Source organism: Candoia aspera, chromosome 3, assembly GCF_035149785.1.
Source record: "Candoia aspera isolate rCanAsp1 chromosome 3, rCanAsp1.hap2, whole genome shotgun sequence".
Taxonomy (NCBI): domain Eukaryota; kingdom Metazoa; phylum Chordata; class Lepidosauria; order Squamata; family Boidae; genus Candoia; species Candoia aspera.
The window spans coordinates 2,517,834-2,577,971 of record NC_086155.1 but is presented as its reverse complement, the minus strand read 5'-3'; the positions used below and the strand labels follow the sequence as shown (position 1 = coordinate 2,577,971).

The 60,138-nt window shown below is 50.5% G+C and overlaps 2 protein-coding genes across 3 annotated transcripts in view; both read left to right on the top strand.

The window, feature by feature from the left end:
• The first annotated feature begins 11,109 nt into the window (after positions 1-11,109).
• On the top strand, positions 11,110-33,010 carry TPX2 (TPX2 microtubule nucleation factor). 2 transcript variants are annotated; one of them, XM_063296809.1, is made up of 16 exons: positions 11,110-11,247; positions 11,489-11,611; positions 12,188-12,317; positions 14,313-14,441; positions 16,141-16,233; positions 17,886-18,019; positions 18,871-19,025; positions 20,319-20,490; positions 22,345-22,483; positions 23,714-23,933; positions 24,932-25,036; positions 25,345-25,521; positions 28,997-29,143; positions 29,928-30,039; positions 30,606-30,772; positions 32,758-33,010. In XM_063296809.1, exons 1-16 carry the CDS (start codon positions 11,151-11,153, stop codon positions 32,866-32,868), a joined length of 2,211 nt encoding a protein of 736 aa, XP_063152879.1. In that variant the 5' UTR covers positions 11,110-11,150; the 3' UTR covers positions 32,869-33,010. The 2 variants fall into 2 exon arrangements, with proteins under 2 accessions (XP_063152879.1, XP_063152880.1); XM_063296810.1 differs by lacking the exons at positions 11,110-11,247; positions 11,489-11,611; positions 12,188-12,317; positions 14,313-14,441 and adding an exon at positions 15,585-15,944.
• Positions 33,011-46,799: 13,789 nt separating this feature from the next.
• Positions 46,800-60,138, top strand: part of MYLK2 (myosin light chain kinase 2) — a 24,952-nt gene continuing 11,613 nt past the window's right edge. The window contains exons 1-5 of the mRNA XM_063300023.1: positions 46,800-46,952; positions 49,651-49,982; positions 54,721-55,058; positions 58,015-58,120; positions 59,216-59,309. Of these exons, the coding sequence (XP_063156093.1) occupies positions 49,747-49,982; positions 54,721-55,058; positions 58,015-58,120; positions 59,216-59,309 (774 nt within the window). The 5' untranslated portion in view covers positions 46,800-46,952; positions 49,651-49,746. The remainder of the gene's footprint in view (positions 46,953-49,650; positions 49,983-54,720; positions 55,059-58,014; positions 58,121-59,215; positions 59,310-60,138) is intronic.

Sequence of the window (60,138 nt, the reverse complement as noted above, 5' to 3'; positions counted from 1 at the left end):
GGGGTGCTGGAAATGGGATTCTTCTCTCCTTTAACTGTCGACCGTGTTTTATTTTTGTCTGCTGCGCACAGTTCCACTGCGAAGGGGGACAGCCCTATAAACTGGATTGAGCGATTAAAAAATAAGTAAATATCTCTCTCCTCCCTCCTGGGCCCCCGCTTGCCCCCTGAGCCAGGGCGGGCTCTCAGGTCTAAAGTCGGCTGTGGAAGTTCATCGGGCCAGTCCCCGTGACCCTCTGCACCGGCTCACAAGGTAGCTATTGGCCCAACTGCTAACCTGGATCAGCGGCACCTTCCTCACTCCCTAGGGGCTTAGCGAGGGGTGCTGAGGCTTCTTGGGTCAGCTTTTGGCCCCAGGGGCATCCCAGATGGGAACTGGGGCATGGGCGTGTGTGTCGAATGGTTTTGTGCTTTTAGGGAGCCTCGGGAGACTTTCAGTTGGTTTTTGGCTTTAATGGTTTTCTCTATTTTGCCACCCAGAGTTTCTTCGGCCATATAAATCGGATTCGTAAATAACACGTGGATAAAATAAACCCACAAACTAGTTAGTTCAGTAAGCAGCTCCAAGGGTTGTGCGAACTCAGCCAAACAGTGACAAAGCGCTCCTTAAGAGTGCTCAGACCAGGCGAAAGGTTCAGCGCTAGGGTTTGTAGATGGCGGTATTATTGTGGTTGGTCGCACAGTGAGCCAGATGTTTAGGCTGGATTTGGCATTTTTGCCCACCTCTCTGAGTCCTTCCCAGGGGCCTGCGATAGGCAGATGTTGTTCTTTGCTGGTGTTAAAAGTGTCGTTGCAGGATGTAAGCTGTGCAGTTGACTGATGGTGGTTTTGTCAATGCTGATGGTGTTCAAGTGTTGTTGTTGTCCTAACAGCCAGGAACCACGCTGAGACGAGGAGTAGGTCTCTAGTGTTTATTACTGCTACATAAGACAGAAAATCCTAACAAACTGAAGAAGCGTGGGAAAAACCCAGACAGATAAACCCCAAAGGCTAAGGCGGGCCCAATCTGTGTCTCTTTGAATGGCTGCCCAATTCCTCAGTGCTACGCATGCGTTTTCCCCCCTGGATGGGGGCCCCCTCCTGCTCACCATCAGTACTCATGACAGTTATTTTTATTTTTATTATTATATATTAGGCTTATGTGCCTGTCTGATCATGTCCGACTCCAAGCAGCTTAGAAATTTGAGGCAAACTTGATTTATTAAGGACTTTTTTCCCTTGCTTTCGCACCCAATGTGCATTCAAGATTGCTTGCAGCCAGGTGCAAAGAGATGGTATTACAGGTAGTCCTCGCTGAACAACCACAATTGGGACTGGAATTTCTGTTGCTAAGCAAAGTGGTCATTAAGTGAATCTAACCTGACTTTATGAACTTTTTTGCGGTGGTCGTTAGGTGAATTGCTGCAGGCATTAAGCAAACCATGTGGTTGTTAAGCAAGTCATGCGGTTCCCCATTGATTTTGCTTGCCAGAAGCTGGCTGGGAAGGTCGAAAATGGTAACCACGGGATGCTGCGAACCGATTGCCAAGGGCCCAGATTTTGATCATGTGACCATGGAGACCCTGCAGCAGTTGTAAGCTTGAGAACTGGTTGTAAGTCGGTTTTTTCAACACTGTCGTAAGTCTGAACCAGCACTAAACAAATGGTTGTTAAGCAAGGACTATCTGTACTGCAAGCTGATCTGGAGTCTGGCAACACAGTTTCTGACTTGTTGTTGTTGTTGTTGTTATCTTTTTTATTTCCCCTTTTTAACTATATTTTGGTCAAGTCAAGGTGGCGAGCATACCTAATACCTCTGCCTCCTGTTTTCCCTTCAACAACAACCCTGTGAGGTGGCTGGGATTGGGAGAACGTGAGAATCCCCTACCTTGTTCTAGTTGCCTTTCCCCTTTCTGGGGTGATTTTCCTCCTCAGATGACCGGCACAGATGTGGCTTCTGAGCTTGGCTTTGCGGGGCCGTTGCCTGGCACTGCCAAGCATTTCTCTGTGACGGGCGCTGTGCCAGAGGCGGGCAGGAAGGCTCTTGATAAGGGTCCTCCTTCTGGGCCTCCTGAAGCATCTGCAAGGCCTTTGCTGGAATCGAGATGCTGCCTTGGAGCTCCCCTTGGCCTGCCAGCTTCAGATAAAGGGAGGGCGGGGGGTCCTTTGCATCCTCCGCCTGTCTTCCGAGCATGAGAAGAAGTGCCGGCTTGGTGCCCGCTTTGGAAAAGATCTAGATTTAGGAAGTTCCGTGGTGGATGCACATAGGTTTATGTATTACCTTTACTGTCTTGGAGCCAAAGACGAGTGACGGACGTCTGAATGAACTCGACTATGTCCTGTTGCTTTAAGGCAGTGTTTCTCAACCTTGGCCCTTGAAGAGGTGTGGACTTCAACTCCCAGAATTCCCCAGCCAGCTTGGCTACATACCGTCCCATAATTTGCTTAGCATGACCAGTGTTTCTCATAAAATCGACTTTAGTGGTGTGCTTTTTAGGATGCTGATGAGCCAAGGTTGTTCTCCAGTCAACCTTCCTGGTTAGGAATGTTGATTTATTGCCCAGGGTTACTAGGGGTCATGGCTCCTAACTGGTAAGGTCTATACTTTCCTTAACCTAGGTCTACATCCTGGTACCATAAACGTCTAGGGGTTGATAATTTACTCACCTGTCGTCTTCTTTCCTCTTCCCACCTACACGCGAAGCCTCCAGAGTCAGACGGTTCACCCTCTTGTGTTATTCCATCCTTTCTAAGTTCACGTCCACCAGCTAGCATAGGCTAAAATGAGTTTAGCACGTTTGGGAACCAGATAATCACATTCCGCCTTAAAATGGCTTAGTTATTTGCACATCTTATTGAAACACAGCACTTGGGTTTTAACTAGGACTTACCGCGTTGTGCACATTTAACTCTTCTTCTGGAGTCTGTTTAGAGAAAGTTGGATGCTACATTCATACTAATTGCATGGGGTACATGTGATGTGTAAAGTAATTGTCTTGGCTTACCTGCTCTGATTTCCTGCAGCAGCAGCAGTAATCAAAACAATACATTTTTCAGGGTTCCAAGGCTTATTTTAATTTTGAGGGTTAGTTTGGTGTAAAAGCTGAGGGGATGATACGTTTAGAAATTTGCTGCAGATTTGTTACAGTTTATTACACCACTGTATTCTGCCTTCCACAAAGCAGCCAAAGGCAGGCCAGGGCTAAATGATTTAACTGCGACAAGGAGGGAGTGGCACCCTCCACGCCACCGGTGTTTGATTGCAGCTCTCCACGTTTGTATGGGGTGTGGCTAGGAATGATGGGCAGTGTAGTCCAAGATAGGGTAGATTTAAAGGAGCCCTGAGGTTTGCAGAAATGCCATAAACACAGAGGGAAAACTCTGCAGCTGAGAGAGAATTTCTTCAAAACGTCTCACTGAGGCTTGAATGTGTTCAGGGCCTGGAGGAAAGATGGGAAACTACAGGACTGATCAGGGCAACATTTTCTAGCTTGTTGTTTCCACTTCTGATGCAGTTATTTTGCAGCACGAGCTTGCACAAGTATGCATGAAAAGGGTGCTGCGATTGTGTACTTGTAAATGTGAGTTGGCAATGGGATATGCCACCCATTTCAGATTGCATCCGCAGAGGTATAGCTTCTAAATCATGGGAAGTAACAGCCCTGGTCAGACCCTGTCACAAATAATGCGTGCAGCTCTCGGCACAATTTTTAAAGGAAGATTAAGAGGAACCAGAACAGGTTTAAAGAAATAAATCCTGCAGGGGCAGATGCCACATTTAGTCTTGAGAAAATAGGCCTGAAGAGGGATGGGGGTTGCCCCTTCAGCTGCTCAGGAGGTGCTGCTATCTAGATCGGTGTTTTCAACCTCAGACACTTTAAGAGGTGTGGACTTCAGCCCCAGAATCCCCTAACCCAGAGTTCCTCAACCTTGGCAACTCTAAGCTGTGCGGACTTCAACTCCCAGAATTCTCCAGCTTTGCTGGCTGGGGAATTCTGGGAGCTGGACTCCACACCTCTTAAAGTTGCCAGGTTTGAGAAACACTGCTGTTGGGGATTCCAGCAGAGGCCGGGCATTGATATGTGCTTGATTTGCACATGATTGAAGCCAAATTGGCGAAGAGAGGGGTGTTCTGCTCCCACTCCCACCCTCATTTACAAAAGAATCCCTGATGGGCTGCCAAAATCTGCCCGGTTTGGTGGCTAATAGGGGGCAGAGAACTGTATTCCACTGCAGATGGCAGGCTGCCCTGTTGCTGTAGGACAGTGTTTCTCGGCCTCAGCAGCTTCACCACGGGGGGACCGCAACTCCCAGAATTCCCCAGCCAGCATGCAGGCAGAAGATGATGTATATCGTACCTTAGGGCGGTGTTTTTCAGTGGATTCAAGTTCCAGGAAAGCAGATTCCGATTAAATGGGTTTTTTCCCCAAAACACTCCAACAGCGAGAATGGTTTGGAACCTCTGCAGATGAATGGGGGCTGGACAGCCATCTGGGGGGAACACATTTGTTTCGGTTCCTGGACAGAGCAGGGGTTGGGCTTGACGGTCTCTAGGGACCTTTCAGATTGAATTCTTCTTCTTTCTGTCTCCCTCCCCAAGCATTTGCAATATGCCATGTGCAAACAGTGAACTTCATGGGGCAAACATAAGTGCGTTCTTGAATTTAGTGCTGGCAGATAAAAGAGATTCCCAATTCTGATTTGTTTCGGGTGAGACCCACTACAGTGTTGTGCTGCCTGCTGCAAAGCTTTGGAATTTGATTCAGCAACGGTTGGATTGATCTGAGGCTGCATCTCGGGGGGGAGGCATTTCGATTCAGCGAAGAGGCTGCAAAGGGCTGCAAAGCCTTTCACGGATGCGCGGCTTTGCTGCTGCTTCTGGGAGTGTTCCAGGCAACGGGGAACACGGGAGGACTGAGCACTGCGATGCGTTCTCTGGGATGGACGGAAGCCGGTCGAGGGCCGCCTCCTTGCTGACTTCCGTGCCTTTGGGAAGCTTGTCTAGGTGGCCGACCTTGCATGGCTGCACATCTTGAATGTGCCCCCCATCCCCATCCCCACCCCACCAGCCTCTCTCTTGCGTTAATGGGATGTCCGTGCTGGTCCTGCCAACACATTTGGGAGCTGTGCCCAGTTCTCGGCCCTCGTATCGTGTGGCCAGGGCTGGCTGGCTGGCTGGCTGGCGCTCTTGAGTCGAACCTTCTTTTAAAATTCTGCATTATTGGTGCATTACTGGTACAGGGTTAAGTGTCAGGCCTAATTTGTTTTGGAGGGGTAGCGAGACGGCAAATGGCCTTTTCTCTGTGCTTATGTACCTCTGGCGGCGTCTTTCCCTGGGCCGGCCTGCTTCTCTGCTGGCTCTGCTTACTGGCATAGCGTTGCCAGCACGCCACAAATCTGATGTATCTGAGTCCTGCCAGCGACTGGGGGTGGGTGGGTGTCCTCCTCAAGAGCAGCCAGCTTGCAGCCCTCCTGGCAGCCCCCAGAACTTGGGGACCGGGGCCGGCCAAGCCGCCCATAAGCCAGCCCTCGTTCCAAGAAAGCAAGACCTTATGTTTGAGCACCATTTTTGCAAGTGCTTATTTTCCTGATTGTTAAGTGTTTCCTTATTGTTAGTGCTAATTCTTATTTTTAACCTGGAGTAAGGCATTCTGCGCATTAGTTCTGTACGAGGCTGACCTTGGGTGGGGCACGCAATGCAGTCCTTTCCTTTCTGTACCTAAGAGCAGGTGCAGGGGAATCTTTCAAAAAATGATTGTGGTGGAAATCTTGGCAGTATCCAGCCAAAATTTGGTAGAATCAAGGGGCCTTTTATTTTCATCCATTCTGCCCCCACAGGAAGGCATTCTAGGCACACTGATGCCTTCATATGAATGACCTGGGGAACCAATCCTTTTCTGGGTCCATCCTGATGCAGATCAAACTATCATCTCCGATTCAGGGGTGGGCGTATGAAGCTCCCCCTGAGTTTTTACGTTATCACACTTTTAAAAAGGCGGGGCTTTGATCCCACGGCCGTGACCACCATCTTGGTTTTTGTGACTCTGTAGACGCGCCTGCCTTGGTTTAAAACGGGGCAGATTTACGCTTAGCCGCTGTGTTGAGAGGTGCTGGATGGAGACGATAAGAATCTAAAGCAGTGTTTTTCAACTGTGGCGACTTTAAGACGCGTGGGCTGCAACTCCCAGAATTCCCCAGCCTGGCTGGGGAATTCTGGGAGTTGAAGCCCACGCGTCTTAAAGTCGCCAAGGTTGAGAAAGACTGATCCAGAGATGACAAGTGGCAAAAGGATGGACTCTCCATTCTCATCAAGTCACACAATGGGGACGGCTGAAGGCAGGGTGGTCTTTTCAATTCCTGCTAAAGGAAAGTGGAGAAGATTAATCTATTCTGTCCAGCCATCAGGAAGGGAAGTGACCTTGATTTTGGAAAGCAGTAGATTGCTAATTCAAATGTCTCTGCTTAACGAGGCCCGTCGTCACTCAACCCCGGGGCAAGTGGAGCAAGATGCGGATGGAAAGAATTCCGTGGCTCGGAATAACCCGCCAAATCTTTGGCCGCCTGGTGTTTTGCAAGAGCCGCTGCGTTATGGAAATTAAGCAGCGATTTCTTTCCCTGCTTCTGCCCGCTCGCTCGATAAAAGGTAGCCTGTTGTTCCCAGCCCGGCCTCGGGTCATCCTCGGGCCTTGCTGGCTCGGCTTTGCAGGAGGACGGATATGTCAGGCCCAAAGTTTCTGCTTTCCCTTTAACGCCTATTTTTAACTCGCCGCATCTTGATGCCTCCTGAACCTTGTGGGGGTCTGAATTACAGGCCATGCCATGTCAGGGGCATTTATTTTTGGGATGCTGGGGAGGGAGAGACGGGTCTATAGCGAGAACTGGCTGGGGCGGGGAGCGAAGGAGCCTGGGAAATACTGGCGCAGCCCTGATCTTTCCCATTGGACTCTCTCCCTGTGCCGCAAAGGGTTCTCTTGCAACTTTGGGTGCCCTGGAGAAGCAGAATTAACCAGGGGTTTTATCACTGATCCCATAAGGCTCCCGGGCCAGCCGGTTATGCCTTGCAGCTTGGGTCTGGGGCAAAGGGCCCTCTCGGTGTGTTTTCGACAGGCCCTCGTGTTCTCTATCAGCAGGACAGTTCGTGTTCAGACCACCAGGAGGTGACCTGCCATGCTGTTTGGGCCAGGCGGTTGGACCAGCCCTGCCAGAGGGTGCCAGCTATGAACACAATTCTCAGACTGGGGAAGGGCGGTGGAGAAAGGCTGGGGAAACGCGCAAGAAGGGCATTTTTATACAGACAGTCTTCGCTTAATGATTACAATTGAGACTGGAATTTTGCTTGCTAAGCAAAGCGGTCATTAAGTGAATCTAACCCGATTTCATGGCCTTTTGTGAAATCGGGTTGGATTAAGTGAACCATGTGGTTGTTAAGCAAATCACATGGTTTCCCTTTGATTTTGCTTGCCAGAAGCCATCCAAAAAGGTCGAAAATGGCAAACACATGACCACGGGATGCTACGATGGTCATAAATGTGAACCAGTTGCCAAGCACCCAAATTGTGACCGCAGGGATGCTGCAACGGTCGTAAGTGTGAAGGCTGGTTGTAAGTTGTTCTTTTCAGCACCATTGTAAGTCTGAACCATCATTAAATGAATAGTCATTAAGTGAGGACTGCCTGTAGATGAAAAAGCCTGGACGGGATGGGAAACTTCTCGTTTAGACACAGATTGGTAATCTCTGAGGAAGCGGCTTTCCTTAGCCTGCGGCCTTCAAGATGGGCACATTTCACATTTTCAAAGCATGCTGATAGTTGGATTGCAGTCCCTATCAGGAGGGTGGAAGATTGCTGTTGTCAAGGCCAGAATTAATGGCACAATTAGGTTTTCCATTTTGAGCCATCTACTTCTCAACATGTGCAAATGTTCCCCATTTCAGGAGCAGGATATTGTGTTGATGTTCTCTTCTAATTACAAAGCTCATGGCTTCTGCTTTCCAAATGTTTGGGCTAGCAGATAGTTAAAGGGAGATGGTCGATGACAAAATTTGATTAAATAAATAAATAAAAGAGCAAGACAGCAGTTGAAATAACTTGAAATAAAAATTAGGGAACGTATGTGTAGTTAAAATAACACATTATGAAGTGTACGTGCCAAAGTTTTCAGTGTGTCGGAGTTTAAATGAGCAAGTGCACTGATTTTAATTTTGCTCCAAGTTTATTTCCCCCCCTTCCCCCCCACAGCCTATTGCTTTGACTTTTGACTTCCCCATTAATCAGTTTCTAGAACTGATAATGTAAACAAAGAGCTTCTAGCCCATCAGTTCAGGTGGAGCTGAAACTCTCTCACTGGTAGCTACCTGCAAATTAACTTTATTGCCTGAGGGCTGTTCAGCTGAGAAAAGAGGATCTAGGGTCCATCAGAAAAAATGTGACTGAAATTGTCCAGACAGTTGTTGTTTCAGGAGGAATGGGGAATCTCTGATCTACCTTGAAAAACTGGAGTTCTGTCGAGATCTCCTTACTTTGAAAATAGTCTTGGTCTGTTTGCCGTTGAATTGTGGAGAAATTTGAATATTCGGCAACAAAAGGCTGTCAGTGGTCTTGGGGGATTTAGACCAGTGTTTCTCAACCGTGGCCACTTTAAGACATGTGGACTTCAACTCCCAGAATTCCCCAGCCACAAACCTACAGTAATTGTGCCATTATTTCTGGCCTTGTTGACAGCAATCTTCCACCCTCCTGATAGGGACTGCGATCCAAGCTGTCAGCATGCTTTGAAAATGTGAAATGTGCCCATCTTGAAGGCCGCAGGCTAAGGAAAGCCGCTTCCTCAGAGATTACCAATCTGCGTCTAAATGAGAAGTTTCCCATCCTGTCCAGGCTTTTTCATCTACAGGCAGTCCTCACTTAATGACCATTTGTTTAATGATGGTTCAGACTTACAATGGTGCTGAAGAAAACAACCTACAACCAGTCCTCACACTTACGACCATTGCAGCGTCCCTGCGGTCACTATTTGGGTGCTTGGCAGCCGGTTTGCAGCCCAAGCTGGGCAGAAATGTGTGGACCTACCTCTTCTACTCTGGAAACGGCCTGGCAGTGAAATGCTCTTTCCAAGGGGATTCCTTCCATGGGTCCCCGGCGGTCCACCTCCAGTTGCGTCTCCAGCCCTGGATAATGAAGCGGCCATTGTCACTCCATCGCCAAGCAAGGGCTGGGGCTGTGGAGAGATCGCGTTTGGCCCAAACGTTCCTGAAATGCGACGCCTGCTCATCATACTTGACGGCTACACTTGTTGAGCTGAGTGGGCGAGAAGAACGCCAATGACGCATTTATTATTATAATTTTTGTTTAGGGCCGGAGTGTTGACAGAAATGCGATCCCAGTCCGGGGGGTTAGGGACGGATCTAGTTGCAGCCCGGCTGTCAACCTCAGTTCATCTACTTTGGGCCTGCCCCTTTGACTTCCTTCTGGGCACTTCGATCTCCACAGTCTTGGGGGAATGTTGGCTTCTTGTCGCCAGCCCTTCTGCCTCCTTTCGCTCGGGCAACACTCCAGGATTTTTCTCCCCACCCAAGAAGGGCAGTGGGCCACATTTGAGGAAGGGGAGGCCAAAGTTTAAGAATGAGAGTGGCACCTGCTAATGGCATGGTAATATACACCTGGGCAATCTGCCCACATGTCAGTGAAGCTAGTTTAGTAAAAGCATATAAATCCACGGTAATGCCATCCTTGGCCCCAGCTGTCTGGGGAGGCCGTGCACTCAGAAACCTTTCTCCAGAGATGGCGATGCGTAGACATTGGTGACTTTGGGGAGCTCTTGCTGCCGCGGAATAGCAGCCTCCTGGTGAGGTCTGACACGTCTCCGGCTGCTAGCTTAGAAAGGGCCTGTTCCTCTTTTGTGTTCCCCAGTACGGCTCCGTCTCCATAGGTGCCCCTGTCTCCTTGGGACTGAGTCTCTTCCAGCAGAGTTTTGATGGCCTCAAAGCCCTTGCTGAGATGGACCGAAAGCTTGGGAAGTGGCTGGCCTTCTCTGCAGACTTTGGAGACCATGTCCCAAACTGCGGCCAGCCTCCCCCAGTCTAGCGTGACGCTGGCTGGAGGGGGCGGGAGCTCCGTTCAGCCTGTGGTTGGGGAGAGGAAGGAGAGGAAGGGTTGCAAGGGCAGATAGACCATGAAAGAAAGAGCTTCTGAAGCGTGATCCGCAGAAAGCCTGGTGTGACCTTTCTGGGGCGATAAGTCCCCCGTTCCTATTCTCCTCGGCCACTTCTGTCACCGTGTTTGGGTCATCCCAGTTGTGATATTCTTAGACTTGGAGTAGGATGATGAAATGCTGGCGGCCTTTGGCCATGGTTTCATTTCTCCCGCGGGGCTGCAGGAGGTGAATAATGCACCTGGAGGTGATACGGCGTGCTATAAATGGGATTAGCAGCCCTTCGAATGGAGGGGGCACACTGGGGGTGGGCAGGGTGAGTGGTTGGAGCCCTTGTAAGTGGCTGGCTGGTAGGGAAGGATCCACTGATATGAAGGCCAGCTGCAACCACACACACACACACACACACACACACACACACACACACCCCGCTCTGCCATTCCAGTGAGAGCTTTATGGCCCAAATGCTGCACTTAGGATTCTGGAGGACATTGCGTTATTTGCAGCATGCAAGTTTCCTCTATATCAGCCCTTGTTAACTTTTTGACCCAGGAGGAACCCTGGAAATATCTTTCAGGCCTCCAGGAACCCCTGCACATTCAGGCTCAAAGATCGGCTGGAAGTTACCAAATTAATGATATTTGTTTCATGGGTAGGCTGTGTATGTGCATTAAGAGTGTTGTTAAACTAAAAATAAAGAATGAAACTTGCCTCTTTCAAGTGAAGCTGCCCAAATTGGAAATGATTTTTTAAATAAATCGTGATCTCCTAGGGACCTCTCGCGGGACCCCAGGGTGCCGTGGAACCCTGCTTAAGGAACCCTGCTCTATATGCTATAAAAAGACTTGACCAAACAGGGGTGGGCAGAAAGCCCAACGACCACCAAGGAATATTTGGACCCACCGGTGCCCACGGGCATCATGTGGCCTTCCCCCTGCTATCAGCATGGCATCCATTTTCCTTTCCAGGTCTTTGCTCCAAAATCGCTGGGCCAGGGCTGCTCCAGCAGCGGAGGAGGTCGAAATGTCTCAGGAAACCTATTCTTATGATGTCCCCGATATACCCATCAACTTCAAGGATATGAATGAGGACGGGATGATTGGCGTTGATGCCTGGTTTGGTGAGTACCCAGCCCGCTGCCAGATGGAGGCCTTGCTTTCCGCAAAGGGTCCAAGAGGCTACGCTAACCGCTTTCCTCTTCCATGAGCCTCGTGGGCGGAAAGGGCCGGGAGCTTTCTGAGCAATGCTGCAGGGCGGTGGTTCTTCCAGACTGGGGAGAGGGGCACCTGGTGGTAGGTGGGTGGTGGCCGGCCTACCTTGCAGCACGGAGGACCCTGCTGGGATGGTTACTCTTTTCGCAGATGACCAACCCGCCCTCCTGATGACCCCGAGAGAAGGGATGGGTACGCCGGGCATCCTGTCAAAATCATTGTCATCGAGGGCTAACCTTCCCCGTGCTGTTGTCTCACCAATGATGAAATCCGGTGAGCTGCTGCTACCTTCAGAAGTGTTTTATCGAATTGCAGGCCTGAAACAAGGTCCACGTGCAGGTCCCACCCAGCCGTGACGCTCGGGTCCTTTGTTCTCTTGACCCCAGCAATATCCTTGTGGGGAAAAACACTCCTTGAGAGCTGAGGCAGCCCCCCACCCCACCCGGCTTTGGGTGACATCCTGGAGTTCACACAAGCCATCTGACTTGGGCACAGCAGATCAGGGGAACCCAGCCTCTGGGTGCGTCTCGCTTGGACCTTAAAGTGCAGGATCTCCCACATGGAGAACTCCGATGAGCTTCGATCTTGCCCTCTCCTGCTGAGGCCACCGGAGGATCTCTTAGTGCTAATAGCTCCTCTTCGGTGTGAGGAGAGCAGACTACAAAAGGGCTACGAGTCTCCCCCAATTTCATGGCGGTCCCTTCCAAAGTGACCTCGTTCTCCTCCTGGAGGGCTACACTTCTGGTGAGGGGCCTGCGTGGTTCCATCGCTTTGCCAGGTCTCTCGCCCGGAGTGAGCCAGTATGGTGGCAACACCGGAGAAATGCCCTCCATGTCTCTTTACCTTCAGGTGAGAAAGACAGTGAAAGCAAAGAGATGGAACTGGCAAGCGAGGTGCCCTCAAATGTGGTTGGTTCCGTGGCAGAGTGGCACTGCGCATCGCAGGAGACCGCAGCACTTCCATCAAAGGCCCCAGGAAGGTAAGACTCTGGGTCTCAGATGGAGTCCCCCTTCTTCTGGACCGTGATCTTCATTTCAAGTTGTTTTGCTCCGTAACTGCCTGGCAGTTCCTTCTCTTGGCTGTCTTCTCTGTTTTTTCCAAGCAGTGACCTGCTGAGCTCAGAGCCCCCTCTGGACTCCCCTTGCTGGACAGTTCATGGGCTGGGTTCGCCTTCATTTCAGGGGGGTAGCAAACTAAGGGAGGGAGACAACTAGCGACCTGGGTCTACATCACAGCCATTTACTGGATGGAGTGGCTAACAAACCTCAGCTGGATTATCAGTGGCTTTTTCAGATAGACGTAGTATATATAGCCTCCTACATCTTCTATGTGCTAGCCTGCGGTAGCTAAAGATCAGAAGCAGTCTGGAAGCACCTTCTGCGACTGATCGATTTTATGAAAAGGCAGACGCTTTCGTGAGCCAAAAGCGCCTGCCTTTTCATAAAATCGATCAGTCGCAGAAGGTGCTTCCAGACCGCTTCTGATCTGAGGCTTTCTTATTGCAGCATTTCAACCAGAAACACTGATTTGCTTCTTTTAAACCATGGACTGCTTCTGGTTCAGCCACACACAATGTCTTAACGTTGCATAGGCCTTCTCTTCTACCAGTAAAAGTAGTCCTTGCTTAGCAACCATTCATTTAGTGATGGTTCAGACTTACGACCAGGTCCTCACACTTATGATCGTTGTGGCATCCCTGCAGTCACATGATCACGCTTTGGGCACTTGGCAACTGGTTCACTTTTATGACTGTTGCAGTGTCTCATGGTCATGTGGTCGCCATTTTTGACCTTCCCGGCCGGCTTCTGGCAAGCAAAATCAATGGGGTGCCACATGATTCACTTAACAACCACGTGGTTTGCTTAACGCCTGCAGTGATTCACTTAACAACCGCTGCAAAAAAGGCCGTAAAATCAGGTCAGATTTGCTTACTGACTGCTTCACATAGCAATTGAAATTCCTGTCCCAGTTGTGGTCATTAAGCAAGGACTACCTGTAAGGGCTTCTTTTAGGTGAGCCAATAAAAGATTAGACATGTATGGTAGGGGATAGGAAGCTGAGAAGACAATGTTTCCCTGTTTTGGCTCAATCCCTGTGGAACATCCTGTCCTTGGGGATCTGGATGGGACCTTCCCCGTTGTTTCCGAAAGCAAGCAATGAAAACAGCTCATTTGTGAAGCTTTTGGCTCTTGATGTCAAATTCAGAACTGCGAGGGTGTAATACCTACATTTTGTCTTGTTTTAGGCATGCTATTGGTTATGCTGTAAACCACAGTGGTCTGTCAAAGCAGGAAAAAAATAAATCGAAGGATAGGCTTCTAGTCCTCACGGGCACTAGGAAGCTCCATTGGGGCAGCAGTGTGCTCATAATTCTGAAAGCAGATTTCTCATTCAGTTGAAGAAATCGGCCCCTTCTCTCAGTCAAAGGTTTCTTAAAACCTCTTTCCTGGCTCCAATTTTGCGTTCAAGGGCTAAAGAGGATCCTTTCCACCATCTCATCCAAACACATAATGGGAGGCTACTGGGAGAGCAGTGGCAAGACTCTGCTCCATGCCGGTGCTTCTCGCTGGGAGACACTTTACTTCCTCAGCAGGCGCTCCCCCAAAATTGGCATCAGGGTGGCATTGTGGAAGCAGCTCACCTTTATGCAGTTGAGCCCCTTTGGAAGCCAGAGTGAGAAACCGAATCAAGGGCTGCCGATAGGAAAAGAATGACAGACCATGGCCTGGCTTCCCCCATCATGGTTTGCAAAGCTTTTCAGTCTCCAGCTGGCACCTCTCAGCAGCTTGCCCGCTGGGCACTTGAGATTGCCCAGCTTCTGCACCTCGAAGGGCTAGGCCATCTCCATTCTCTTGCAAGAAACACCCCCTGGGAACCGATGGGGCTCCACATCCTGGTGTAGCAGAAACGAAATGTCCGGCCTCCCTCCCTCCCTTCCTCTTTTGGTCAAGGAATCTTCTCTTCACCTCTTCAGGGTGGATAGAAAGCTCTCTGCCCGGCGAAAGAGTGCCCAGCGCCGGCTCATGGCCAAAAGCCAAGCAGAGAAATGTGCCACCGCCTTGGCTAGCAAGCAGGAGCCGCCGCCTCTGAAGAAGCAGAAAATGTAGGTCTGAGATGCTGCTGAGCAGGATGGGAGGGGACCGGCTTTGCTAGCGGTGGGGCCACAGCCTCCTCCTTCGTAGAAAGTGGGGGGGCCTTTGGTGTCAGATCTGGGTTGAGTCCACCTAGCAGCCACCACCTTAAAACAAGGAGTGCTGTGCAAAGTGGCGGGGGGGGGGGGGCACAAGCAAAGAATGAGATGATGGGCCTAAAATGCAAGGGGCCTTGAAATAGCTTCAGCAGCAACCTAACCAGTCTGAACAGTTGATCTGTGAATCTGTTAAGTTGCAGCTACTTAGATTTCATCTGTATATAAGGAAAAAAATTCCTGATGGTAAGGTCTGTGCAACGGTGGAACGGTCTACCTCAAAGGTTGCGAGCTTTCCATCTCTGGATGGAGAATCTCTGGAGGTTTTTAGGGATAGCAGGGGTTTCCGTAGAGAATGGCCAGAAAAGTCAAAATGGTGGCCATGATAGTGCAACTGAAGCTCTGCCTGTTTTCCTGCACGCAGATCAAAAAGCAGGCAGAGCTTTGATTGCACTGTCGCAGCCACCATCAGAACCTTTTTCACCATGGCCTGTGGATCCCTCTGAAGAATGGCTGGCTTTCCTGCATGTTGTAGAGGGGTGGGCCAGATTATCTTTGGGGTCCCTTCCAGCTCTACAATTTTATGGTTCATTCCCGATGAGCAGCTGGACCCTCAGTTACTGCTCCGCTAGCTGCATCTCTCCACTGCCTTTAATTTTTTTCCATTCACCCAACTTTAGGTAATGCTGGGATAAGGGTAAGCATGTTAATATTACTGGGGAGGTGCCGGCCATGGCATCCAACGTAACTATTAAGAATGTAGCTGGCAGAGGCAAGCCAGGAATCTGCTGCTTTGACTGCTGGTAGCCAGTACAGGTAGTCCTTGACTTACGACCACAGTTGGGACCAGAATTTCCATCGGAAGTGGTTGCGGTCATAAGTCGAGTCACCATGTGACCAGACCTCATTTTACAACCATTTTTACGGCATCCGTTAAGTGAATCCAGTAAATGCGAGCTGGTTGCAGAGCGCCCAAAATGCGATCACGTGACCACGGGCTGGTGTGATGTTTTGCAACGCTTGGAAGTGCTTTGCAGCTGTAAAGCACCCATTCTGAGGCCGTCATAACTTCGGGCCATCATTAAACGAACGATCGTAAGTTGAGGACTCCCTGTACTGCCTTGGTGGAAACGGAATGCAGCGATCCCTATTTTGCTGCGCTGAGTCGATGCTGAAGCACGGGATGCTGCTCCTTATGCAGGATGGCTCCTCCGGACACAGCTAGGCTAAAACCGATTGTGCCGCTGTTCTGTTGTAGCAGACAGCCCTTGAAATTAGGGGACGTGCCCTTGGAGGGAGAATGTCTGTGCAACCGGGGCATGCTGAAGTCAGACCCATCAGCAGGTCCCGTGTTGTTCCCTCTAGCTCAGCCAGACTCCCCAGGAAGGGAAGGCCCCACGAAGTGGCCCCAACGTTGAGGTAAGGCTAGCATTAAGGATTGCCTTCAGCACTGGTGTTTGGGGTCCACGCAGTGGTGTCCCAGGAGACTTCTTATGGTTGAGAGGAACACGGTGGTGAGTTGAAGGCCTGATCTTGACCCCTTCTTCTTCTTCTTCTTCTTTTTCTTCTTCGTTTTCCTCCTCCTCGTGTGCCCCCCACCCCCACCCCAAACCAGGTCTAATAATCGGGAGAAACTGGGTGAAATTGATTTGAACAGAAATGCCTCACCACTGCAAGTGCAAGTCCCTGTCACGCCTGCTGCACTCAAGTAGGTGGCTTGTCTTAGATGTTTTTTTCCCCAGGATCTCTGTGGGTGTGCAAGCATTTGGGCACATAACACAGGAAGTTGGTTGTTATTAAAAGCCCAGGTCTTGGTATCTTTTGGCCAGGTAAGTGCTGGGAAGGGAGGAAGGAGAAGAGGAGGGATCAGTGGGCTTTTAGAATAAGTTCAAAAGGCAGTGATGACTTCCCTGCAGCAAACAGGACGACCAGCATCCTGAAGCAGACTTTCCCGACCTGGTGTCTTCCAAGGGTGTTGCACTACAGCTTTCAGAATTGCTAGCCTGCATGACCAGCAGTTAAGAATTCTGGTCATTGAGGTCCAAAGTCTTCTGGAAAGCCCATGGTTGAAGTAAAGTCTGACACCGCAGTCCAGTGGTGCTGCAGTGCTTGGATTTATGGAAAGATGTTCTGTTGAGGGCTGTTACTCTTCAGGATAGACATGTCATATCGTGGGGAGCTCTGAACGTCAGGTGCTATAGAAAATCTGGTGTATAGTTTGTAAGGTGGAAAGCAGCGGAAAGCTGTCCAGGTTTTGTGTAACAAGATGGATATCAAGGACATCCGAAAGGATCTTTTGCTGCCCTGATGACCTATCAGTGTTTCTCTACCTCAGCAACTTCAAGATGTGCGGACTTCGCCTCCCATAGCTGGCTGGGGAATTCTGGGAGTTGCAGTCCGCACATCTTAAGTTGCTGAGGTTGAGAAACACTGACCTGTCACATGGTTGCAGTTCATCTAGTGGGTTGGAAGGGAGGCCCCGTTGGGCTGGTTCCCCCTCTTCCTTGGAAGAGTCCTTCCACTCCTGGAGAAGAGCACCATTTGCCGGTGACTGTGGTGGGGAGAGCTGGCCCTCAGCCCACTTCCATTGGCTCTTGGTTCCAGATAGGCTTTGGAACAATTGGCTGTTCCAAAAAACACCCGGCACACTTAACCAGATGGTGAAAAGCCCCAGCAGCCACATTCACACAACAGACTGAGCTTAGCTAGTTGTAACCTTATGTGGGGGGGGGGGGCGGTGTAGTGTGTGTGTGACCCCAGCCTGCCTCTGATTCCGGGAATTGTGCGCACCAAGAATATGGACTAATTCAGGGATCTGCAGAGGCCCTTGGGGGACTACCATGCTTCCAGAAGCCCATCTCTCTAGTCCAGCGTTTCTCAACGTTGGCGACTTGAAGTCCCCACGTCTTCAAGTCGCCAAGGTTGAGAAATGCTGCTCTAGTCAATGGGAAAGGCGCCCAGGTGTGGTATATGTTCCACAACGATGTGTGCTGGGCCCTTCCTCTCCCAGCATTTCGGAAGTTGATCAAAGCTCCTCTCTTCCCCTGGGCTTTTAACTGTTGATTTCCTTTCTCTTAAAACTTCGTTTCATCGGGAGTTTAATTGTATTGCTGGTTTTAATTTTTGGATTTGCTCTGGTAGAAGCTGCCTAATCCCACAGCTAGAAAGGCAGGGCGTACATCCCATAATAATTGAAATAAATAAAAATGAAGGGATGGCTTGAAGCGTGTGGTGTGAACAGCCACCGGGCAGAGGAGGAGGACATCCCTCATGCTGGTCTTCCGTTGCGGGAGGCGCTCTCGAAGCACATGCTGGGCCTGTGCGGCTTGTGCGTTCTTTTCAAGGCACTCTCTTCGTCAGGACGAGGGGTCCCTCTGCCAAAGGGAAATCCACGGAAGAGCTGGAACTGGAGAAGATGCAGCAGTTGCAGCAAGAGGTGGCTGAGCTGCGCAGGAAGAACGAGGAGTCCCTCAAAGCGGCCATCGCTGGACCAGGTAAGAACTTGGTGGGGTTGCGAGACTGTCTTCTCCGAGGGCGAAGAATCTCTGGTCCCTGTTTAAACAAGGCATTCCACCTCCCGGCTCACCTCTGCCTGATGCACCGGGATTTCCTTCAGGCGAGGTCTTTCGAACCGCGTGTTCCCAGGTCAGTCTGCAAAAACACTGTAATATTAGGAACCAATGGAGTAGCTGAGAGGGTGAAAGGCGGCCCGTCATCTAAAAGCATCGGGAGTGAAAAGGGAGAAGAAGCCCTCTATAACGCAGGTTGCAGAGTCTGGAGAAATAATGGGGCTTTGGGTATTCAGAAAGTGTTCTTAAACTGAAAATAAAGAATGAAACCTGCCTCTTTCATGTGAAGTTGCCCGAATTTGAAATAATTTTTAAAATAAATTGTGATCTCCCAGGGAACCCCTAGTGGCCTTGCACGGAACCCGAGGGCTCCATGGAACCCTGGTTGAGAAACCCTGGACTAGACAATGCCAGACACTACGGGCATTCCTTTCCAGCGTTTGCCCTTCAGCCTACCCATCTAGGTATAAACAGCTGCCCCAGAGAAAGGCCTTTGTGTGTGCCAAGGTGGGGGAGAGATCTGTGTATCGCCAACTGCTGCATCCTTTCCACCTTTCTAGCAGCCCCATGGTTCTCCAACTCCTAACTTCTCCTCCGGCGTTTCTCCTTCCTGGGGCTTGGCTGGGTGTCCCGGGACATGCCAGTACCCCAGGGAGCAAACGTATGTGGATGGAGGGACAACTGAGGGCTTTCGCCAAATCCCCGCTGCCTTTCAGCTAAGCAGCTCGTCTGCGCTTGAATGGCTTAATTCTCCGGTCCCCCTCTCCCCCTGCCAGGGCAACCCACGAAGACCGTGAGCCACGTGACCAAGCCGATAGACTTCCACTTCTGCACGGAGGGGCGGATTAAGCAGCACGGTGAAAGTCAGCCAGGCCCAGAGTATAAAGAGGTGGATTTCAGAGCCGCCCTGAGGAGACACCCGCCTTCTCCGGTAAGAAGCTTCAGCTGGCGCTGGGGGTGGAAGTGCCAGGTGGGAGCAGCTGCAAATAGCAAAGGGATGAAAGAGTTGGCACGGGAAAAAGGGTCAGCGCAGGTCTGTGTCTCCTACATGTTCCTTCCGCCTGTTGAAAAGGAGGAGGAAGACGAAGGGAAAAACCTCCAGTAAACAGACCCAGTGTGTAGCTTGGGGGTCCTCCTGGACTCATGACCCATGCTCGAAGAGCAGGTGGCAGTCGTGGCCAGGAGGGCCTTTGCACAACTTCGTGTTGTGCACCAGTTACGCCCCTTCCTAGAACGAGAAGCCCTCTGAACTCACGCCCTGGTCATCTCCCATATATATAGACTACTGCAATGAGCTCTACATGGGGCTACCCTTGAAGAGTATCCAGAAGCTACAGCTGGTCCAAAATGCAGCCGTGCAGGCAGTTTTTGGTGCCTCAAGATCAGCACACATTACTCCCTTGCTCCGCGAGCTGCGTTGGGTACCGGTCTGCTTCCAGGTCCAATTCAAGGTGTTGGTTATCACCTTTAAAGCCCTGCATGGCATGGGGCCAGGCCACCTAAGGGACCGTCTCATCCCCGTTACATCAGCCCCTCCCACCCGATCATGCGGAGAGGGCATGCTGCGGACCCCGTCTGCAAGAGAACTCCACCTGGCAGGGTCCAGGAGGCGGGCCTTCTCTGCAGCAGCTCCCGCCCTTTGGAACATCCTTCCCCCGGAAGTGAGGTTGGCCTCCTTGCTTCTGGACTTCAGGAAACGGCTGAAAACCTGGTTTTGTCACCATGCCTGGAGCGGGGAGAGAAAAAGCCACTCTTGGGGCTGGTTGGTTCCCTAGTCCTTCCAGGACCGGCTCCGGTCCCCTTTGGGTGGAATTAGATCTGCCATCACTTGGACTTTATTATATTTTATATGTATATTTATTGATACTATTCTGATTTTACTGTATTTTATACTGTTTTATTGTGAACCGCCCAGGGTCCCCCGAGTGGGGGAGATGGGCGGTAATAAAAATAGGACAAATAAATAAACGTGCACCAAATTGCACGCATTCTCAAGTAGGAGGCTGATTTTCATAGATTCATCTCTTCATCCCCCACCTCCAGTCCCCCCATAACTTTTTGGCCCTCACCAGAGTTACAGCTGGGTTAAATTTCCCTTGCAGCGAAGCGGAGGAATGGGGGTGGGGAGCGGAGTCTAATCCAAGCTTGACTGGGGGGAGCCTGTTTTGATTACAGTGGGGATAAACTTGACCAATAAATTAGAGGCAGACCTGTCTCTCCGCAGTCTCGGGTGGGAAAGGGGCCTACGATCCCGAAGCCGTTCAACCTCTCCTGCGGCAACAAACGGAAGCTGGACGAGGCCCCCGCGGAGTACGTGTCGCTGGCCCAGCAGGTGGAAAACTTCCAAAGACGCACTCCCCTGCGGTACCACCTGCGGAGCAGGAAGGAGGAGGAAGGTGAGGTGGGATGGACCCTGTTTCTGGCAGGGAGCTGCCTCACGGGCCCCAGGCACGCATGTTACACCAGCCCGGCAAACTGTGGCTCGCTCCGTAAATCGGGGCCAAGGGAACGGGGGCTCCGAGTGGTTGGGAAGCGTTTGCTCTGGGCATTGAGCCCCTGCCCAGCCCAGCCGCCTTTCCTTTGGGGTGGGGGGCAAAATGGCTGGGATGGGCTCAGTCTGTTGGCAGAATTCTTAAAATGTCTGATGGGGAACGGGAGGATTTGCTTGACGGAAGGCACTAAAGGTCCAGCCGCTATCCTCACGCCAGCGGGAGCTAGGCGTTTTGCTCCCAAAGGCCGGCTGTGAGTTGTGGGGAAGGGGCTGAGAGTACGTAAGGTGTGCTTGAAACAAATCCGCAGGGGGGCAGGGTGAAGGGGTACAGACATCCCTGATGGAAAGGAGGGAAAGCCTTTGCTGAGATTTCATAGATCTCTCCCCAACAAATAAGATCTGCGCTGCTTGGATTTTATATTTTATATCTATTTTATCTTTTTATTCATCTATTTATATTGTAATTTATATGTTTTAATTTTGATCTTCTTGTAAACCTCCCAGAGTCCCCTTTTCAGGAGAGATGGGCAGTGATAGAAATTCGAAAAATAAATAAATAAATAAATTTAGCCCCCGGCCTTTCTTTCCGTTCCACCTCTGTCCGGCTGCCTCTTTGCCTGCCTTCGTGCAGACTTCATGCCTCCCTTCCCAGCCTACGTTTTGTCTTCCTTTTTCCTGTTCCTGCTGGAAGGAAGGAGCGGAATGTAGAGGTGTGGTGGTGTGCATAAGAAAGAAAATGCTTGCTATATTGCAGATTGGGATTGGTGTCCTGATTACCAGGAAACACACTGAGGCGAGGACTTGGTCTCTAATATTTATTAGTAGTACTTAACAAGAATCCTAACAAACTGAGAAAGCGTGGGAAAACCCAGCCATATAAACCCCAAAGGTTAAGGCGGTCCCGATCTGTGTCTCTTTGAATGGCTGAACAGTTCCTCAGTGCTACGCATGCGCTTGACAGTCTGGGTGAGAGCCCCCTGCTCGCCATCCTTACTCATGACAATTGGTTACATTACAAGTGGCCCTTGATTTACCTCCACAATTGGGACCGGAATTTCCGTTGTAAGTTATTGTGGTCGTAAGTTGAGTCACCATATCACCGGACCCAAATTTTACGACCATTTTTATGGTGGTTGTTAAGCAAATCACCACGGTCACCAGCTTCCCCCAATGGATGTTTTTTGCCATTTTTTGCTGGAAACTGGCAAAAAAAGGCCGCAAATCGCGATCATGTGACCGCAAGATGCTGCAACCAATCGTAATGTGAGCCGGTTGCCAAGCACTCGAATTGCAATCACGTGACTGCGGGGGTGGTATGACGGTCGTAAGTGCAAGTACAGGTTGTAAAGTACTTTTTCCCCAGGCTGTCGTAACTTTGAACTGTCATTAAATGAACGGTTGTAAGTCGAGGACTACCTGTACAGAGAAACACACGTACACGATGTGTGTGTCACACAACAGACTGATGTGGTTAATTGGCAAAATTTCCAGACATCATTTCAGCTGGAACTGGCAAGTGGATGGGATCTGCCTCTTCTTACTCATTTCTGTCTACTTCTGTCCTGGGGAAAAAATCTTAGATTCAGGCTCATATTTTAGGTGCAAGTCTTTCTTTGAATAAATTGTGTTTCCCCACCCACCCACACACACACACACACACACACCCCGTGTATGTGCAAAACGTACAATGCTGAGCTACACCGCCCCCCTTTTTTTAAAATTACGATTCTCAGGCTTTGCTTTTCTCTGCTCCCTGTAGGGGCAGGTCCAAGCAGGCCCTTAAAGCCCAGAGTGACCAACCCCAGAACTCCCCACCTCGAAACCAAGAGCCGCTCGAGACCTGTGACCTGCAAGAGTGCTGCTGAGCTGGAAGATGAGGAAATTGCCAGGCTTCAACAGTGAGTATTTTTAATTTATTTATTGGAATTTATTGGCTGCCCAACTCCAGTGGACCCCGGGTGGTGAACAAAACTAAAAAAACATAAAAACAGTGAGCAACGTTAAATCAACAGGCAGCCCAGTCTAAGATACTCTACAGGTAGTCCTCGACTTATGACCATGCGTTTAATGATGGTTCAAAGTTATGACGGCCTTGGGGAAAGTGCTTCACAACCTGTACTCACACTTACAACCATTGTACCACTCCAATGGTCATGTGATTGCAATTAGGGTGCTTGGCAACCGACCCGCCTTTACAACCGGTTACAGCATCCTGCGGTCTTGAGACTGCAATTTGCGACCTTTTTGCTGGTTTCCGGCAAAAAACATCCATTGGGGAAGCTGGAGTTGCTTAACAACCGTAGTAAAAATGGTCGTAAAATCGGGTCTGGTCACGTGGTGAGTCAACATACAACCGCAACGACTTACGACGGAAATTTCAGTCCCACCTGTGGTTGTAAGTGGAGGACTACTGTAGTAAGGAAACCCACAAAACAAAACGGGCCATTGAACAAATCACAAACATCCACCCCAGGCCTAGGACCAGAGCCAGGGTTCCAAGGCTTTCCGGAACCCCAGGCGAGAGGGCGCAGTCCTTATCTCTGAGGGGGCGCTGTTCCGGGGGGTGGGGGCCGCAACAGAGAAGCCACACTTCCTGGGTCCCACAAGGTGGCAAAGTTTAATGGAGGGGACCTGGAGTGTACCCACCCTGCTGGGACTCAGTGGGCAGGCAGAAACAATTGGGACAGAAGTCCTCTTGCGGGGGTCCCGTGTAGGGCAACAGAGGCAAAGAGCTGGAAGCTGGGTACCAGAAGGGTGGTTCCGTCCCTGAACAATTAAGCAGTGGTCTGATGCTGTACAGATGGCAGCTTTGACCACTCCTGTCAAATGGCCCTAAGGCCTAGCCCAGCCTTCGTAGCCAGAGGAAGTAGAACTTGTCCTGTCTGTGCTTCTCTGTTAGTAGGGAGAAAGATTCTTCCGGAGTTATCCTAGCTTCTATTGCCAACCTGAGCTGTCCACCAGGCTGTAGTAGGCTTGGCTCAAGCAGTACCTGGGGGCTCTCTGCTAACCTTTGAAGTGGAAGGGTTTGCTACCAGCTAATGGGCGAGGTCCCCGAGGTCCGTGCCCTGGGCCACAGAGCACCCTACTCTGTTCTGGAGAACCTCACCGTCCGCCCCGCTGCCCAACAGGTACAAGTTCAAAGCTCAAGAACTCAACCCCCGCATCCTGGAGGGCGGGCCCATCCTGCCCAAGAAGCCCCAGGTGAAAGAGCTCACCAAGCCGATCAGCTTCAACCTGGAAATTGAGAAGCGGGTTCGGGAATGGGAGAACAAGAAGCCACAGGAGGAAGAGGAGCACTTCGAATTCCATTCAAGGCCGTGTCCAACCAGGATTCTGGAAGATGTGGTGGTAATTGTGGTGGGGTTCCCGTCTGGGAAGGTTTTGCCTGAGCTGTCTGCCGATTTAATGCTTGCAGATAGTGAGATGATAGCTTTTCTTAGATGCTTCTTCACTGATGTATTTTATTGTTGCATTTGATGACATAAATAACTTTGTAATCCACCCAATAACACTTCTCTGGGTATCTGAAGAATAAATAGGTAGGCACCCTAATCTTGTAAGAATTCCATTGTCGACCTCTTGGGGTTGCTTAACTCATGTTGCACCAAGCCATTGTCTGCTTCAGCCTTGAGTCACTCAACAAACCACAACGGCGCAGTCGGTTCCTGTACCCTGCTGTGCTGTAACGTGGTGTCTTGTTTTGGCCTTGGCTTCAAGCATGAGTCTAGCCTGTGGTCTGTTCATCAAAGGCTTCCTCTTGATTGCTCATCATTAACTTGATGACGGGAGCTTTGTTTTAGCAAGATTAGAACCAGCAATGTCTAGGCCAGGGTTTTTCAAACTTGGCCACTTTAAGATGGGTGGACTTCAACTCCCAGAATTCCCTAGCCAGCACAGCTGGGGTGGGGGTGGCTTTAGGGAGCGCTGACACTCAGCAGATGCAGCCAGTGCCCTGCAAGCCCATCCTCACAGGTTTCTGGGCACCAGGCCCAGGCTAGACAGAAAGGGGAGAGATCCTTTGGCTGCAGAGCGATCTTGCTCCAATAAGCACAGAATATTCTTAAATTCTAAACCGCCCAGAGACCCCCTTTCTTGGGGGAGATGGGCGGTAATAGAAGTTTGAAGAATAAGTAAATAAATAAATTCTCCCGGTGAAAGTTTAAGCGGTGTGGGTGGTCCGTGCTGGCCTGCCGAGTGCGATGCCTGTTGGGTCTCCTTTTGCGCTGGGCGTGGCTCGCCTGCAGCAAGGGATGTTGAAGGGGGTTTGCCTGGGGTTGCTGGTGCTCTCCACCTTCCTGCGTCACCAGGCAGCCTCCCTGTGGCTTTCTGTGCCCCCTCTCCCCCAGGGCGTTCCAGAGAAGAAGCCGCTTCCCATCACAGTTCCCAAGTCACCGGCCTTTGCCCTGAAGAACCGAGTTGGCACCCTGCTTCGAGAGGAACAGAAGGAAAAGGTCTCTGTCTTGCACTGCGGCTTGGCCTGCCATGGGGGAGGCGGGCGCTGGGGCACCTCCACCCCTTGGTTGGGCAGCCGGTTCCCTCCTCCGGGCTGTTCTGGAGCACTGGCTGATTCCCCTCAGCTGGGCCTGGTGCAGTCTCCCTGGACCCGTCTGGGGACTGGTGCTGATGCCAACGTGAGCCCTCCCAGGGCAACGGTGGTCCTCTGTCCCTGGGCCTCCTCAACGGGAAACAGTCCATGTGGCGGGCTGCGATCCTCTCCCCTGTGCTCCTTGCCAGGTGCTGACACCAGTCTCTCTCACAGGTCGAGGAAGCGGCTCCTGTGGTTAAAGCCAAGCCGATGCCACACCTGGGGGTGCCCTTCAGGCCCAAACCTGGGGAGCCGAGGCAGGTGGAAATGTGCCCTTTCTCCTTCGACGCCCGGGACAAGGAGCGGCTGCTTCAGAAGGAGAAGAAGATCGAAGAGTTGCAGAAGGACGAGGTAGTCGCAGATTAAAGTTCTTCCTTTGGGGGGCGGGGTGTGTGTGTGCGTTCGTCCATCCGATTCATATGGCCACCGGTCCGTCCAAGAGACTGAGCGGTGAACGAAAAAAACGAGAGAACTATATGAAAGCCAACACCAGCTCCAGCTGTATCGAGGCTCAGTAAACGCCAGCCCTTTGAGACAAGCCGGACTAGGGAGCCACAGTTATGATTGCTGACACTTTTATTACACGGTTTCAGTAACAGGATCTGGCAAGTCTGAATGCGCTTCCCCCTCCCTCCCTTTACCTTTGTGAGAACGAGGGAGGGTCATGCCTGAGGCGCTTTCTCAAATTACATTCCTGCTTCGGACTCAGATTTCTCCTATCCAACCGTTGTCCTGGTTGCGGCTCTTCCTCCTGGTCCTCAAGGTTACAGATAATCCTCGCTTAATGACTGCAATTGGGACTGGAATTTTGGTTGCAAAGTGATGCAGTCATTAAGCGAGGCATCACATGACTGGACCCGATTTTATGACCATTTTTACCCCGGCTGTTAAGTGAATCACATGGTCGTTAAGCAAGTTGCAGTGGTCGTTAAGCAAATCAATGGTTCCCAATTGATTTGGCTTGTCAGAAGCCAGCTGGGAAGGTTGTAAATCATGATCACATGACCACAGGATGCTGCAACCGGTTATAAATGCAAGCTGGTTGCCAAGACCCCAAATCAAGATCATGTGACTGCAGGGTGGTGCGATGGTTGTAACTTTGAGGACGGATTGTAAGTTTTTTAGCCCGGTCGTATTTTCCAACCGTTGTTAAACAAATGGTCCTTAAGCAAGGACTGCCTGTATTCCTACGGTCCATTACGATAAGGCACAGACCCCTGGAAACATACACCCATGCCAGAGCTCCCAAACTAATGTCCTGCCCCCAGTGCCTGGTCTTCGTGTCCTTGCGAAAGGCCGATAGAGTAGGGCTGTCTGAATTTTATGGGGGAGGCTGTGTCACAGGATAAGTGCCATGACAGAGAAGGCCCTCTTCCTAGTTCCCACCCGGTGACGTTGCCTCTCTGAAGGGACCCGAGGTGTGCCTACTCTGCCCAATCTCTTGGGCTGGGCTGAAGCCACTGGGGAGAGGCAGCCCTGCGCGTGGGGCTTTAGAGGCGACAATCAGCACCCTGAACTGCACCCAAAAACCCACTGGCAGCCAGCGGAGGTCACGTAGCAGTGGTATCACATGGGCGTGCTGTGAAAATAATATTTTCTCCTTTGGGGTAATTTGTCAACATTTACAGGTAGTCCTCGCTTAATGACCACAATTGAGACCAGAATTTTGGTTGCTAAGCAAAGCAGTCATTAAGCAAATCCAACCTGATTTTACAACCTTTTTTGTGGTGGTTGTTAAGCAAATCACGCGATTCCCCATTGATTTTGCTTGCCAGAAGCCAGCTGGGAAGGTCGAAAATGGTGATCATGTGACCACGGGACGCTGTGACAGTCATAAATGCGAATCAGTTGCCAAGTGCCCAAATCGTGATCACATGACTGCGGGGACGCTGCGACAGTCATAAGTATGAGAACTGGTCGTAAGTCGTTTCTTCCAACATCGCTGTAATTCCGAACCATCACTAAATGAATGGTTAAGTGAGGACTACCTGTAAAAAGCAGTTCAAACATTGTAAGGTGAACGTTTGTGGAGTCCTTGGTGCGCTCTGGGCTTGGTTGTTTGCTTGCAGACATTTCGCTGCCTGACTAGGCAGCAGCTTTGGTGCGCAAAAGTAGAGATCAGACAAAACCGGGGGAAAACATTGCAGCATAACCTTTACGCTCCCTTTCATCAGTGGCCCTGAAGGGAAGCTGGATTCTATTGCACTTACAGTAGCCGATGCCTGTTTTCTCCTGGGCCACCAAAGCACTCTAACTATTTGCACTGATATCCAAATGCCTGAAGGAGGCTTTTGTCAAGGCAGGAGAGGAGCTTCTGGCTGGGATTCTCGAAGGAGGCTCCCTTGGCTCGGCCCTGCCGCCACCTGCGTTTCCTGTGGCTCTTTCAACACTTGCGCAGGGCGCCCTCGGCTCCTTGGCTCCTCGTGCTGGTTTGCAAAATGTCAGGAGATAAGTGAGCGCCAGTCTGAATGTGGAGGGAGTTCCATTATCAGCCCAGGTCCAACCTGTTCTTCCCAGTTATTTGTTCATACCAGATAGTAATTGCATTATAAATCTTTGTCACGCTTCAACACACCCCGCCGTTGACTCAGTTCCCGTGTACGTACCTTATCCCACCACCACCTTGAAAAGGACATGCCGACCCCGAGAATCTTCAGCATCTCTGGTTGCCGGATGCCAGGAAGTAACGGGAAAGTGATTATCTTCCCAGCCGCACTGGGATTAAATTGACTCCCGTGCCCAGCCCCGATTCTTAGGCAGGCGATAGAAGCCATGAAGATGTCAAGATACTCATGATGTCATCGTGGCTTGTGCTACCTGCCTGTGGCCTCATTTGTCAAGGAGGCGCTTGCCTCTGTCTCTGCTGCCAAGCGGGCTATTCTGAAGCACTGCAGTGCCCAAGGCCCTGAGATTCCACAGAGCTGGCACGCTAGGCCGAGGTGATGGAAAACCCTCACCTGTTGTGTGTTCATGGACTCCATCCTATCAGCCACCCTCTGGATGGGCAGTGGTCTGGACCCCCTCCATCCTTGGTCCCCATGGGCCTCATGAACTCCTTATTGTTCCCAGGGGTGGTTCTAAGAGCCCGGATTTGCCCCTCTGGCTACTGTTGCCTCCTTGGGGAAGAGAAGTCCTGTGTTGACTGGGCAGCAACGGGTGGAAATGCAGAAGGCCGTTCTGCCTAGGGGAAGGGAGGGCTGAAAGCCACCCCGAATAACATTGCCAAGTCTGGCTGATTATCCATCTCCTGCCCCTTGGGGGGCACGGGGAGCAATTCTGCAATACAGGTAGTCCTCGTTTAATGACCACAATTGGGACCGGAATTTTGGTTGTTAAGCAAAGTGGTCATTAAGTGAGTCTGCCTCAATTTTACCACCTTTTTTGCCACACTCGTTAAGCGAATCGCTGCAGGTGTTAAGCGAACCACTTGGTTGGTAAGCCCTTTGATTTTGCTTGCCAGAAGCTGGCTGGGAAGGTCGAAAATGGCGATCACGTGACCACAGGATGCTGCGACAGTCATAATGTGAACCGGTTGCCAAGCATCCAAATCGTGATCATGTGATGAGGGGGGGGTCCACTGTGATGGTCGTAAGTGTGAGGACTGGTCGTAAGTTGGTTTTTCCCAGCACCGTCGTAAGTCTGAACTGTCACTAAATGAATGGTTAAGCGAGGACTACCTGTATCTTAGCCCTGTTTCCCGTATCACAACTTGTGATGAAAGCAAACAACAGCGCTTCAAAAGCAGCCCCTGCCCCAATCAAAGCGTCAGCCTTACAGTGGCCTGCAGCATTCCTGAGCCTTTCTCTGTTGCGTTTCCTACCCGAAGGTGCCCAAGTTCAAAGCCCACCCCCTGCCCCAGTTTGACCATGTTAGTCTGCCAGAGAAGAAGGTGAAGGGTGCCACCAAGCCAGAGCCCTTCCAGCTGGCGATCGATGTGCGCGGAGCTCTCCGGCAGGAGATGTGGCAGCAGCAGGTAAGGCGCAGCGGCCGAGGCGTCCGGCTGGTCCCAGCAGCCCCTTTTTGTCCGCAAATGAGACAAACGCAGAGCTGGCGTTTGTCCCTGGGCCGTGGCCTTGGGGGGAAGCTCGGAAGCGACTCTCAGAACTTGGGGACGTGGGATCAGGTGCCGGGGAGGCTCTTCTCGGTTCTCTTTTCTGGACAAAGCTGCTCCTCCCCCAGGAGGAAAGGTGTGAGCGGGCCTGGGACTGCTTGCCCTTTCCCCTTAGATGCGGGTGAGGAGGAGGTGGACGGACAGCCGGCCTTGGGGAAAGCGACAGGTGCCCCCGCTTTGCACCCAATTCAGAAGCCCACCTCCTCCCGAAGCCCATCAGGAGCCAGCACTTCCTGTCGAGAGGCTTTCGGGGTATGGCGGAGCCTGGCTCCAATGTCCCTCAGGAGAGGGCGGCTCCAGAACAGCCCTGAAGGGTTCGTTGCCCAAGCCTGGTCAGGGTGGTGTGTTCAGGGGCCGGCCCAGACTGCTCAGGGGCCTCGCTTGCATTTCCGCTCAGCCAAAGCCAGCTGCATTCGGGCTTGGTGCTGCCTGTACTGCCCGTTCAATAAACAGGCCCTTTGCTGGTTCGGCAGCGTTGACCATCGGAACCCGGTCCTTCCAAAATCGAGCCCGGATCTGAAGCTATTGCCTAGATGCGTTGAGATCTCTGGAGATCCGCTGGCCTCTACTAGCTGGATCGCATCCTTTTCTTTTGCGGGATGTCCCCTTTGATCCCTTTTCCCCGTAACCCTCTCCCCCCTCCCAGCTGAAGGAAGAGATGAAGCGGCAGAAAGAGGCCACCGTGTTCAAGGCCCAGCCCAGCAGCGTGCTGCACCAGGAGGCTTTCATGCCCAAGAAGGACAGCAAGCTGCTTTCAGGTGAGCTGTCCTCAGGAGCGATCCGCCTGACGTTGCCTGGCGTGAGGCCTCCCTGTGCGGCAGAGCCTCTTCTCCAGGCACCTTCACGGGCACTCTTGCAAACCCTCTGCGTGGGCAAGACTCAACCCACCCATCCCTCTCTTTGCTCCCTGAAAGTAAAGGCCTTGACTTCCTGCGGCTTTTTCAAGGCCTTTATTCTGGGAAGAGCCCCTTTGCTGGCTGGCACAAAGCCAAGCTGGAACAGATGTGCTGGGAGCCATCCGGCTGCGGGTTTCTGCCATGCAGGCAGCTCGGACTTCGAACCGTTCAAATCTGGGAGAAATTCGGTCAATGTTTATATCTGAAAGTATACCGATGAAGGAGGCAAGCAAACAGTTCTGTTTTCAGCCTCTGGAAACTCCACATGCACGCGGGTGCACGGCTTGTCTGGAAGACCTACTTCCTTTCTACGGTAATAATCTGAGGCAGTGTTTCTCAGCCTTGGCAACTTTAAGATATGTGGACTTCAACTCCCAGAATCCCCCTGCCTCTGTCTCTAAACTCAGAACTTCTTTCTGCTGCTACAGCGCCTGAAAGCTTTGAGCTAGCTACAGAGCGACGGGCCCGGGAACGTCAGGAGTTTGAGAAGAGGCTGGCAGAGCTTGAAGCCGAGAAGGCACGCCTGCAAGAGGCAGCACGGCGTGTTGAGGAGGAGCGGGCGAGGGAGGAGATGGCGAAGCTGCGAGAAGAGCTGGTAAACGGATCTATGCCTTTGTAGTGGGAGAGCTGAGCCTTTGAACCTTGCTCTCTCGGAAGCCTTCTGGGACTTCACCCCTGGTCCGGCCCCTTGGGGGAGCAGCTTGGTAGTTACTAGTGCCAGGCACTAACTTCCCCAAGGGCATGTCTCCTGACCCCCCTCCTCACCCTGGCACAGTGTTTCTCAACCTTGGCAACTTTTAAGATGTGTGGACTTCAACTTCCAGAACTCCCCAGCCAGCCATTTCTCAACACTGCCCTAGCATATTACAGACACGCGGCTCCTGCAATCTGTGTTTCTTTTCTGGCAAATCCAAACGGGGAAAAGAGAAGCCTTATAGCCACATCTCCTGACTATCGCTGAGGTGTGTGGTTAGGAGAATCAATCCTCCTCCCCACCCTTTGGGGAGCTAGACCAATCCCAGAGGAGATCAATAAAATCAAATTTTACTGAAAAAGAAGGAATATGGAGAACATAGACATCCCTTTTTAGCTTTTAAGTACAGTAGTCACATGAAAAACATTTGCTGGCAAAGGCGATGAAAATCACAGAGCCGTTCCAATCATAGCCGCTGACTTGAGAGAGACTCACTTGGAAAACGTATAAAGGAAAATATAAGGCTGTGAGCAGACTATACGGTGATGCTGATCTGCTCCTAATTTAGAAGCCATTCTGCTATAAAGAGGTTCCAAGCTGCATAAAACACAGTTACTGAGCTTGTACAGGGGGAATAAATACCAGGGGCAAAATGTTTGAGTTAAGCGCACAAAATCAAAATAACAATCTTAAGCAGTATTTCTAGTTAGACATTGTTACCTGTCCCTTTCAGAGAGAATGGTTTTCTGAAACAAATTTCCCTCGATTGCAGTTATTCCTGGACTCCTTCAGATTCCTGGGAACTGTAGTTGGTTAATTCTGAGACTGCTGGAGAGAAGGAACAAACCCTGTTTCTCCAATCGTTCCCAATTTCTCCCTTGGCAAAACCCTTTTCTCCACTGCAGAAATAGAGGGGCTTAGGGACAGTCTTCCTTCCTATGTGATCCCAAGCTGTGTGTGTTTAGCCTGATGTGGATAGTAACTCGGACTTGACGGGCTCCCAGTGAAGGGAGGGGGTGCTTGTCTGCTCACGCACTACAGCCTTACTTAAAAACCAGAAGGGCCTGAAGTGTCCCTTCCTTTCTAGTCAGCTGGCCTGGATTTCGGTAGCTTAGCTTGTTTCATTTTGCAGTGGCAGGGGACTTGCACAATCATCCCTAGAAATGCATTGGTGGAAAATGCTGGGCTGCATTGGAATCTGGTTTTCAGGCAGAAGATGCTGCGTGTAACACCTTAGGGCAGTGTTTCTCAAACTTGGCAACTTTAAGAGGTGTGGACTTCAATTCCCAGAATCCCCCAGCCAGCATCTATGGACTTCAACTCTCAGAATCCTCTAACCAGCATCTGTGGACTTCAACTCCCAGAATTCTCCAGCTTTGCTGGCTGGGGAATTCTGGGAGCTGAACTCCACACCTCTTAAAGTTGCCAGGTTTGAGAAACACTGCTGTTGGGGATTCCAGCAGAGGCCGGGCATTGATATGTGCTTGATTTGCACATGATTGAAGCCAAATTGGCGAAGAGAGGGGTGCTCTGCTCCCACTCCCACCCTCATTTACAAAAGAATCCCTGATGGGCTGCCAAAATCTGCCCGGTTTGGTGGCTAATAGGGGGCAGAGAACTGTATTCCACTGCAGATGGCAGGCTGCCCTGTTGCTGTAGGACAGTGTTTCTCGGCCTCAGCAGCTTTACCACGGGGGGACCGCAACTCCCAGAATTCCCCAGCCAGCCAGGAATTAAATCTGGGAATTAAGTCCACCCATCTTAGTTGCCGAGGTTGAGAAACACTGCCTTAGGCTGTGTCTTCAGCAAGCATGTCTCTCTAGGGCCGGCAAGGCAGTGCCTCGTGGAATCAGGGTCACCGGACCTTTCCTTCTCTCTCATCCCAGGTGCACAAAGCCAACCCCATCCGCAAGTACCAGAACGTGGAAGTCAAGCCCAGCGAGCAGCCTCTGACCGTTCCCAGATCTCCCAACTTCTCCGACAGGTTCCAGCGTTGACGTCCGACAGTCCTGCGCCCGTCTGGTTGCAGAAGGGGCAGGGGGGAGGCCTCCCCCTTGCCTTGGGCTGTTTTCCACTTACTTAGTCCACACACAACCTTTCCCTGAACTTGTGGCTCAGACCCGGGACTCTTTGGACCCCTGCCACTGCCACCCTGGGAAAGCGCCCACGTTTTTTTTTTATCAGGCTTGCTCCTTCGGGACGAACCTGCCTTTGTATTTATCTACGCCAATAAACAGTTGTATCCGTGAGCAAAATAAGACACTACTTCTGGAGACCTTTCTCACGGCCCCTCAGGAGGCCCGGCTGTTATCTGCCTGCGTCCTCCTGGGTATGAAACCCTAAAAATGTATCGCCTGCCCCCTCCTGCCCTTCTTTGTAAAGAACTCCTGGTTTTTGAGAGTCCCTGATTCCTGGCTGGACGTTCGTGTCTTCCTTGCTGGCTGGGGGCCGTGTTTTAAATAAACTTGTGCAGTATTGTGAAGTTGAAACGACTTCTGATTGTGTGCCATCTTTTTCAGTTTGTTGATGAGCGTTCCTCAACCTCGGCCCCTTTGAGCGGTGCGGCCTTCAACTCCCAGAATTCCCCAGCCAGCCATGCTGGCTGGGGAATTCTGGGAGTTGAAGGCCGCACCGCTCAAAGGGGCCGAGGTTGAGAAACACTGATGTAGATTAAGGACTAAAGAGATGGGGATGATTTTGGAAGCTGCTTTTCTTTGGACAGCTGCAGTAGAAGCACACCTTTGCTGGGGGGGACAAGCTGGATCTGTTTCTGAAGCCATGGGCTTGGATGTGCCTCCCCACCAGGATGCGGTCCGATTAATAATTCCCTTCTTGCGTTCCACCCCCCTCATATCCAGCTCAGCTCCTGGTGACCCCATGGGTGCGGCCAAGTGGTCGTCTTAGCAATGTGTGTGCCAAAGTGGACTGATCTCAGGAAAGGTGAGCAGAGTTGGATCTGCGGATAATCTGTGGATATAGGATTGTGGAGATGGGGGTGGCCTCAAGGATCGCCTAGTCCAACCCTCTGCGCTGTGCAGGAAACCCGTGAATCCATCCTTGAGAGGTGGCTGTCCACCTCTTCTGAAAATTTGACAGTTTATGGATTTTATGGATTGCCTGCTGTATAAACAGTTGATAGCGGCTAGCTACTGGCTACACCAAGTTAACTGAATCTGCAGGTCACATCCATCAATCAGAATGAGATGCTGTCATTCTTTGCCAGAGGTGAAGAATCCCCTGCCTCCTAGGCAGATAGCTCTACCATTGACAGTCTTAACCTCAGGAAGTTTTTCCTTATATTTAAATGAAAATCTAAGCAGCTGCAATGTATACCCATATGGGAGGTCATCAGTAAATTCCAGGGCTTCATACTAACTGGGAAGTTGGGAAGATATGTGAAGGCCACCAACTGGCCCAAAATGCAGCAGCACATGCAGTGTCGGGCACCCCAACCATGTTACACCTCTGTTGCATGAGCTGCGCTGGCTCCCAGTTTCCTTCTGGGTGCAATTCAAGGTGCTGGTGAACATCTTTTCAGCCCTGCATGGTGCAGGACCAGGTTGTTTGCAGGACTGCCTCCCCCTGAACATATCTGCCTGTCCCTTCCCTGAAATGTTGCGCCTAGTGGGACCTTCAACGCATGGCTTTTCTGTAGCTATCCCTGCCTTGTGGGACACCCTCCCCCTGGGGATGTGGCAGGCCCCCACCTTTTTGGCCTTCCAGAAGGCCATCAAGACCCGGCTCTTGACCCAGGCGCTGGGATAGAGTGATGGGAGCCCATGGCTGGTTGTTGGGGTGTCCTAGGAGATGCCCGAGGCATCTGGTTTTCTTAGTTCTTGGTTTCAGTCCTGGTTTTTATGGTGTGTAGTTCTGTTGTTTTTGTGAGCGGCCCAGATTTGTGCTCTAGGAGGGGCGGCTATGCAACTCTTAAATAAATAAATATTCTGGGAGAAGACAATGACAAGCCGCTTGGGTGGTGATACTAAAAAAATCCAGGAAATTGGCAGAAGTCCCGTAAACATGAAGGAGAGTCCCTGCCTGCTTTGAACTGTCTTGGTGCTTCATTCGATCCCACACCCTGGTTTATCCCAAGCCTCCTTCAGCCCTCATATACTGGGCGGCTTTTGCATGCCGTGTGGTTTAGGATTCCTTGCTTCTTCATAAACCAAAAGAGAGGGTTTTTGCTTACTTTCTGCAAATTAGGGCTAAACCTGTCCTCGTGAGCAGCCTTGCCTTGCAGGATCCCCCAGGATTTATATGTTGAGCATTGACTCTTGTTAAAGGGGTGTCCAGGAGGCTCTGACGGAAAGCCTCTGTGCCCGGTGCAGGCTGGGCAAGGGCACCCCTGAGCCAGTGGTTTAGGTTCAGGCATTGGGCTCAGGCTGTTCAGGAACAGCAGTCTATCGTTGTCCAGACCTGGTGCTCACCAGAGGGAATTGTAAGGATGTGAGAAGAGCATTAGAGCAAGCCAAAAGCTGGACACGCTCAGCACAACATCTGTCATATTGGTTCCTTGGTATTCAGAGACCAGTCTGGAGACAGATGGCTGGCTAGAACTTGGGGCCTTCTCTAGCTGAGCTTTGGGCCTTCCCACAAACTGTGGAGTCCCTGGTGCTCTCTGAGCCTGGTTGTTTTCTTGCAGACGTTTCGTTGCCCGACTAGGCAGTATCTTCATCTGAAGACGTTCCCTAGTCAGGCAATGAAAGGTCTGCAAGAAAACAGCCAGGCTCAGAGAGCACCAGGGACTCCACAGTTTGACCCTGAGCTACCAACAGTCTCTTCTATTGGTTCCCACGAAGTCTCATCTTGTCCACAGTCCACTGTCTCTCTAAATACCTTTTACATAGGCAGTTCCCTTTTATATTTGTACAACTGAGCCAGTTTGGTCTAGTGGTGAAGGCACCAAGCTAGAAAACAGGCTGCAAGTTCTAGTCCTGCCTGAGGCACAAAAGCCGGCTGGTGACCTTGGGCCAGCCCCTCTCCCTCAGCCCAACCCACCTCACAGGGTTGTTGTGGGGAAAATATAGGAGGAGGAAGGAGCATTAGGGATGTTCCCTGCCTGGAGTTATTTATGAAGGCAGGATAAAAAATCTAAAAAAAAATTGGGGTTCCCACTTTGATACAGCTAAAAAGAAAGAAAGAAAGAAAGAAAAGGGAAAAAAAAAAGCAGGCGTCCTTGATCTGCAGGCTGCAGAAACGGGCTGGTCTCCATGCCCCTTGGCTTCGCCCTGGATCCGCATGACAAAACTGCCTGGTGCCAACGCCAGAGTTGTGTTCATTCCAGGGTACAGAAAGGAAAAATACCCGGCCAGAGTATGTGGAGCAAAAGACCCGAGATGCTCTACAGCGGTAATGTGCTGGCGTGAATAAAGTTTCTTTTTTTAGTGCGCCAGGAGGGGCAGGCCTGGCATTGTTGATCTGCAGGAGGGTGGCCGGCCTGTCCTCGCCCCTCCTTGGGTCCAAGGCCAGGCGAGTCCCAGCCGCTCTCCTTGGCCGAGGAAGCCCCCCTCACCGATGGAGGAGGAGGAGGACGGCGACCGCATCCTGCCTGCCCCAGCGAGGCGTTCAGGTCACGGCATGGCAGCGGCGGCCGGGCTTCGGGTAAGGGATACATCTCCCCTTTTGCATCTCCCACCGAGCCGCCCTGCGGCGTGGCTTGATTTAGCCCAGAGATCGGGTTTCCCCCAGAAGGGGACGAGGTCTGGCTGCCCAACCAGCTTTCTCGGCCCCCCTGGAAAGAGCAGAAAGGTTAAAGGGTGTCCTGCTGTGGGCTGTGACGGCAACGTAGCCACGGGAACGGGCGTGCTTGACTGCGGGCCAGCTCTCCCAGGACAGGCCCCGGCTCCATCTGCTCCACGTGGGGTTGTTTCTCTGCTTGCAAAAGAATCCCAAGTTAGCTTTCCGGGGTCCGGCCCAGGGCGATCTTTCGGAGAGGCAGAGGTGGTGCCATCTCCAGCCCCTTCGGTCTTTGCTTAAGGTACAGAGTGCTTTGTCCTGGAGGCTCTACTGCAGCATTTCTTCACCTTGGCCACTTTACGAGGGGGGGGACTCAACTCCCAGAATGCCCCAGCCGGCATGCTGCCAAGGTTCAGACAGACTGCCCTAGGGTCTCCACGTGAAATATTTGAACTAGTTTTAAAATATTTGCATACAAAATACATACCTTCTGAAAACATACATGCTGAGCTAATATTTTTAGTTCATCCTGGAGAAGGTCTGTCTCTGTGGTTACCATTGGTCAACTCTGGTTTGATAGCATTTAATCAATCAATCAGTGTTTTTGAGTTGAGTTGATGGGCATTAACAGGTTTTTCCCTAGGGCAGTGTTTCTCAGTTTCTAGTTTCTAGTTTAGTTGGCACACCACACTTCCATCTCCTTGACCTCTAGACTAGTGATTCTCAACCTTGGCAACTTTAAGATGTGTGGACTTCAACTCCCAGAATCCCCAGCACACACACACAGGTAGAGGCATTCCCCAGCCCCCTTGCAGAACAAAAGTGTCATACCCATCCTACCTTGATCCTCCTGTCTTATGCCTGTCAAGTTGCTGCTTTTCTGTGTACTAAAAACAAAAGTTAAAATTTCGCATTGCAACAGAGCTCCTGTAATGGGCGCCGTTGCTTTGGCCCTCAGAAAGCCGCTGCTAATTAGACCATAGCCCTTTGCTGTTGTCGCCTGGATCTGTCTGATTAAGGCTAATGAGGCGCATAGCATCAGGCAGGGTGTTAACTCGCTGCTATGTTGCGGACAACAACCCCTGGACCTTTTGCTGCTTTCTCAGCCAGCTGGAAAAAGATGTCCGAAAGTGCTCGCCGGGGACTGGGGCATCGGGATCCCTCTGGAGTAAACCACCATTGCAGGATGGCAAAAATCAATTCATAGGAGGAGCTTCAGATTTCCCACTTTTTTTTTTAAAGCTAATTAAAAAAATTAAATCGCACTCCTGGCCTTCCGCAGGAATTTGAAGACCTGGCTCTGCCACCTGGCTTGGGGCGGGGAGGGGAATAGTCATACCTGGGGATGGCTAGTGCCCTCCAATGCTCCTCCAATGCAAGGACTGAATTAGATCATAGCCATCTGGACTTTATTTTTCATCTATATTTTTATTAGTTATTTGTATTTGTATTTTATAGAGAGTATATATGGTATATTTACTGCTTTATTGAGTGTCTTGCTGTGAACTGCCCAGAGTCCCTCTGGTGGGAGGAAATGGGCGGTGCCAAATTAGATAAATAAACAAACAAATAAATAAATCTGCACGCCTTACTCTATAAGGGAAAATCCTAAACAAATGCAGCTTATAGGGCTAGGGAGACCATGGAGATTTTATCAAGCTTCTATTTTAAAAAAGGCTGCGTTTGAATAAACTTGCCCATCATATCACTGGCAATTCCATACAGTTCAGTGCTCACCTAAGGGTGGGTATGGCGTGAAGGTCAGAGCCATGGGCACCGCATAGACCGCACTGATACATCACCAATGGTGGCTTACTCAACAGACCACAATTAAGCAAACTGGCTGGGTATGACGTGTGGACGTAGTCCCTAGTGATTGCTTTGATGAGCCATAATAAAACCATGGTTTTGTATAAACTCGGTTTCAGGTTCAGGTAAAGGAGGCTCTGTGTCTCAGGGCCCGATGAATTGTCCTGTGCGCTGTTCAAAGATGAGCTAGGGATATTTTTTTTCCCTACTGTGGAAAATCCGTTCATCTGGATACCCAGAAAAGCTTCCCTGTGGCTTCTGAACGGTTGCAGCTTGTTAATAAGCTTTGCTGACTGATGGCTTCTGGCTGTGGTATGCATACTGGGACAGTAGTTTAATCACAGGCCTGCCATCACACCAACAATGAACAGTTTTATTGGTGAATAAACAGATACAGCTAGGAAATGCCTCTTGCCTTGTTAAGAAAACAGACGGGCTGCATTTTGCACCACGCAGTGAAGTAAATTCAAGCCAGTGGATGAGTTTGGACAATGTTCTAAGTTTGGTTCAGGGTAACCTTGGTTGTTATGTTTTTCTGTCTGAGGGCGTTGTGTGAACCTGCATGGTTTGGGGTGCTCACGGTTGACTTTATTGTGGCACTTAAAGCATTGGTTTAATCCTATAAGCAGGTTAAGCGCACGAGCTGCATGCGGCCCCTGGGTAGCATCTGGGAGAAGGTGCTTGGCCAGGCTCACCACCACCACCACAATGGGCTCCCATCCTTCAGGCAAGCCCAGGGTTGCTCCGGGCACTTTGGACGGCACCCCCAGAGCAAAGGGGCTCCGGCCTGCTTGTCCTCTGCCCTGCCAGTTTTTGCCGCCCTGCCAGGGCATCTTCACTCCTCCACCTGCTCTCCTGGGGTGCTCCTAGCCCAGACCCTTGGCATGGATCTGGCTCCCTGCACAGCAGCAAGAAAAGCAGATGGGTAACGTGCTTCTCAAGCTGGAGCGGGCAGCCACATGGGCTGAGTTGTGGCTGGGCCCAGCGTTGCCAGCTGCACCTGTGTGCTGGGGATCAGCAAAGGTCACCTGGTCCCCTCCAAGATGCCTCCCCCTGGGCATCTCGGGGCACCCGCAGGGGTCTCTGGGTGGTATTCTGCCCCTCCGCAGCAGCCCCAGGATACCAGGCTAGAAATCAAGCACCGGAAAGGTCATGATGCCCTACTCCACCCACTTTCCATGAGGATGACGACAGGCAGCCATTCTTTCCCGGCCCTGGCCCTGCTCGAGGGACCCTCCGCACTGCCCTGCCGGGCTTATTTTGGGCCTTGGCTTTGGAGCCAAGAGATCCGCCGCAAAGACGTCGTGCCTGACATTTTGCAAACAAGGGGTTACTTCCTGGGCAGCCACGAACGGCAGCTCTCCTGCAGGGAGGGGACTGCTAAGGGCAGCTGTACTGTCCTGGGGGGTTTGGGGCCTCTGCCGGGGGTGTGCTGGGAAAGAGCCAAGCTGGTGGGGAACAGCCCATGGGGTACAAATGTTCACACATTTGCTAAGCTGTGTGGGGCAGACACTGACTATATCCCACTGGGAAGGTCACAAGAGGACAGGGGCAAGAAACCTCGGATTCTTTTCTAGGGCAGTGTTTCTCAAACTTGGCAACTTTAAGATATGTGCAACTCCCAGAATGCCCCAGCCAGCCTTGCTGGCTGGGGCATTCTGGGAGTCGAAGTCCACATGACTTAAAGTTGAAGTCCACATGTCTTAAAGTTGCCAAGGTTGAGAAACACTGCCCTAGAGTGTTGATGCTTAAGGCTTACTGCCCCTGAACATGGAGGTTCCATGTTGCGGCAGCTTTGTTTGCAACAGGCAAGGCTAGATCCCTCCTGCCCTTGTTGCCAAGGAACATGAGTCCGAGGATCAGGGTCAAATTGCCATTCCCATCCTGGTACTCTTAGGAGCTCTGCAGTGGGGCATGGAGGCGACATCTAGGTGCCATTCACACAATACTCTTGGCCAGGTCAGCAGAAAACCTAGTCCAGCATGCTAGGCCTGTTGAGGGCTAAGCCTGATTCATCTTTTTGTGGTTTAGTGCAGCATACAAACCCAGCCCCTTTGGGTGAGTTGAATCTCCAGGGTCCTGGGTGAACCCTGAAAATGGGTTGATTCAGGAACCAGGTTAGGCATGTGGTGTGAATGCATCCGTTGCCTCAGCTCAAGCCAGCTCCACTGAGCTAGTCTAGTGAAGTGGGGCAAAGCTCCCCTCCACAAATGGGTTTCATCTAATGTTTAGGCACGGGGCTGGCATCGGGGAGAACTGGGTTCTAATCCTAAGTGACTTTGGGCCAGCCCCAGAGCCAGGATGGTCCAGGGGTGAAGGTGCTGGCCTGGGAGTGGAGAGACCCATGTTCTGGCCTCCCTGGGGGTCTGGGGGTCAGTTACTCTCTTGCAGCCCAACTTACCCCACAGGGCTGTTGTAGGGATAAGATGGGGGAAGTGAGCTTAATGCTTATGATCTTCCTTCAGCTTTCCTTTGCTTTATAGACCTGCAAAGGTCATCAAGGCAAGGATGGGTTGCACAGTGACTTTTTCATCCCTGTCATAACTGCGAATGGTCACTAAATGAGTCAGTCACTAAATGAGGACTACCTGTAAACCTATATATGGATAGGCAGGAGGGCTAACTTCCTTGGAGACCATGGGTAGGGTGGGTCAGTGGGAAGATGCTGGACTAGGAGTGGAGAAACCCAGGGGGGACTTTAGGCCAGGCATTTTCTCTTGACCCAACCTACTTTGCAGGGATGTTGTTGGGGGAAAAAAATGGGAGGAGCAAGTGCACCAGGCAGGTATTCTGCCTGGTGGACTTGAATGACTGGCAGGATATACATCAAATAAATAGTAGTGCCCCCATCTTTGGGGCATTTTCACATCTGCTCAGTTTTGAATCTGGACGCAGCTGATGGAGGAACTCTGCCTGGGTTGTTCCCCTGAAGTGGGCAGTTGCTGGGTGGAACCGGGCTAGGTCAGTTGCGCCCAGGTGTCTGTTAGTAGCTTACTTTGCACTGGGGAGTTGGCTCCAGAGGAAAAGTGGAAAGTCTGGAGCTTTATACAGCTCCCGATTCTGTTTCTGGGATGCCCTGGCACTGCCCCTCCCGAGAAATTCTACAACCAATCCATGCAGATGAGCAGATTTCCCAGCCTTTTCTTCTAGAAAGCCGTGAAGGAGCAACATGCCTTAAACTTCTGGGTGGAGTTAACGCATCAAAAATAGCAAGAAAACAAATTGGCTGCAGTTCCCCCACCCCCACCCCAAACAGAACAGCAAAATGACCAAAATAACCCAAACTGCAGTAAAATCTTGCAAAGCCGCAGAATGCATCTCCGCACATTTGCACGACGTTCCCCGTCCCCTCCCCTGCCTCCTTGTTGTTTCAGCCACGGCAAAAAATCCTCCCCCCCCCGAACACATGTGAGCCCCCTTGAAAATGCTTGTCCAGCCCAACCCTCAAGGCGACCCCCCTCCATCCAGTTGCCACCCAGATGTGGAGGCCCAAGGAGAGTCTCCGTAAGGCTGTAGGTCTTTGAGCTGATTCTCCTGGTCTGGAACACATTGGAGTTTCAGTGTGGCTTCCAGCTTCTCATGAGCATCTGTGATTGTTGGATTGCTGGATTGCTGGATTGTTGTGATTGTTGGAAGGACTGTTTGGAAACCCCATGGTCTAGAGCAGCGTTTCTCAACCTTGGCCACTTTAAGTTGCGTGGACTTCAACTTCCACTTCAACTCTAAGATGCATTTCCACTTTCAACTTTAAGATGCGTGGACTTCAACTTCCACTTTAAGATGTGTGGACTTCAACTCCCAGAATTCCCCAGCCAGCAACACTGGCTCAGGAATTCTGAGAGTTGAAGTCCACACATCTTAAAGTCGCTGAGGTTGAGAAACACTGCTCTAAAAGTCAAGGAGGTCAAACTAGGCCGAGGTGTGAGGCAGAGGGACTGCCAAGCGGGCTCTCTGAGTCCCCCTTGGAGATCTTTCACCAGGTGCCCTGCTATCTGAGGTTAGATGCGAGCCAAGCCCCCCAGCTGACCTTCCACCGCTCCAGGTGCAGATGTGCAGATAAACCCTGCTGAGATGTCCACGATCAGCCAAGCTCCGCCAGGTCCTGCCACCACAGCTGTGCTTCAGTTTGGTTACCTCTGATTTTTCAGGCTGATCTGCAAAAGTTTTACCTCGAAGAGCTTCATCCAGGAAGGGCCGTGAGCCCCGATAACCAGATTCACCTAGGAACGGCTCTTCTTTCTCTCTGCCAAATATCCAGCTGAACTCTGCCCTCCAGTCAGCTTCAGGGCTGTCCTCTGGAGGTGGAGAAATTCCTAGGGCTTGTTGAAAACGAGCCCGTGTTTTCAGTAGTAGCAGCCTGACGGTCGTCTTACGAGAGGGAGCCTTGGGATTTCTGACATCAAGCAGAAGCTCAGATTAGATGGTTTGCAAGCTGTTCTGTGCCTCTGAGCTTCTGTTGTTAAGCCTGGATTTGCTCAAAATTTCAGCCCTGAATACTGCAAGAAGGTGCCTGACAGCAGGCCCAGCAGGATGTTAACGAAATTAGGCAATAACTGGTTTGGGTGTTTCTCCCACCCCGATTTTCGCAGCATCTTTCCCCAACTGTTGTTGATCCTCAGGCTGCCCCCCCCACCCCATCTTCAATTTTATATTTTACAATAATTGTAGAAACGGTAAGTTATGTTCCATTCAGCACAGAATGACATAAGACGAGATGTAAATTAATGTGGGGGGAGGCAAATGACTTGCATGACTGTGGTCAAACCAGCTAGATAAGATTCCTGGGTTTAAGTCAGGCCTTCGGCCAATTCAGCACTGGACTGCCTCCGTGTTCACCTTCATATGGGTTGTTGGCTGTTGTCTCCAGAAGAGATCTAGCTAACAGGTAGTCCTCGCTTAACAACTATTTGTTAAGCGATGGTTCAGACTTACAACAGCACTGAAAAACCAACTTATGGCTGGTCCTCACACTTACGGCTGTCGCAGTGTCGCAGCATCCCATGGTCACGTGATCACCATTTTCCACCTTCCCAACTGGCTACCGGCAAGCAAATTCAGTGGGGAACCTCATGATTCGTTTAATGACCATGTGGTTCGCTTAACATTCATGTGGCTCACTTAACGACCACCACAAAAATGGTCATAAAATCGGGTCAGATTCGCTTAACGACTGCTTCGCTCAGCAACTGAAATTCCATTCCCAATTGTGGTCGTTAAAGAAGGACTACCTGTAGTGACTTTAGCTGCCATGATGAGTGAATGGAGGACTTTGTGTGTGCAAAGCACATATTCCACTTTCAAGGATGATCTTAAGGACTTGTGGTATCCAACCCCTTACCGAAGGCTGTCCTACCCAACTCTGGTTGGATAACCAAGTTCTACAAGAGGGAGCAGCAAGATCCTGGAGGAACTTCATGAGAGAGAACCTGGACACGAGACCCAACAGGCCTACAAATCTCCTTGTTGCAGTTTTCTGGTATCAAGAAAATTCTTGCAATGCTTTCTAAACATGGGAAATCCTAGATCAGAACACACACATTTTAGGGAGACCCATATAACTTGTTTGTCCTCTTTGGGAGCAAGAAACAAATGGCCTACATGAATGGCATGTATACTTATCATCCTGTTGCTTTGGGGGATAAGGAGCACTGTGCAAAATGCAGAAAAGGAGTAAGAAATAGTAAGCCAAGGAATGAAATGTGCTTTTGAACTTCCGTGTTGGAGAAAGTTCCTGAGAATACCGTGGATACTCCAAAAAACTGAACCAATGGATCATCAAACAAATCAACCCGGAGTTCTCGCTCGGGGCACAAATGGCTGAGCTCAAATTATCCCACTTCGGACACATTAGGGGAAGGCCCAGCTCTCTGGAGAAGGCTCTGATGCTGGAAAGGTGGAAGGGAAAAGAGGAGGACCAGCAGCCAGGGGGAGGGACTCAGTTCCAGTGGCGATGGGGACATTGTTGGGAGCCTGAAGGACCAGGCTGGGGACAGAACATCATGGAGAAAACCTGTCTGCTAAGGGCCAACACGGACATGATGGAACATAGTCAGTGTGAAGAGCCAGCTCCCTTGAGGAGTCCATAATGCTGGGAAAGGTGGAAGGGAAGAGGAGAAGAGGAGGACCAGCAGCCAGGGGGATGGACTCAGTTCCAGTGGTGATGGGGACATTGTTGGGAGCCTGAAGGACCAGGCTGGGGACAGATCGCCATGGAGAAAACCTGTCTGCTAAGGGCCAACACGGACATGATGGAACATAATCAGTCAGTGTGAAGACCCAGCTCCCTTGAGGAGTCCATAATGCTGGGAAAGGTGGAAGGAAAGAGGAGAAGAGGACGGCCAGCAGCCAGGGGGAGGGACTCCGTTACAGTGGAGTCGGGGGCACCATTGGAAGACCTGATAGGGCCAGGTTGGGAACAGATCAGCATGGAGAAAAATCTATCTATGTGGTCACTAAGAGTCGACAAGAACATGATGGCAACGTGAATTTATCTTATGCCAACTTGGTTCACTGTACCTCCCCAGACCTTTCTTTTCTTGTAACCATCCTTGCTTCCACCACATCCATAAACTGACATTGCCTCTTCTTCTTTAACACGAGTGATTCTTCTTTAAATATCAGTACAAAAAAAGATGATCAGCTGAGTGCTTCTCCCTACATTGCTACTCATTCCTCCCTTTGTCGTACATGGACTAGGCAGGCCGTTCCTTTTTCTTTCCAGCCTGACAAAACATCAGAAGGAAATGATGGAAATGGGGTTACGACTGGGTCTATCAATAGGACAACTCTTTAAAACCAGAACAGAAGAGGACTAAATGTGGTCTTCAAGGGTAGCCCCACGCAGAGAACATTGCAACAGTCAAGCTGTGAGGTGACAAGAGCTGAGGGACTGTCTGGAGGGCCATCTGATCCAGGAAAGGGCACGACTCGCACACCAGATGAAGTTTTGAAAGGCCCGCTTGGCCGCAGCGGCCACCTGCCCTTTAGGCGGGAGCTGTGAGTCCAAGAAGATCCTGGTTGCGCACCATTTTATTTTGCGCATTGTTGGATTCATCTGCTGCCTCTCTGGCTGTTGAACAAAACGGCTTCCATCAGGAAGAATACAAAAATGAAACCCAAACCAACATCAGTGCAGTTAAAGTTCTGCTGCTCCCAGGAGCCAAACAGGTTCCTAACAGGAGAAGTGGACCTGCAGATACTCACACCCTAAGCCATTTAGAGCCATCTAGGCCAGTAAGCATGCCTTGAATTGCGCCTAGCAGGCAACTGTTAACCAGTGTCTTTCAGTACGGGCATTGTGTGATCCGATACCATACCTCGCTGCCATCTTTTCTGGACACTCTTCAAGGGTTAGGGAGAGAGAATGCACCGTAGTAACCAAGAGATGCATTGGAACCAAGACATGGAGAAATCTTGCTAAGTCTGGTCGCCTTCTGAAGGGGTGCAGTTAGCGGACTATTCATAATTGTGCAAGGGCACGCCTTGCCACTGCGCAGCTAGTGACAGCAGGGGATCAGGAGGAGGAGGAGGAGGAGGAGGAGGAGTCAAGTTGGGGTTGACTCCTAGTGACCACACAGGTGATTTTCTCCGTGACAATCTGTCCCTAACCTGGTCTTTCGACGGTGTCCCCACCACCGCTGTAACTGAGTCCCTCCACCTTGCTGCTGGTTGTCCTTTTCCCCCATTTCCCTGAGGGATCAAGAAGCATTTGCAAACTGCAACCTTTTCCTTCCAGAGCAAGCTCCCCCTTCACCCCAGAGCCGGGCTTTTTCCAACCGGCTTTTTCCCGATTTTGGGGAGGGAAGGAAGGAAGGAAGGAAGGAAAGAAGTCAAAACCTGTTGGCAAAACATTTGGAACTCCAACAGGGAAGCTTCACTGCTATAGAACATATTGTGCAGTGCAGGCCAGTGGCTGGGGAATTCTGGGAATTGAGGTCCACACATCTTAAAGTTGCCAAGGTTGAGAAACACTCCCTTTTCCTTCCTGGTTTTGGACAGATTCCATCTAAACAGGGAGCAGTCCTGACATTTCTTTGCCAAGCATGCCAGATTAAAAGACAAGCAATTTTGTTTCGCTAGCCTGGCCTAAAGCCAGAGCTGCTGAACACCCAGGTGGGTCGGGGGTCCTGGCTGGGCCCTGAAATAACCCACCGCCCGCTTGCACCTCTTGAGCTTCGAGCTGGCCGTGGCTGCTGCAACAGGAGGAAGAAACCCCTTTGGCGGGAGCTGGGAATTCAGCAAGGGTGGCACGTCATCTGCCCTCTGTGGGTTTGAATTCGCTTCCCCTCCAACCAGGCAGGAGCAGAATGGAGTGTCCTTTGAACCAGGGCCAGTAAGAACAGGTGGCCACAGAAACAACGGACAGCGGGCTCGTAATTCTGCCCAGCTCCCAGGGTAAAAGAAACGTCCCTCTCCCTTCCCTTAGTCCAGCTCTGCTACGCGGGGCATTGAAGGGGACGCTGCTGACAGCCCTCGGCGACAGGGACGGTGGCAGCAGCTGCTCGGCGGCCTTCCCAAGGGGCAGCAAGAGGGTGAGCCCTCGGCCACAGGGACAGCTCCGGACATTCCGGCCCGTGCCTTTGCTCTTGGCCTCTCGGTGAGTTCGTCTGGGGATCTCCTGCCCGGGCTGCCCGGTGAGGGCTACCTGTCCAGGTCAACTCCCGTTTAGGTGGCCCCACAAGTTGGTTTGGGGCTCACTGAAGGAAGCATTTTCTAGCTCCAGCCTGATTGATATGGACAGGTGGTGACCAGGTGCCCACCTGCGCTGTTGGCGCCTCTGCCCCAAGGGCTGCAAATGCTCCTCCGGAATTAGCAGGAGGAAGTGGGCAGAAGGGCGCTGACCCTCCTGGAATTCCTGGGCCGTTGGGTCAACGCCCTTCTCCCAGCAGCTGGGCAAGGTGGGGGAAAGCCAGGGCTGGCTCTTGGCTGAGGATAGCCAGGGATGGACCTTTCCTCAGCCTTCCTCTTGTGTCTTACGTGCTTTTCCTGCTGGGCTCCTGGCTGGGAGAACGGGAGTCGGTGTCTCTGTGATCCCGTCCAGCCGGCTTCTGGTCCTACAGCAGCCTGGTTGCCAACGTCTGAAACCTTGAGAGTGCCCGCTTTCTTTTAACTCAGCTGCTCTGATATGCACCAAACTGCATCTCTCTGGATTTTCTTGATTGATTGATTATGTGCCATCACATTGGTGTCAGCTCCTAGCAACCACATAGATAGATCTTCTCCATGACTGGATGTTCTCGAGAGCATTAAAAAGTTTTGGAAAAGTGTCCGTTGTCTGTGCCTTGGTTCGGGGATTTCAGGAACCGGATTGTCTTGCATTTCTGAAGCGTGGCATGGCTGTTTGTGCCAGAGAATGATTCCAAAATAGCAAGTATGTGCCCCTGGAATGGCAATAGTTACAGACCAACCAATCAATAAAAGAAGATGGGGAAATTCAGCAGCCACCAAAGGCAAAATCCAACTTCATGCAACTGAGTATTCCGAAGATGCCTTTGGGGTCCGGCTGGCTGCGCTGATGGTGGTGTAATGCGATACCTTAAAAGGGCGACAGGTTGGAAATGCTGCCCAAATGGGCATAATTTATTGATTAATAAAGCTTAAATTGGAAGTAATTGGCAGGGTGGCAAATTAAAGGGCAGACTTGTTTCCCTTTTTAAAATAACTTTGCATCTGGTTTCTTGGTAGAAGAAGGAATGGCAAAACTATATTAAGACAATCTCGCCGAACAATGCTGGTTGTTTGTTACATGATGTCATCTCATATCCTTCCAGAATTAACCTAGTTCTAGAAAGAGAGAGGCGCTGGAGGTGCTTGGAAGCTGCCGCTGGGTGTAAGCAGGCGCTTGCAATGCACGCGGCATTCTGAAGGCACCCTGGTGGGAGGACTTGCTTCATGGACACCCGGAGCACCTTTCCAAACAGATGCGCTCTCCTCTTGGGGGCAGCAGCCTTAGCGGCGAGTGAGTCCTGCCACGCAGGTTTCCTCACCTTGGCACGGCTAGTAGGTGGCATCCTGGCCAGCCTGCAAGCCAGGCAGAGTGGTTTTGCTAGCTTTAGAGTGGCCTCTTTGCCCCTCCAGGAGGAAGAGAGAGGAGCTTTGTGCTTTGGGTTAGAGTCAGCAATGGTGTTGAGAAGCAGCACCCAGCGTTTAGCTGTTTGAAAGTGGGGTGGTTTCTGCAGCTTTGGATCATGCCCTGCGGCTCTTCCAGCCTCCAGTTCTTCTTTGGAACAGAGACAAGTCAGCCCTTCAGATGCACCGGTTGCCTGTTGGATGGTCTATAATCAGCATGTTCTGGGGGCAAAGAGGTAGCAGGAGAACATATATGGACAGCAGAGCTGGGGTCTTATGCCCCCTGCCAGTGGTGTCCACAGGGGAAGGGAGCAGTCAAGTGTCAAGGGGGTGGCTGCAACTGGGCCATACCGTTTCCACTGCAGTTGTCTGAGAGCTGACTGAAACTGTTTGGCTGATCTTCTGAAGTTTGCTACTGGGATTTGGGGGTGCAGAAGTGGAGGTTGGGACCAAAAGTTGTCCATCCAACCAGATAACCGTCTACCTTCTGCACCCTTGTGTCCTCCTGCTGTCCTGAACCGTTACCCCCTATTCCCAATGACTGTGCCCTTGCGATGAAGTCCCATGCATCTGGAAGATTCAGGTTGGGGAAGGGTGGGTTAGGAGAAGAAGGGGACGATGCAGTGAATTTGCCCAGAATAAAGGAAGGAGCACATCAAAGTAGATCAAAGGCTGGTCTCCATCACTCCAGAATGCAGGACAGAGAATCATGGATTAAAGTTATATAAAGGTAGATTCAGACTAAATGTTGGGAAAATCTTTCTGAGACTAAGAGCAGGACGAGGGTAGAACCAAATAAGGGGCTTTCCTTCAGAGGAGGGGTCTCTAATTGGAATGGGTCGTAAAACATTGGGAAAGGGACCTCAGGAAAGGGAGGTGCAGCCTATTCTTGAGCCCAGTGGGGTGGGACTGTTACAGCCCTCCTCCCAAATGCCCATTTTTTCAGGGACTGATGGGTTATAGCTGCATTCACACAACATGCTAAGCCACAAAAAGACTGGAGTAAGTCAAGTCAACCTTAACTGAGCCTTGCATGCTGTGTGAATGCGATCACTGGGAATGATTGGATTTACAGTCTGGTGCCCCTGGAGGGCTCCAGGTTGGGGAAGGCTGGTCCAAAGGCTGGTAACTTGCATCTTCCAGCAACCATCATCTATGATACCTTGGCTGCTGGCAGCATGGAGAAACATGCTGTCTGACTTTCATCTGTTTTCTGTCTCCTGCAGAAGCTGATCTGAAGTCCCAGGAAAGGAGCGGGGGCAGTTTGGGAGATCTCTATTGGGCCCCCACTGGTGGAAGAGACTCATCTGGAGCAGCAGAAGATGGAGAAGGATGGAGAAACCTGCAGTGTGCAGGATACTGGGGGAGGGGTGAAAGAAGTGCTTCCAGGAGGCCCAGCCCAGCAGAAAGGCACGCCAACAGAACAGGGCCAAGCGGAGAAAGAAGGGAGCCCAGGTGAGTCCATGGGAGCGAAGGACCACCCAGGCCACCAGAAGGGTGTTCAACAGAAGCCACTGCATTTCCTACAAAGCTTCAGCTGCCCAGCAACGGTGAACAGGTAATGTTCGTCCCCCTGCAACCATTGATTTGGGTTGCTTCTAGAGATGTGTCCACCTGAGCGTGGAAATTGGGGCATATTTAAAAATGGCCTGAGGGGGTTGAAGCTGAGTTAGAAGATAGTCAGCCAGTTGGGTGAGGAGGTTTTTGGAAGACCAGTGACTCCCTTGAACTGGTTCAGCAGCCTGGGTGGATCCTGCATGGAGATCACTTGCCCTGGGCTATGTGACCTTGGATACAGTAGCACTGGGACACTGAGCTGACAAGGAACCTGTTGCAAGGTGTACATGAGGAGGAGGAACCAGGAGGAGGCCTGTACCTCAGGGGAAGCTCAGTTTTTAAAGGTAGATGATTTCAACTGCAGTATCCGGATCTCCAAGGGAGACATGGAAAGGTCCTGTTTGAAAACTTAGCTTACCTTCGGTCTGTATCATGCCTTCCCTTGATTGTTGCCTGGGATCTTATGAAGGCCAGCTTCCTTGTAAGCATTTTGCGAAGATGGATGGTGATGGTTTTGCCCCTTAGGGCAATGTTTCTCAACTGGCTGGGGGATTCTGGGAGTTGAAGTCCACATGTCTTAAAGTGGCCAAGGTTGAGAAACATTGCCTTAGATGCTTGTAGAATCCCCTTAGAATTTTTTGGGGGTGGGTGGGAGAAATACATGCTAGAACTTGTTTAGATTCCTGGGTACACCAATCTTTTTTTTTTAACCCCTGAAATACATCGTTCTAAGAACGTGATAATGGGGAATTAGGATCCTATTCCGAGATGACCTTTTGGAGTCCGGCAACAGATGCTTCTTTTCAGCATAACAGATTTCAAAGCTGTATGTGGCATAAGATCACTATGAAGATGCTAAAGTGAGAAAAAACGTTTTTTAAAAACATGCCGCTGATCCAGTTTGTAAAACGGATGAACATGTTTGGGTGAATTAAAACACATCACATCTAATTAATAACCATGGGGGCATAAGGTCAGCATTACTCTGGAGCACATTTTACACTGGAGGTTGTGTCCAGGCAAGTGGGGCTTCCCTTGCAGCTGTTCTTAGCTGGAGTAGCTAAGGATTTATCCCAAACAGCCTTCCATTGCTAGAGGGATTAGGGTGCTGGTCACATCTGGCTGGAATGATGGGAGTTTGAATCCAGAACTTCTAGAAAGTGCCAGACGGAGAAAGTCTGCTGCTTGGGAAGAACAAAGCCATGCTAATTTATTTCCATCAACTGATATGGCCCAGAGCAGAGACTCTAGGTGGCTAACAACATTAAAACATCAAAAAAGCAAGCAGGCACATTAATATACATGCAGTGGCAGACAAGAACAACAGCAATTGTGGCCCACAGGCCCCCTTAGCCTCCTGACCCACATGCCTGGGAAACTGCCCTGCTTTTAAGGCTTTCTGGAATGCCAGCAGAGTCAGGGCCAGGCGTATCTCAAGGAAGAAGGGGATTCCAGAGGGCAGGTGCTACCCCGGAAAAGTCCCTAGTCCCGTCCTCAGATGGAGCATGCCTGCCTGCCCAACCTAATGGGATGGGTGGAAACCAACAGGGAGTCACATCATCAGCATGGATTCTGGGTATGAGTCTGTTGTCCCTTCGCATCTCCAGCATCCAGCGGGTGTAATTCAGCTGCATGATGGCAAGGAAAATCTGAGAGCTGGAAAGGATCACCTGGGCAGGCTGTCATCTAGCCAGTTCAATTTGGAGTGAAAACTGGTGGTTGAAGTATCACATGCATTACAGCTTAGCCTAACCTTACGTTCTTCCTGCTCTTACTGGACCATCTGGCATACTAAACAGAGTGGGAATAAAAGCCTGGAGCCGGGCTGACAAGGACTTGGCTTTGCGTGCACAGACAAAGCCAGATCCCTGAGAAGTCCATGCTCCGGGTGTGACGGAACACCTAGCAGACCCCGACAACTTGGAGGAGGGAGCAGGACCATTACAGAAAAGATTCCTGAGTCCAGGGGAAGGAGGAAATTAACTCCAATTATGCTAGGTATAAGTTCTTCTGGAGAAATGCTTTGGCAGCTTTCATTGTCCTGCTAGCAATCAAGATGTTTCTAAAAATCCCAGTGGTTCTGGTTTCCCGAGTTTGCCAGCCTTGAAAGCATTCCAGCTTGTCCAGGCAGAGCAGGGAAAAGGTGTATCTTTCCTCTAACTATATTGAAAATACCAGGGCTTCAGTGGCTATTGAAGAAGTTCACTTCTGTTAATTCCTTTGGATGGAACTGGGTGTGCATAATGGTGTGCAAGGTTCCTTGTGGGTTAATAATTCTCCCGATTTTTTGGATCTACATAGGCCTATTTAGTTCTTCATGACACAGGACACATCAGCCCAGTTCTAAGCAGAAGCGTGGCCAGTGAGTTTAGGATTGCAGATGATGATGCTTGACTTTAAAATTGCTTTAATTATATAACTGTAAAGTATTTTAAAATTGCTTTAATTATACAGCGTACACTATATCAGCAATATTAAAAGGAGAGGTAGTTAAATAAGGAAAAAAGTGTCTCTAAGTACTGTTGTCATCCACATTCAAGTCTTTTTCTTTTTATGCCTTCAGTTCCCGGGACATCCATTAGGGGGCAGTCAAAACAGCAAGATGGCAGCTGCAATCATGTGATTAGGAGTATCATGCTGCATGTAAAAAGGGCAGGGCTTCAATTGCATGGTTGTGGTGCCATCTTGACTTTTTTGACCCCTCTGCATGGGATCAAAGCTCTGCACCTTTGTCATGGGGGAAATGGGGGATTCCAATCTCCGACACCAACTTGGGAATCAAACTCTGTGGCCAGCGGGAGATCCAGCAGGTTCTCGATGTACCTTGCAGACAACCTCATTGTCCAAAAGTTGGAGGAGGGAATTAGGGATTGGCTGTATTTTGGACTGGATTGTTTTGGTTGGAGAAGGGGGAGAAGAAGGACCGTGGGAGGGGATCCCTTCTAGAATCTGCAATATCACAGGCAGGGAGGACTGAAGGGAGTTGGATCTGGGTTCTAGATCTCAAGAAAGCTGACTTCAGCAGCCCCCAGGAAAGAGCAGGAAGGGTTCCGTGGCTGGAAATGCCGAAGGGAAAAACAGTTCCGGAGGGAAATTCTGAAAAATGAGATAATGCCCAAACTAAAGCAATACCAAAGAGGAAGAAAAATGGGAGACGGCGGATGAGGCCGGCTGGTGGCATAAAAAACTCTCAAATAAGTTGAGAAACAAAGAGGGATCATCATCATCATCAATGTTGCTATACTGGGTGATGCTAGGATTGAGGAAAAGCAATCCCCAAAAATTACACAATACCGGGATTTGCAGATCAAAGTTGAACCCTTATGGAAAAAGAAATCCACTGTTATACCAATTGTGATTGGATCCCTTGGAGCAATACCTAAAAGGTTGCCTTGATATTTGGAAATTCTGAATTTATCAGACCTGAACACCCTAATTTTACAAAAACAAAAAACAAGAAAACTTGCCTTGAACTGCCTATATCCTTATATGCCACCTTAATAATTCTTAGGTCCTTGGTTAGGATTTGAAGTGTTAAGTTTTCACCTGTCTTTGACTGTGAATCTAATTGTAGATTTATTTATTTTTTTAATCCATTCAATCTGTCATGCTCCCAGATCAAACATCTGATCCAACTCACATGCCTGAATGGAATCAACACGGGTTGAGACTTGCGCGTCAGTAGAAGTGGGAGGAGGGGACCAGCCAGGAGTGTGAAAGCATCTTGTTTGGACTATCTCTGGCATCCAAGGTCAACCGGCAGAGCTGTCACAGACATCTGCACAGAACTGAATGGACTGCCACGAAAAGGGGGGCTGCATACTGAGGAAGTGGGAGGGGGTTGAATTCATTGGGCTGTTTAACTTGGGGAAAGCGCGGGAACTTCTATTCACAACTTTTTCTCTGTACTGCACGCTACAATTCATTAAAGAGATTTCTACTTAACACATATGAATCAGATTTAATGGCAAACTGAGTGGCAGTCATCACAGAATCGTGTCTGATTCTCGGAGACTGCCTGGACAAGTCCCTGCAGTTTTCTTGGCAGGTTTTTCAGAAGTGGTTTGCCATTGCCTCCTTCCTAGGGCTGAGAGGGAGTGACTGGCCCAGGGTCACCCAGCTGGCTTTGTGCCCAAGGCAGGACTAGAACTCAGGGCCTCCTGGTTTCTAGCCTGGTGCCTTCATCACAACACCAGATTGGCTCTCAGTTGTAGATTACCCATTTAACAACAACAACAACAACAGTAGAGTGGTTTAAGGTACCAGGCTAGAAACTGTAAGACGGTGAGTTCTAGTGCTACCTTGGGCACCGTTGAATTAATCATGCAAATGTCATCTTTAAAATACATTCATGTTTGTCTGATTTCCTTAAAGTTAAGTATGTCTATGCCATTGCATTGGGAGAAGCAAGATATGTGCATGCAGGCAAAAAATGCAAATGCAAATTAAAAAATAGGGTAACACCTATCAGGTCTGCAGCGTGATTCAAAACTGTGTTCAAAGTCAAGAGGAAGAGAAATGCTAAAAGAATGGCATGCAATTAATAAGGGATTCAAGGGGAAAAGGTCTCTCTTTTCTCACATGAAAAGCAAAACAGCCACACTGGGGGGCACCTGAATCTAGCCAATTCCCAGGCCAGTATTTCGGGGGATGCCCCTTCAAGGCTCTCTTCAACCCTGCTGGGATTGGGGCTCTTTTAAAATTTGCTTGATGATCTCAGTCGAGTCTCCCTGTTTCAGCTTAGAAGATATTCCAGAAGAGGCTTCGCCTGCCCCCGGCACGCAGAGTCCTCAAGATCCAGCTGCTGCTTTTGCATCTGGCCCAGAGCCTGTGCCTGGAGACCCCAGCCGAGACAAGGCGGCCCCTGGACAAGCCCCGGCGCCAGCAGCAGAGCCACCAAGCCCCGCAGCCAAAGAGGGCCCCAGGACTTTGGCTGAGGAGCCCGCTCTGCCTGCTCCTGACGCTGCTGGGGCCCCTCCGTCTCCCGGAAGCCAAGCCGCCACCGACTCTGCAGACCCCGGGGCCGGCCCCTACCTCACTCCGGACTTTGGCAAGGGGGACCCCTCCCTGATCCTGGGTAAGGTTGCCAGAGCTGCGGGCTTTAGGCCCAGGTTAGAGCAGGGCTGTGGTGGAGGGAGATGATGTCCACTGGCAAGTTTCTAGTCCTTATGACTGCAGGCCTCCGGAGACTTAATCTCAGCATCTGAATAGCAGGAGCAAGGGAGCGGGAACAAATTATAACAAGCTAAGCAAACGTGTGCCTATTTATTTCATCTCTGCAATGCATCGCTGCAAAAACCTGTTTGGCTGGCACGGGGTTGGGGATGGGTCAATGCAGAGTTTAAAGCACAAGTTGTGTAACTGTTGTGGAGAAGCCAAGGAAGAGACACAGCAGCCTGCTATTCCAAAGGTGAGCAGCTATTGTCCTTAAGCAATACAGGTAGTCCTCGACGTATGACCGTTCGTTTAACAACAGTCTGAAGTTACGACAGCCTCGGAATGGGTGCTTTACAGCCTGAAAAGCACTTCTGAGCATTGCAAAATGTCACCACCACCACCCCCCGCGGTCACATGAACATGTTTCAGGCACCTGGCAGCTGGCTCACATTTACAACGAGTTGCAGCATCCTGTGGTCATGTGATTGCATTTTGTGACATTTTTTGCTGTTTTCCATCAAAAAAGCCTATTTGGGAAGCTGGATTCACTTAACAACCTGTGATTCACCTAACGACCACGTAAAAATAGTTGTAAACTTGGACGTCCGGTCACATGGTGACGTGAGTTATGACCCCAACAACTTACAATGAAAACTTTGGTCCCAATTGTGGTCGTAAGTCAAGGTCTACCTGCACAGACTTCAGCCTCCAAGGAGCACTGCCTGGCTAGGGACATGAGGATACCCTCAAGTCAGGGACAACTCCTGGTGGTCTCCCATTCAATGCCAACACTGTGTTAGAAACAGGAGACATTGAGAGGGTCATGGCATTTGCTGCAGGGATTCCCCAAGTTCTCCAGGAGCTCTTGAGCCAGCATGGCTGGCTGGGGAATTCTGGGAGTTGAAGTCCACATATCTTAAAACTGCCAAGTTTGAGAAACACTGCTCTAAAAGCCCATCCACCATCACCTTTGGCACTTGGAATCACCAAGGGGCCTTGCCGAGCAGTAAGAACCTAAATCAGGCTGCCCTCCCCATCCCTGCCCAGTTGTGTGGGACTACAAGCCTCCTCATTCCCAGCCAGCATGGCCAATTCATCGGCTTCGCTCTCGCAAAGATATGCCTTGCCCTGACTGGGCCTCTGCTCCCGGAAAGAATCCGGCTCCGACCGTTCGTTTCAAATTAAAGCATGCCCTGCATTGTATCACTGATGACACAAACATCTGGCTTCTCCATATGGGGATTGTTGTGGCTGAAGGACCACTGTCCTTGACTCAACCCCACATTCCCCTGGCGGCCTCTGATAACCCACTTCCAACCTCAGCTGATTCCCATGTACAGAATCACAGCAGGCAACCCTGGCCTGGCTCGCAAGGTTGTTGGAAGCATGGGGAGGCTGAAATACGAAGTACGTACACAGCGCACGATGCCAACAGAGAGTACAGCAGGTTCTCGGTTTAAGAACGTCCCGCTTTACGGATGACTCCTAGTTAAGAACGGATTGCCGTAAAGCCTATTATATTAAAAATTCAAGTTAAGTACTATGTTTCAGGTTAAATACACACTACTACTTTGTGTGTTATTATGTTTAAGATGTTTTAGTGTATTTGGAAGTGCTTAAGCGTTTATGTGCATAGAAAGGTAAAATACATACTATATAGCAGTGTTTCTCAACCTTAGAACATTAAGACGTGTGGACTTCAACTCCCAGAATTCCCCAGCCAGTGTGGCTGGCTGGGGTATTCTGGGAGTTGAAGTCCACACGTCTTAAAGTTCTAAGGTCGAGAAACACGGCTGTATACTAACACAAACATTTGACTAACTGATGCTAAATAACTGTTCCGACTTACCAGTTCGACTTAAGGACAGACTTAGGAACTCGTTCTTAAACCAGGGACCTGCTATGCTTTTACTGTGAATAATTCTATGGAAATCTCAGAAGACTGGGAATCAAAGCAACCTCAGACTGAATGGAATTGTGGCTCTGTGGCTGAATCTGTAGCAGCTTTGCCAGCTCTGGAAAAAGGAGGAAATGGGCCAGCATGCTTTCCGGTGACAAAAACGTGGGAGCAATTCGGGAGACCTGGGAACTCTATAGATTGGGAAAGTGGGCAGTGGGGAGGGGTGGAATTGAGGAAGTGGGTGGGCAAGGTTGGTGCTGTTGCTACCAGTGTGAATTTACTGTGGTCCTTCCAGAAATCCCTAGTCATCCCAAATGCTCAGCAGAATCCACCCGCGCTCAGCTGATACGATGCAGAGGAATTTGCATGGTTAGACTGTCTCTTCCCACCTCCCAGGCTGTGGTTGATTTGCAGCCAGGAATTGGGGTGGGGCGGGGGGGCAGAATTGTCTTGCGAGATGCTCTAGTTTTCCTGGAAGACAGCGGGCAACGTTCCCTTCTGTCTGTACCCAAGTCCCTGTAGGCAATACGGACTGGCACTACTGTCACTCCTGAACACAAACCCAGAGGGGCTGTGCAGAGGCCTGAGCTGAACAGCCACATCTGGCCCGCAGCTGCACCTGTGCCTGGCAGAGGGTGAAAAAGCCGAGCTCTCTCTGCAGCCACGTCCAGTCTGGGACTCCTGGGCGATGTTGCACAGATCCTGGGGGATCTCCATCTCCCTGTTGTCCTGATCCATTTGCACCTACCCGGTTACTTGTGACGACTGGGTTAATCCTGATGCAAATCAGAATTAACCAGGGTGGGTGCTGGCAAGCAAGGGACGGTTTCCCTTTGTGGCCAATAGATGTCGCTCTCTGAGCATGGCTAAGGAAGGATGCTGGGGCCGGTGCGCATCCTGGGGAGGAGGTAGAAACATGGTTGGGAGCAGAAATGCGGCAATCCCGGTCTTTTCAAAATGCCCGTTTCTTTTCCAGATGACACTCCCCCGCCCCCTGCGCCTTTCACCCATCGCATTGTCACATTGAGGACTGGAAACTTCAAAGATACCTACAACCTGAACACTGAGGAGATCCTGGGCGGGTAAGAAAGGGGGAGGAAGAAAAGAAAGAAAACTTTTTCTTTTTTTTTAAAGAAATTTTCGTTCCTTTTTCGTTGCACTTTTTTTCCTTTTTTTCTTTTTGTACTTGGCATTTGTTTTATCTGTACAGTGTAATCTTTAACAAAATTATTTTTAAAAAAGAAAAAAAAAAAGGGGAAGGAAGGAGACCAGCTTTGGCCAAGTTTGTTTGTTTGTTTGTTTGTTTTTCAAATTTCTATCACCACCCATCTCTCCCAAAAAAGGGACTCTTCCTTTGCAGTTGCTTCCTGATTGTGCTGCTTGCTTTTCCAACCGTCAGTTAAAACTTCATCATTTTCTGTATTTTATCTCTCCATTGGTATACACCAGGGGCATCTGTGGGAAGGGTCAAAAAAGTCAAAATGGCGGCTGTGAACTTTCAATGGAAGTCCCGCCCTTTTAATATATATCACATAAAGAGGGTGGGGCTTCCACTGCGTGGTTGCAGCTGCCATCTTGACTTTTTTACACACCTGCCCACCTGGTAGACATTCTTGGTGTAAACAAGGCTAAATTCACTGCTTAATTTAACCCACTTATTGAATTAATTCATTTTCTGAGCTGCACACAGGAACTGACCTTACACTCAGGGCCGCAACTGGGGGGGGGGAAGTGGGGCATGTGCCCCAGGCGCTGTGCTGGAGGGGACGCCAAAATGAGCGCTGGGGGGGCGCCAAAATGGGCTCGGAATCCATGTCTGCCCTGGGTGACACAGACCCTAGTTGCAGGCCTGCTTACACTAGCCCCATGGGTGGGGTCTGCAGAATGCCTTAAGCCCCAGAAAAAAACTAATCTTCAGCCTGTTGTGGAAATGCAGCTGTTGGGACTTCCATTGACCCAGGTTAAGCAGGTTGTGTGAATCCAACCAGCTCTCTCCTCCGATCCAGCTTGGAAACGTTCCAATTTAGCATCAGGTCCTGGGGACCAAAGGAAACAAGAGGGAAGGTTCAAGGATACTAGTTTGCCCAGGGCCGTTTTATAGCCTCAAGATGATTTTTGAGAACTTTAGAGAAAATGCCACCGTATTTCAAGGATTCCCACCTCCTCTCTCACCCCAGGGGGAAGTTTGGAGAAGTCCGTACATGCGTGGTGAAGGAGACGGAACTCAAGCTTGCTGTGAAGATCATTAAGAAGCAGGGGCCAAAAGACAGGGTAGGCCTTTTGGGGAGCCCCAGGATCACATCCACTCTCCGTCACGCAAAACTCCCGGGGTGACTTTGGGTGAGCCCCTCTCTTAGCCCAACCTACCTTGCAGGGCTGTTGTGTTGGGAAAATGAAGGGAGATTCCCTTGGAGGAAAGGCATGATATAAATCAAGCCAACAAATGCATAAATACATTTGCTAGGTTTAGTCCAGGCCACAAAAGCTGCAATTTGGGTCTCTTAGTGAGGGACTGGCTTTGCTGCTTGCAGTAAAGGCAAACAGACCTGGTTGGGGATTATGGTACTTCACATCCAATCCAGATAAAGAGCTTAAGGTTGGGGAAGGCCCCTGCAGGAAAGGTTTTAACCCCCAAGAGACCTCTAAGCTACAGTCCAAAAATGCAGAATCCCACAGCTGGCTGAGGACCCTTGCAAGGTTTGTCCTAACGAGAATACATCTTCCACCAGTTTACATTTAAAAAAATAAAATTTGAAAGTTAGACTGTAAAGCAGTGTTCCTCAACCTTAGCCACTTTAAACTGTGTGGACTTCAACTCCCAGAATTCCCCAGCCAGCCATGCTGGCTGGGGAATTCTGGGAGTTGAAGTCCACACATCTCCAAGCGGCCAAGGCTGAGGAACACTGCTTTACAGTCTAACAGATGTTGGCAAAAAAGGACAGCATGCCTTTTCTTGATCTGGCAGAATAAAGAAAATGCATTTCCCTTGCCCCAAGATCGCTAGCTTTGGGATGGCACCTCTTCCTTCAGGAGAATCCTTAGCTCATCCTTGCCCACGACCTTTGCTATGTCTGGAGGGCTGCTCTGAGATGTGGTTGTA

What these genes read in the sequence shown, in the direction of transcription:
- TPX2 (XM_063296809.1), top strand. Translation starts at nt 11,151, where the DNA reads ATGTCTCAGGAAACCTATTCTTATGATGTCCCCGATATACCCATCAAC. An exon ending in CTCACCAATGATGAAATCCG is followed by an intron (nt 11,612 to 12,187) that starts GTGAGCTGCTGC and finishes CTTTACCTTCAG; the next exon opens with GTGAGAAAGACAGTGAAAGC. An exon ending in CCTCTGAAGAAGCAGAAAAT is followed by an intron (nt 14,442 to 16,140) that starts GTAGGTCTGAGA and finishes ACCCCAAACCAG; the next exon opens with GTCTAATAATCGGGAGAAAC.